The sequence below is a fragment of the Lemur catta genome, chromosome 4 (assembly GCF_020740605.2).
Source record: "Lemur catta isolate mLemCat1 chromosome 4, mLemCat1.pri, whole genome shotgun sequence".
In the NCBI taxonomy this organism is placed as follows: Eukaryota; Metazoa; Chordata; class Mammalia; order Primates; family Lemuridae; genus Lemur; species Lemur catta.
Genome location: NC_059131.1, coordinates 10672629 through 10744375, shown reverse-complemented (window position 1 = coordinate 10744375; position 71747 = coordinate 10672629). Strand labels below are relative to the sequence as shown.

Genomic DNA, 71747 nt, shown 5'->3' with positions numbered 1-71747 from the left:
AGTCTTAAATTACTCCCTGGTTCCCCAGAGGTCAAATGAGAGCAATGGTTGTCATTTTGCTTCTGTTACATGCATGGCTCTTCAACGCACTGGTGGCTGCCCCAGAAAGGTAGCGTTTGAGCCTAGCTTTCTTCCTGTGAAAAATGTCCACAGTTTGGCCTCAGTTTGATAAATAAAAACTGATGATGTAAATACCGAATGTGTAATGTCAATGAGATGGACAAGAGGTGCAGTGAGCTGACCAAAATCTGGCACAGGAAAAAAATAGTTGACGGTCCGGGCTGTTCTGCCTCGAGGAGAGAATATTCAGGGAGGTAGGAACACAGCCCTCACAAGCCTGGGGGCTGTCACCTGGAAGAGAGGTGACGCTTGGGCTGTGTGCGCTCAAGGTGAGAAGTGAGTGAAGCCACAGGGAAAAGTATCTCAGCACAGCGTAGCACAGACGTTCCAGAGTGGACGAGAAACACGTGTGTAGCTACCACCTGCTGAGTTCCTACTGTGTGCTGGTATTTTCCTGGTCACTATGTGTGTTCTTTCCCCTTTATCCTCACAATAACTCAACAAAGTAAATGTGATTATCCACATTTCACAGTGCAGAAGGTGACGCTCAGAGAGGGCCTTGTCCACACAGTAAGGTCACGTAACAGAAGGGAGGATCAAGGTGTGAATTCAGATCCACCTGACCCCAAAGCCGGCGTCACAAGGAGCTATTTCAGCAGGCCGTGCAGCCTGCCGTGGGACGTACGCAAGGAATTCATGGCAGTGCTGAAGAGGGGTCCAGGAAGGGACAGGCGTGAGAACCAAAGACCTGTAAGGACACTCCCTCCCCTGAGATTCTGCACAGATGCTACCAAGTGCAAACCTCCTGGAAGAAAGTATGTAGGCTATTTTGGTTTTCTTTTTTTTAATATTGAAATCATAATAGCAATTATGTATGAGGTGTCTGCATGTCTATAATGTGTTGGGCAATAAGTAGACATTTAACAACATTGTCCTGGTCTCTCAACCCTCACACGAGCCAGCTAGTTCAAAGAACACACTTGGGTCAAAGAGACAAAGTGAAGTGACCAGGCCACACGGCCAGGCACCAGCAGCACAACTCCAAATCTGCCAGCATTCCCGTTCCCCTCTCCTCCTCCCTGAGCAGATGTTTATACCATGAGAAGCAGGAGAGTGCTGTGCATGAGAACTCAGACTCTGGAGCAAGACTTACCTCCTAACCCTCGTTCCACCGTTACCTGCTGTGTGACCTCTAGGAAGTTAGTTAGCCTCTCTGTGCTTTAGCTTCCTCGTCAGTAGAATGAAGATAGTCATAAGGATGAATTGAAGTAAAGCATTGCCTGGCACCAGGTAAGTGCTGTGCGTGTTAGTACTATAAGTTATTTTGATCTGGGTAGATTTAAATTCTCTGAAGTAGCTCAGGGGAGCCCGTTGAGCGAGGCTTCCTGACTAGTGTGTTCACCAGAACTAACCATCATCTGTCCTATTGCTGCTGGAGATGGAACCAAGAGACCACAACCCCTCTGGCTCTGAGATGCTCTACAGACTGGGGGACTTTCCTCAGTAGCTTCATGCCCTGACAACGGCCTCTGCTGGAACTTCCTTGGAGCTTGAATGCCCCTCCAACTGCAGCTGGCAGGCTCTGCAGAGGGTGCCTGGGGGCCAGAGAGGCAATCTCTGGTCCTTGCTGACCTCCTTACTGGCACAAAGAGGTGACATAGGCGTTCTCAGCAAAGGGGTACCTGCTGGCGAGAAAGTGTGCAAGACCTCACCTGCCTTGTGCCAAGCAAGAGAGGCAGATTAGCTGCCCAGTTTAGGTGAAATATCGCAGCAGAAAGAATATGATGAGTTAAAAATAGATGAAGTCATTCATTAAAAGTACTCAATACCACTGAACATCTATCTATTTTTGCCCAGGCCTGGATATTCTTTATAGTTGGATGGAATAAAGGGGAAGATTAGGGAAAAGGGTCGAAGCATAGCCTCACAGATTCTCAGGATTGAGAGAAAGAAGCAAGTGTCTGTGGAGCCCCACTATGTGCTAGCACTGGAGCCCCACTATGTGCTAGCACTTTGCATGCATTGTCTCGTGGCATCATCAAAATGGAGATGAGGATACTAAAGACCGGACGGTGAAGGCACTGTCTCTGGGTCACACGAATGATAAATGGCGGGACCAGAGTTGAATCTAGACCAGTTCAGCTTCAAAATCCACCCTTTTTCACTACAAGAGGATAGAGGTCTCCTACTCTGCTGCATTTGCCCAAGAATCTCCTTTTTAACAAAGGCCTTGCTTTGGCTGTTTTTCTACTCATGGCGATCTTCTAATCACGCCAATGCCTGCATCTTTCAGGGGTCCTGCTGTTGAGCGAGGAGAGATGTGCGCAGGTCAGTGCCTCCAAAGCTTCGGGAGGGCCGAGGTCCTCCTGGGCAACCAGTGTCGGGGGGAGACGGGGCTTCTCAACACCTCCACCCGAATGGTGGCACCATTCGACTCTCCAAAGCACGAAGTGACTTCAGCTTGGCCCACAGCAGCAAAAGCCGTGCCAGTCCCGTCCTAAGGAGAATAAGGGAAGGCCTCGGCTGTAATCCACCGCTCTGCAGAAACCAATCATTCCTCCTCATTACCGAGCGCAGAAATGCCTCTCAGGGCTCCTTTTCCTCCTTACAAACAAAATAAAACAAATCCTTCCTATGGATTTCATGTGCCATTTAATGCAGCCTAATGATTTCCAATTGAAACCATATTTGTATTTGTATTGACTTATTAATAGCACATCCATTTTCCACACAATAAAGCCTGAACATGAACTGATGACTTCGACTGAAATGCATTAGGTAGCATTAAAGATTAAATAAACACTGTTTCTATGAATAATGTTTAATGTCATCTATTTGTCAGTCTATTGAAAACTGATCTCTGGGTATTTGAAGCTGGGTTCCAAGGAGTGCGTTTTGAACATACTGTGAGGAACGGCTGTGCATTAGGACAGGGGACGGATTTCAGGCCATCCGTAGAGCTTGTTACAATTTTAGTATATTCTGATTAATTTCCACAAATTGTTCTGTTGTCGATGGCAAAAGCCGAGGACCATGAGGACCAAAGTGCAACACGTGCCTGATTCCAAAAGGCAAACTAAAAATGGCTTAAAAAGAAAATGAGAAAGCTAGTGGTTTTTTCCTTCCTCTGAGCATGGTGATAGTATTTTCCCACTTTTATGCTTTTTTTTTTTTTTGAGACAGAGTCTCACTCTGTTGCCTGGGCTAGAGTGTAGTGGCATGAGCCTAGCTCACCGCAACCTCCAACTCCTGGGCTCAAGGGATCCTCCTGCCTCAGCCTCCCGAGTAGCTGGGAAGTTGTATTTTCCAGGTAGAAACACCCTCAATAGGCCAATAGTAACAACTGTAATATAATGACAATAATTTCTATTTATTGAGTACCTTATATGGACAGGCCAGCTGCCGGGTATGATTGACTCAATAATCCACCAGAGAAGATACTGCCTTTGCATACACTGGGTGACTTCTTTCATTTGTAATAGTTGACATTATCCCCAAGATCACATTAAGGGACACAATGCTTTCATATGACTCTCTTTTTGATCCTTGCTGTGAAGCTATTAGACAGGGGAGTTTTTACACCCATTTTACAGATGTGAGACTAGACCCCAGACAAGTGAAATGATGGATGGCTTCCTCCCCAGTCCCTTCTTTGTGTCTTTCTTTCCCCTCCTCTCTCCTCCTCTTCCCGTCTTGCCCTCAGGCCACTGTCCTTCCTCCCTCCCACTTCCCAGCAACATCCCCACCTAACCCCCACCTCTCACCTTCTCTGCTGTTTTCCTCTTGCTTCTGTGACTGGAGGGGTTTCCAGGAACTCCCAGGGTAACGGGAAAGGCAGGCCTTAACACCTCTTCTTTCAAAACAGTGGGATAAGACTGAGGTCCCCAAACCTGACCTAGGAAAGGGAGAAGTCCCCAGGGGTTCCGGCAGGAGTCGACTGATGAGCTACTGAGCCCAGGGAGAGGGTGGGAATGTTACGCCATGGTCAAGGGAGAGCCGTGAAGGGGTTTAAGCTGGGGGGTGACATGGTCAGATGAACATGGAGCGTTTGCAATGCTATTAGCAGGAGATCTTTTGGCCACAGTCTTAAAAAGCCAATTGGTGGATGTGGAAGGCATCTGTCTTCAAATCTTAGCATCGTGGATCTGGAAAGGCCTTCAGCTGTGAGCCAGCCTAACTCCTGAATTTTAGAGATGAGGAAATTCAGGAACTGGGGAAACTTATCTTTCTGGGATCCCCTTGCCAAGTGGCCCCCAATTTTTAATGGTCAACTTTTTTACTTAAAAATGTCCTGTAGCCTTCGTCACTTCCATTTGCTTCTGTCCCTTCTTGAGCCCGGGCCCCAGGGCAAATAGGGTTTGTTCCGCCTCCGACAGTATTTCCACTGTGATGTAGAACCACCTGTCACATGGTGGGGGGTGCCCTAGAAAACAAACAATCGGCAGATTGTTGGTTACAGTTGTGCACAGACAACTGTATTAGTGTTCTCGCGCCATATGGCTGGGGAAATGCGCGGCACCAAGCCTGGCCCCGGGAGAGCCTGGCGCTTCACCTGTTCCCTCAGCCCCAGGGCGGCTCCACGCCCTCGCCCAGGGCTGGTGCTGGAATCCCCTAGAGAAGCCTCGTAGGAAACCATCCTCACTATAATCGTCCAAGCTGCTGCTGGGCGCCTGCAAGGAGACTCATGCTTCACATATGAGGCTGGCAGTAGTTTCTCCATTTTAGAGTTCAAAAACAGAGACGAGGATTGAACTGCCTAAGGTTGCATAGTGGGTGAGTGCTGGCCTGAAGCTAAGGTTCGAACACAGATCAAGCCAATTCCCCGGCTCAGGCTATTCATCATGCTGTCTGTCTCTCTGTCTCTCTGTCTCTCTCTCTCTCTCTCTCTCCAGGATGTCTCTGGCTCCAGGACCTGGCTTCGTTCCAAACCACCATTCATTCTCAGGTCAAGGGACCTTCACTGTGTGCTAACTCCACACCAAACATTAGAAAGGATAAAACAGGGTAGGACACAGACTACATACTTCAAGCCCTTACAGTCTAATGAGAATAACAGTAGTTAATCATTGCTCAGTGACACCCTGGGTTAGACACTGTGCTGCTTTACACATGATTTTATTCTAATTTCCTTGGAATGTCATTATTGCCATCTTCATTTTATAGATGAGGAAACTGAGACACAGAAATGTTGGAGTAAGTGGTCCATGGCCGCATGGTTCATAAATCAAAAAGCCGGCATTTGAAACTAAGGCCGTTTCCTTTCTACTACAAAACAAGAGAAAGAGTCAGGAAGAAGCAATGTGTGCAAAGCAGCTCCTACACCTGGCAGGAGGCACTAAGGCCTTTAAGAAGAAATGAACAGACAAGCACAATGAGTGTCCCTAAGCAGGGGTCTTCGAGCCTCAGTGAGACTTCAGTAGACAGACGTGGGGCGAAGGAGCACCTGAGTCAGGGGAGGGGCAAGATCCAAAGTGGGGGCCCGATGAGGGTGGGTGAGTCTGAAAGACAGTGAGACCCCAGTCTGACTGCAGCAAAGGAGAGGGACTCAGGGAAGACCCTGGGAGGAGCCCCCAGATGTTTGTTGACCCTTGTGTGCCAGGCCTGTGCTTGGTGTTTTGCATTCATTATTGTATCTTATCCTTTCACCCAGAGGCCCCTGAGGAAGGCCTTTCTCCCTTCATTCACAGATGAAAAAAAACAGAGGAGCAAAGGGTTTAAGTCACTCACCCAGTCACCCAGAGTGAGCCCAGTTGCCAAACTGTGGGCTCCTTTGGGCACCCCTCTCTGTCTCCCAAGATGCTATGTTGTAAGAAATAACCTGTCTCTTAGACAAAGATTCTCACGGTCATGCACTTAGTCCTAAGTGACTTTGAATCTTCTGCAGGGCCTGGCCCAGGCCTGGACACACAGAGGCCCCCAGGACAAATCACTGACTATTGTGAGGATGCGGTCATGGCCCCACTTCTGTTCCCGAGGCCGGGGAGCATCCCTTTATCACGTGGGCACTGACAGGGCAGGGTTAGCTGATCTTCTCCCACCAGCATCCTTTGGGGGTGGGGAGTTGTTAGGTTTCTATCTATGAGTCAAGGTCATGGTCTTAAAGGCAAGATAGCAGGATCCACTAGGCTGAGAACAGCAGATGTGGGTTCAGGACCACCGTCTGCACAGATCAGCCTGGGGCCTTGTGCCAGTCATTCCACCTCTCTGAGTCTCCAGTTGTCCATCTAGAAATTGGGATTTTAAAAAAGGAAGACGTCTTAGTCAGTTTGGACTGCTGTAGCAAGTTGTCACAGACTGGGTGGCTTAAACAACCAACAGTTGTTTCTCGCAGTTCTAAAGACTGAAAGTCCAAGGTCAGTTGGTGTCTGGCGGGGGCCTTCCTGGTTTGCAGGTGGCCAGCCGCCTTCTCGCTGTGTCCTCACACGGCAGGGAGCGAGCGAGCTGGGTCTCTGGCCTCCTCTCACAAGTGCACTGATGCCAGCCGGGAGGGTTCCACCCTCATGATCTAGTCACCTCCTGAAGGGCCACCCTGCAAACACCATCACACTGGGATTAGGGGTTCAGCAAGTGAATGTAGGGGATACACAAGCATTTTAGTCCATGGCAGAAGATACTAGGAAAATGACATCTGCACGCTGATGGGCTGAAATGAGAATGTCCAGTCCCAGGACGATGAGCTGCAGAGGGGGAGACCTGAAGGCTGCAGGAGAAAGCCGCCCACCGGCCCGGCTGAGTCCAAGCTGAAACCAGACCACGGCTGCTGCCCCAAGTGTCAAGAAGGAAGCGTTTGCCTCCGGCCGGCGTTCCCTGTGCACAGCCTTGCCCACCATGCTCTGGCCCGCGCCAGCCCTCCCCACGAAGGCTCCTCTCCCTCCTGTCTGCCCTGCCACCTGCACAGCAAACCTTCTGCTCCTCACATTCAGTGACACCAAAGCCACCAGGCCCTCTCCCCGCAAGGCACTTGCACTCTGAGCCTCGCCTCTGATGCCAGAAACAGGGGCTTTGTCCTCGGCAGAAGACACCAGGACTCTTCATGACGATGTCTGTGGCCCGTTCCCTGGCATCACGGTCCACCCCCCGCTGAGACAAGAAGAGCCATAAATTCAGGGTCTGTTCCCTGGGTCCAGCCCAGCAGGCCTCCCAGGCTCTTCTTCTCCTCTCTGAGCCTCTGTGTCCTCATTTGTAAATGAAGGGCTTGGCCTTGGTGATTTCTAGGTCCCTTTGCAGTTCACAAACTCTGACTCTACGTTCCCTTGTTGCTACTAGCAGAAGTCAGGAAAACTCACCGGTACTGACTGTTGTTGATAGTACAGGAGGCCTTTGAGAATGTGGCTTGACCGGTACTGTGGGCGCACTCAGACCTTCCTCCCTGAGCCTCCAAAGAAAGAAAAATTCTCTATGAACTTCCCTCAAAGGGTCTCTGCCAACGGCTTCCTGGGCACAAGAATCAGGTCAGCAAGGATCTCCCTACCCCCACCCACAACCACCTCTATAAACATGGTCCCTTTATAATTTCAAGTTCAAATATATACCTGATTGCAAAGGAAGAAAATTGTTTTTTATACATAAACTTTTTTTAAATCCCACTTTCTTTTGTGTTTCAGGGAGAAAAGCCCTTGCAAACCACAAGAAAGATTTTTTTTTTTTCAAAAGATTTTACTTCAAGGTTAGTTAAACAGCATTTTTTCATAAATAAGCATGAAAGCTTCGTCTCCTGGGCTGATTTCTTTCCATTTATATACTGACTACAATGACTCCCAATTCTTCACACAATGCCAGCTCTCTTTGAATAATAACAGGTAAAATATATAATACTAGTACTTTAAAACGTACACATTCACACACAGAGAATGGGGTAACCTCAGCCTTGAACTATTAAGGCTTTTTTTTTTTTTTTCAAGACAGAGTCTCACTCTGTCACCCTAGGTAGAGTGCAGTGGCATCATCACAGCTCTTTGCAACCTCAAACCCCTGGGCTCAAGAGATCCTCCTGCCTTGGGATCACACTGTCCCGAGTACCTAGGACTACAGGTATGCACCACCACATCCAGCTAATTTTTTCTATTTTTTATAGAGACAGGATCTTGCTCTTGCTCAGGCTGGTCTCAAACTCCTGACCTCAAGCTATCCTCCCTCCTTGGCCTCCCACAGTGCTAGGATTATAGGCGTGAGCCACCGCGCCTGGCCTATTACAGCATTTTGAAATGATTTTCAACATTTCTAGATTTCACACATCTTTGTTTAAACTATAGGTTACTGTCAAGCCGTAATATCCTGTTGACCTTATAGTTTGTGCATCAGAGTTCAAATTATTTGTTAATTTAATCTTCTTTTCTATTGAAAATGTTACAGCTATGTTTCTAGCATTTTAGTTACAATTGGGATGTATTATGAGTTCCAAAAGAGAGATTCTCCCAATTTTAGAGATGATAGTACGTAGACCTGTGCAGAGGAGGAAACTGAGGCCCCAAGAGGTATATGGTTCATCTAAGGGCACCAGCCAAATGGTGAGAAAGGTAGGACTAGAAAACTCCTATATCCTGCCTTCCTGGGGTGGCTATTTCTGTCACAAAAGCATTCTCAAGTCTTCTATAAAAATTACCAAAATTGGGCTCTATGACCCTTCCATGGGACCATTTGCCCAAATCCTTCTAAAGCCTTTCTTCCTTAAGTGGAGATTTGGGGACCTTTCTCAAATTGTCTTTACCCCTGTGTTCCCAAACATGAACAATTCTGTTTTGTTAAAGTCACCAGTGACTTCACTGGTACCTCCCCAGTCTGTCCTTGGGTTTGCCCAACCGTGGGGCTCTTTACCAAATGCCTACAAGTTGCTCAAATGGTCCCAGGCACTTAAGGAAACAGAAATCTCAGCTCTTGGTCAGGGAGATCTGGTAGGCCACGCAGTTTCAACTGTGAGTACCCTCTGTGTATACCATTTTCCTACCATTTTCCTCTTTCTTCTTTCTTTCTCCTCCCCGCCCCCCAACCCCTTGAATGATTTGCATCTTAGGGCTGTCCCTCTGCCATTACCTAAGAAACAGGAGCAGAGACTGGAGGCCTGCAGAGAGAAGACTGCTACTGGGTTCCAGGCAAAAGATGGGGTGGCCCAGCTGAGGGAACAGTGGTGAGGTGGAGTCACTCGGGGTACCTTTGTTGCTCTGTCCACTGTGAAGCCGACTGTGGAGACCACACACCGTTAGAAGAGACATGAGCCGTCTCGTGAGGCAGGATGATTCAGGAGAGGTGGGTTTCTCAGAGCTGGGCTCTGGGCCCCAGCTGGGCAAGTCACTTAAATGCTCTGAGCTTTCCTTTTCTATCTGCAAAATGAGGTCATATCTGACTCATAGGGTCCCTGTGAGCATTAAATGAAAGGGCCCACGTGGAAGGGACTTAGTCCCGTGCCTGGCACGCAGGAGGCACTGAGTGGATGTTTAACACAAGCAGCCGGTTCCTCTGCACACGTCCCTTGTCGGGCGCCCATTGCCAGGCCAGGACTGCCCGCCGTGAGGCTCCACCTGCTCCTCCCAATGCCCCCTGTGACCCCCGTCTGTGTCAGGGCTGCCCCCAAGGGGACTGCAGGCAGCCCGCCGGCAACCTGGAAATCCCCCCGAGGATGTTTTCCCAGCATGTTTGCTGGGGCCTGACGTCCCTTTCCTGAGGACATAGGCAGCTTCTAATCCCACAGCCCAGATCAGACTTGGGGTGCAGATGCCGGAGAAGAAGGCATGTCCTCTGTGACTTGCAAGTGATAGACTCAGATCTTTTCCTACGGGGGCAGAGAGGATGTGCCCTGTGGGAGCCTGACGGGGAACGTCAGGGTTCAGCACCAGCAGGAAACAGCTGAAGTACTAGACAAAGTGGTCTTGGCAAGCCTGGGCCCTCGCGGGTCTATATCCTCACGGGTACTTCGCAGAGGCTCGTTGGGTGAATGGGGGAACAGACTTGAGTCTGCACATAACTCAGATTTGCACTCAACAGGAATTCCTAAGGGAGCCATGCTGGGAGATCAGGGTGTGAGGGGCCCACTGGGCAGACGTTTTTATTCTAGGGCAGTGAGCTCTCCGGAAGCACAGCACAGGGAGAGAGGGAGGGCAAGGAAGGAGCAGAGGCTGAAGGTTGGGACCATCTGGCCCTGGGCTCCCAGGTTTTCAGACCAGCTTCTGCCAACTTGTTCATCAGTGGCTCAGCCATGGGCTAGGTGCTGAGAGGAAAGTAACACACACACACACACACATACACACATGCACATGCACAGATACACAGAGACACAGATACACAGATACACAGAGACACAGATACACATAATTACACACAGAGACACATGCAGACACACATACAGACACATATAGACACACACAAACACACGTACACAGATACACAGAGACCACAGACACACAGAGACGTACACACACACACATACACAGGCACACACACACAGAGCCCGCAGGGAAGCAGCAGGAGGAGGGGAGGCAGAGAGAAGGTGAGAAGGGAGAGAGATCCACGGAGAAGAAAGGAGAAGGTGCGGCGGGAGGGAGTGGGGATCGCAGCGCCAGGGAGCTTGGGCTGAGGCCAAGCTCAGGCTCTCAGGGGCCCCAGAGGGCATCCTGATGCCAGACGTGCCCTGGGCTGGGAGGACATTGACACAGAACAGTCCCTGCACAGCCTGGGATGTGCTCTGTGGTTTCACTGGACTCAGACACCTCCGAGGTCACCTGGCTCTGCAATTCTTTATGTCTGTGAGTGCTGGGGACACCAGTGGTGCCACAGCCAGGGGCGGTGACGAGGCGCCCAGGAGCAGAGCGGTGAGGCGGTCCAGAGTGGGCACCGAGGCAGGACGCTCGGGAGGTTCCGGCGGGCACTCCAGGAAAGGAAGGACCCCTCAGAGCGGGCCTCGCGGGGCCTCTCAAGCCCCCGTGCTTGCGCTCTGCCCGCGGGCTGGCAGGCCGGGCAGCAGCCAGCCGGGCAGCCTCCCTCGGCTGCAGACAGCCTGGCTCCGGGCCCACCTCCCGGTGCCCTCGGCCTGACATCTTCTGGGCAGAGCCGCGGTGCCCAGGGAGCCGTGTGGATGGTGTTAGTAAACACGCTTTCTTGCGCCCGGCCTGGCAGGGTCTGTGGGCAGCGGGAGGGCGAGGCGCTGGCAGCTCCCACGGCCGGGCAGGCGGGCGGGCGGGCAGACAGGCGGGCGGGCCGCCCCGCACAGCACAGCCAAGGCCCAGAATGGAGCAGCTGCTCCTGTCGCCATGGAGACGGGACTGAACAATGAGCAGCCAGAAATGCAGCATGGCCGCCTGGCACCGGGGCCGCACTCCCAGCCGGCCCTCACACCTCCACACGCATCCCATACACGCTCGCACATGCACGCGCACACACACGCACACACATGCACACGTGCGCACACACCCCCGGGGCCTCCTGCTGCAGATGCCAGAGAGAGGAGAGGGAGAGAGTAAGGAGCAGAGAGACCAACCCAACCGAGAAGGAAGGAAAGGGTGAGGAGGGAGCGAAGGAAATCACAGCTTCATTGCTGCAAAGTTGAGCAAAAATCTCACCCTTTGATTCTAGCCTAAAAATGCCTTTTAAAAAACTAGCCAGTTTTTCAGAGGGTCATGTGGTGCCCTGGATTCTTGTGTAACAGGAGAGTGAGAGGGGTTTCTAATTAGCAAAAGGCATCTCAAATCAAATCACCTTCTACTCAGAGAGGGGTAGCTGAGAGAGCTAACAGAGCTTTAAGTCCCAGGAAATTAGAAGAATGCTTTTTAAAATGGACCTAAAGCCCGTGTAATTCCTCCTTGGAAATAAAGTGAAGGGGCGGCCGAGCAGTTTAGCCAAAATCCCAGAAACGGGGAGCCTGAAAAAGGCCTGCTGTGGCCCCTCGGGAGGGCAGAGGGCAGCTGTGTCCAGAGGCCCCAGCAGACTGGGGGCGTCCCAGGGGGGAGGCAGTAGGCATCTGGCTGCGACAGACTGAGCAGGTCTGTCCCTGCCTTCCAGGGACTCCGAGGGCCCCAGGGCCCACAGTGAGCACGGAGCATCTCCAATTGAACAGGGGAGCAGGCACACCTCTGTGTAGACACTGTCCCACTCACCAGCCGGCCACCAGCCAGTCTGTCAGCTCCATCTTGGTTCCTACAGTGAAAACCCAAGTCTTGGAGCATCTGAGCCTTCCAGAACCACCATCCAAGGACTGGCAATTCCCATCCTAATTTTCTGTCAACTTCTTAACCTCCCAGGAGGACACTTGATTTCTCTTGGCTCTGCCTGATTCCTTCCTGCTTCAGAGCAAGTGCAGTCCCCTGAGGGTTTGCTAGACCCTTTCAGTAGAGAAGACAGGACTACTCGATAATTGGCCCGAGGGAGTGTAAGAGCTGGAAGGGACACTTCAGAGGTTCTGGTGTCCACCCCCAACCCCAATTCAGAAGGAACAAACTTTAAAGATCACGGCCAGTGAATCCTGACCTGGAAAGCTCACGAAGTCTGACGTCCAGGTAGTATGGGGACGGGGCAGAGGGAATGGGTGGGAACATAAGAAAGGGGAAGAAGGCGTTGACCATCTCCCTGGGGATGGAATGTAAACAGCGAGATGGAGAGAGGAGGCAGGAGAAGGAGTGAGCACTGGGATGAAGCCAGGCCCCTCCTCAGCTCCCCTCCCCTACCGGGCATCCCTCGTGGAAGGTTCTGGAGCTCTGGGAAGCCATCTGCCCTGGCTCAGAAGTGGCAGAGGGGGAATTAAAACCACGAAAGGAAGGATCAGAGGGAGACTTTCTCCCCCTCAAGAGCCACTTTAGTAGATGAAAAAGGCCAGGCGATTTTTAATCATCACAAATTGTTTGAGCCTCTGATTCCATCTCCTCTGAAGCCCGGGGCAGCCTCCCCTGCTCCCTGGCTGAAGCTCTCCAGTGGTCTGGGCTCCGGCCGGCCCACAGCCCACCTTCGTCCCCTCCACCCCCACTTCCTGGACCCTTCTGCCGTCCTCCCAGGTCCAGGCCAGTCCAACCCTGCTTATCTAAGGAGATCTGACAGGACTCCAGCCCTCGGGGGTATGGCCACTGGCAAAACATATGGTGCATCATAAATAGGACTTCCTTTTAGGAAATGAGCCGCTGTAATTAAATCCCCATTCATTTTTTGTAACATACACACAGAGACAAATAGATCTTTATCCTTTGGAGGCACAGAAGAGAAATGGCTTGTGGGGAACAGAGATTCTCTGGTGTGGACTCTTATAAAAGGCTTGCTAGATCCAGGTGGAATGAGAATGCGGCATTCTAAAGCCCAGTCCCTAGCCCGAGCCAGGGAATGGCCCTATTTCCCCTCTCCAGGAGCGAGCAAGCATTTTGAAATGGAAGAATGTGTTTGCCTCGGGTTTGGGCCAAGGAGATGATCGCTTCCTTTCATCCCGCAGTCCTGCAACAGACAGAGCACACGCAGGAGCAAAGCTTAAATGAGATTGACCTCAACTGGGTGCAGATGGATTGGAGTGAACCCGAATGAGCCCAGTTGTGAGCCGTGCAGCAGGCAAAGCACTGCGGGGAGCCACAGAGGTAGAGCAGGTGGGGCCTGAGGGACTCCCGGGGGACAGGGTACTGACTGGTGCACAGCCCTAATTCCACAAGGAAGGGGTGCTTGGTGAGGGGCAGCGGGCTCTTCCGCTGAGGCTCAGGAAGGCTTCCTGGGGGTGACAGGAGAGCTGAGGCTCAGGAGAAGAGTAGGATGTCCTGCACAGAGCCTGGAGTGAGAGCATCCCGGGGACAGGGAAAGGCATGGAGCAGGACACGGAGCCAGGTGCTGAGATCTGCCCAGTGTCAGAGCCACAAGATTCATGGGAGAAACATCTGCAGAAAAGAAGAAACTGGACATCTTTGGAAACCAAGGATACCCATATTTGATTTCCTTAGAAATGAAATTTTCTTTCACGAAGTCATCCAATATCTGTTGTCTTGCACACAGTAGGCAACAACTAAACAAAACCCATCAAAACTGTCTTTCAATGGAATATATGTGAAAGGCATTGAGTGAGGTGGCATGTGGGTCTCCAGGTGAAGGAGACCCAGGAGTGGCCTCCAGTCATCTGCAAACCCTCAACACTCAAATACTGTGGGGCCCTTCCCTAGTCACTGTGTTTGAAATCAGTACAAAGCCACAGAGCTTCTTTGAGATGCAAATGTCACATAGTGGACCTGGCTGCCCAAGATTCGGATTGCCATCTACAAAATACACTGTCCCAGGACTGGGGCTTCCAGTGGGGCCTTTGGCTGGTTGCCCCAAAGAAGGTGAAATGCCAGATACCAAGGCTTAATACAAGGTAGAAAGTGCAAAAGCCATTTGAAATCGGCACAGAAAGTGCTGGGGAAAAGGCATCTTGCTCTGCAGTGATCAGGGCAGGCCACGTTGTGTTGGGGTCAAGATCCCCAGCTTGCCTGTGTTTGAATCCTGGCTACAGAGTTTGCTGGATGTGTGACTTTTACCACAAGACTCAACCTCTCTGTGCTCCGGTTTCCTCTTCTGTGAAACAGGGACGATAATAGGTCAATACCTCCCCTCCCAGGGTGGTTGTATATCTGCGAGCACTGAAGACAGCACAGGGCACAGTGTTCGTGTAGTCACTGCTGTTGTGGAACCGACGGGGTGAGTAGACGTGCAGGGACTGTGAGGTGGGGATATGAGGGAACCATGTCAGATGAAGAAAATTCTGTGTGAATCCTTGGCACCTGGACAGATTTCAAAAATAAAAAACATTTTGTGTAGTTGGTGTTGTTCGAAGATGAACTGGACCACTCAGGAGGGCATGTCTGTGTCTGTGCCTGACGGGGACAGCACAGAAGGACACAGAGCATCAGACAGGCAGTGGGTCAAGCTGATCTTCCATGACCCTTCTGGTCCTGAAAATCTGTGACCGTCATTCTGTCCCACATGGCTCCGTCATTCTGTCTTCTCCCCATGGCTCCTGGGCCAGCTTCAATGTTCCCTCGCACCCCGGGCAGGGAACCCCACCTCTCCCCTCAGCTACCTGCAGCTCTGAGGGTAACCTCAAGACCTTGCCTTGTGTCCTAAAGAGTAACTAGGGGCAAATCAATAGTCATGAAGTTTTGGATCCTCTCCCTCTCCCCTCCTCCGCACACCCTCCCTGTCTCCCCTTCTCAAAACATTATTTTTTGTGTTTCCTCATTTAAAGTAGGAAACTGAGGCCTGGTGCCTTGCCCACCACCACATACAGCTCATCACCAGCCGGGCTCAAAATGCACCCTGGGCTCCCTTCCCCCTCAACCCAGGCCACCTCCATGTGCTGCTCCCAAGTTAGCAAAGGGCTTGCACAGAGGTGATTCCAATCTACCCCCGTGCAGATATCAGTGGGCCCATTTTACAAAGGGTAAACCAAGGCACAGAGAGATTAAGGGGCCTGGCCACAGAGGCGCAGCCGGTGCCCGCTAGAACTGGGATTCAATACACGTCTCCTTGCACCAAGTCCAGCAGCACCCCCTCCTGCTCGCCCCGTTCTCGAGGGTCACGTTTGACCACAGTCATTGTCGTGGCCATTTCTTTTGCCAAACATCTCAATTCCAGTCTCAACCTAACCTTGGACAATGCCTCTAATATCTGCAGACCAGTTTTGTCTCCAAGAAAGTGCTCTGACTATAACCTGAATTCCTCTTTCAAGGAGCACCTTCACACTTTACATCATTTTTCCCTATTTTACATTGAGCAAAGCAGCAGTTTTCACGTGGATAATTATACTTTGCATTCACTTAGCACTTTGAAACTCTTTATAGCACTTTCCCATCTATGATCTTGTTGTATCCTAATAAGCCCATGAGACTGACAATGTTCTCCTCATTGCACAGGTGAAGGAAGGCGGCAAATGAGTGTCTGGTTCCAGGTCACCCAGCTAACTGATGGCAGACTGAGGACAACCCAGTAGAATGTCCAGCCCTATGTCTTCTACCTGGCTGTATCCATTCCTTGCCATTGAGTGATCTTTTTAACGTGGATATCATGCATCACTTTAATGAAGGAGAATTTGAGTTTAAGAAATGTCAAAATTGGCCAGTTGTTACAAGAGGAAAAATGCCAGCCTGGAGCGAGGAGTGGCCATTCTCCTCTCAGCTTTGCTCCTTACTCTGTGTGACACCAGACAGGTCACCTTTCTCCAAGCTCATTCCCTCACCTGCAGAATGATGGATGCGGCTGCTCCACACCTTCTCTGGCATGAGCAAGATGCCCCTTCCAGCTCCCAGAGTCTACATTGCCATCTTCACACTTGACTGAAAGGAAACGGGCAGTATTCCTTTACTTTCCACTTTGGGAATACACAAAAAGGAGCAGAGAGTCACAGAGAAAGAGCACTTGGGCAAGGTCACTTTTCACCTAATCTTCTAGTTTTAGGTGGACCCGTCTCCACTGGAACGACAGGTAAATGATTAAAACGTGAGTAGCCATTGTTCCGGCTTGTTTCATGATCCAGGCACTTAATCCCAACATCGCTGTGTGAAACGTATTCCTGTTTGCACGGGGGAGGCCCATAGGTTTTTAATTCTTCTGTGGGAAACAAAGGCCCTCATTCACTGAACAGAAACTCAAGAGGGTCGTTTCTGCTCTTACCAGTCAAAAAATGTTGTCTGGCCACAAGATCTCATCATCCAACTCAAGAGGCAAAAGAAAGCTCTTTCTTTTTACACGGAGTCCCTTTCAGACGTGGTAGAGCCCGTGTTTGCGTTTTTCCTCCTTCTGAATAAGGTCTCAGGTTTATTTTATAGGGAAATACATCAAGCCAGAGGTTTTAATGACAAGATAATGACCAGAAAAGGACTCTATTTGTTGCAAAAGGGTTTGTGTTACAAAAAACAAAGCGACTTCACCATTTGTTTTTGGAAGAAAGGCTTGGCAGGACCCTTCAATAGTTAGCTGAGAAGTGACTTCACACATACACAGGACAAATTTCTATCTAATTCACAAAAGTTCCCAGAGAGCACTCCTTTCATTCCCAGGGGAGCTCACAGAAGACATCTAATTTATGGCCCAAGGGTTGTGATACGAATGTATTCACAGAAGACAACTATGTCTTCTTCAAATGGCTTCTGAAATACATAAAATGGAATTGCATTCCCAGAGTGGACTGTGGTAGCCTGAAAGGTCTGTGGTCAGGCAGTTTGTCTTCTTGTCTCATCCATTCATACAAAGACACCTATTTGGTTAGTGCTTATTAGTGTGCAGAGCGCTGGAGGGTGGGGTGGGATGAGCCTACCCGGACATATGGAACTTCCTCCTTTCCCTCTCCCCGGCTTGCAATTTTGTTGGGAAATCAGCTGACCATATATTTGCCTGAAATACAATGAAGACTATGATAAAGCCTTGAAAGAGGTCAAAACAGATAATTCCAAGAATTCCAAGTCATTACAGCTAATTGGAGCTTCAAGGAATGTTTTAAAGCGTAAGTAGGCCCAGAAGGATCTGGAACCTTTCACAAGGATGGAAAAGTTCTCTGTGTGCTCTGAACAGTACAGTGGCCACTAGTCACACGTGGCTGTTGAATCCTTGAAATGTGGCTAGTATGATTTAGGAGCTGAGTTTTATCTTTTGTTCAATTTTTTAAAAAAATTTTGATGTTTTTAATTTTTAAAATATATGTAACATAAAATGGACCACTTTAACCATTTTTGAGTGCCCAATTCACTGCATTAAGTATATTCACAATGGGGTGCAACCATCACCACTATCCATTTCCAGAATTTTTTCATCATCCCGAACTGAAACTTTGTACCTATTACATGACAATTTCCCATTCCCCCTACCCCAGCCCCTGGAAATCTCAGTTCTACTTTCTGTCTTTATATGAATTTGCCTCTTCTGTGTAGATCATCTAGAGAGAGACTCATACAATATTTGTCCTTTGGTGTCTGCCTTATTTTACTTAGGATAATATTTTCAAAGCTCATCTGCTTGTAACATACATCAGAATTTTCTTCCTCTTTAAGGCTTTATAATAATCTATTGCTGTATATACCATATTTTGTGTATCCATTCATCTGTTGATATTTTATTTACTTTTAACTAATCTAAATTTAGCCAAATGTGGCTGGTGGCTACTCTATTAGACACTGCAGATTTGTAGGATTTGGGCACTGCTGTGCATTAGGAGCATGTGTGAATGAGGGCGAGGTGTGTGTGTGTGTGTGTGTGTGTGTGTGCGTGCGCATGAGCATGAGCACACACACGCTAGGTTGAAGAGGTGGTGTTGGAATGAGGAAAATCCAAAGGGAAGGAATCCCAGTGAGCATAGGCTCAGAGAGGAGGGAAGCTAAGACCTTTTGGGAAAGAGTAAGGCACATTGCAGCTGTAACAGAGGTATGTTAAGAAAGGTAGAAAAGAAGACTAGAAAGAGAGGCTTGCCCAGAGCATAATAATCTTGAATACGAGGTTTAAATTTTGGAAATTTTTTTCAAAATAAACTTACCTTTGTACAATTGCAATATTATTAATATGTACTGGCTGGGTGCGGTGGCTCACTCCTGTAAGTCTAGCTCTCTGGGAGGCCTCAGGGGAGGATCCTTCAAGCTCAGGAATTCAAGACCAGCCTGAGCAAGAGCGAGAGCCCATCTCTACTAAAAATAGAAAAAATCAGCCAGGTGTGGTGCCGTGCACCTATAGTCCCAGCTACTCGGGAGGCTGAGGCAGGAAGACAGCTTGAGCCCAGGAGTTTGAAGTTGCTATGAGCTAGGCTGACGCCATGGCACTCTAGCCTGGGCAACAGAGTGAGACTCTGTCTCAAAAAAAAAAAAAAAAAACTACTTCTTCAAATCCTTCAGATCACCATTCCTGCTATCACTGTATAAAGAACCAGGACCAAATGCTGAACAAATGCCTGCAGGACTCCATGTGAGAAAAAAAATAATGTGTGCAAAAGTTTCAGTCTAGAAAGCAGATAAATTAGGCAGATACTGTTAAACTTGCAGGAAAAACACTTCTTACTTTACAAAAGCATTTACTGGAGGCTTCCTTTACGTAGTGTGCTCCCTTAGGGCACTAAAAATAGGTTTTGATTTATTTAAAAAAATGCATTTATAATTCTTCTAGGCCCATCTTGATAGCACCAAACAAAGCCTTCCTGTAGAACCATTGCTCTGTGTGGGGCTAAAACACGATGTAATGGTCACAGGTTTTCCCCAGATTGGTTGAAACAGCAAGGAGCAGTGGAAAGGACTCGGGCTTTCAAGTCAAGACCTATTCCTCAGGAAAGTGACTGAACATCTTTAAAACACAGTTTCCTCAAAATTCAGAGCAATCTCTCAGGCCTTCCTGTAAATTGCCTCTCTAGACATCTGGAAGGGTATAAGAGCACCAGAAAGGGAAGTCGTGGAAGTTATATTATTTTCAAAACAACCAAAGACAGACCAAAGTGGGCAAAATGTTGCCAGGATTTAAGACAGCCTATGAGATGTGGCTTAATGGTGAAAAGAGATACACCTGCAGGATGGGACCAAGAAGATTCCAGGTGCAGATCAAGATAGAGAGAAGCCTTGTCTCACGATTATCTCCGTCTGGCAAACGTGGAAACGGAGTCTCTGGGTGAGTTTTAGCATCACCTAAGATGATAGAGAGTTAGTGGATAGAGCGGCAACTAGAACTCAGATGTATCCCCTGTGAATGGTGCAGAAGGAATGTCCCTTCCACCTTGCCCCTCCCAGTTTAACTCTGCTGCTGGCAGGTGACAATGAACCTGGCTAGTGGCAGGTACACGAGAGGTTCCAGGGCCTTGGGGAGACACAAATGCAGCAGGCTCAGTGAGAAACGGCTACTGTAAAGTTTTAAAGTTTTAACTCTATTTCTAGGGAACTTCAGAAACTGCATCATCCCAATATTTTGAAGATGTTCAAACTGAGGCTCAATGCTAGGAAGTGACCAGTCTAGGTTATGCAGCAAATCGCTGACAAAGCAGAGACTGGGCTGTCTCATTGCTCTCAACCCAACGCTCCTTTCTGTGCCACACGGCCCGGGAAAATGCAGGGCGAGCTTTTGTCTGGTAGGTCAGACCGTGCCTTGTGTCTCTCTGATAGCAAGTCTTTCAGTGGGCATGACTGTTTTCAGTAAACGCATCTCAGTACCAACTCTAGCAACACTAATACACAAATAAAAGAGTTTCAAAGAATAACAATGTTCTGCTGACACAACCACATCACCATTTTGTGTGTGTGTGTGTGTGTGTGTTGGCAATCACAATTACATTTGCATGGTATTTTAAAAATTTTTAAGTATTTTCATATCCACCCTATCATTGTTCCATAGAATGCATTGATATCTACAGGACATTCTAATATTCCTTTTTTAAAAAACCTGGACCCCAAATTAGTCTCCTTTTTCATCATTGTCTGCCTTCATATAACCTGTAGCTTCCAAGCAGAGTTGTTTAATATCTTCGAACCTTTGTACTATTGCTGCTTCTGGAATGTCCTCCTTTGGCATTGTTTTCCCCTTGAATATCTCCTTCTTATCTGTAAACACTCAGCCCAGTGCTGCTTCCTCCAGGGAGTTCTCCCTCACACTCGCCACCTTCCAGGTCCTGACTCCCAGTCCTTCAGGACAGAGATCACACGGGCCTCATCTCTGCATGTCCTGTGCCTGGAGAACAGACATGCCCCAGGACCGGAACTTAGGAGGAGAGTGAGTCCCAGAGCGGCTGGGCAGCTTGCTTGGCCTCAGAAGCTGAGTTCACAACAGAATTTGGGTTCAGACCCACAGATCCTGACTCCTAGCCCGGTGCAGGGGTTGAGCAGCTTCCACAGAGAATACGGAAGTGGTTGCACAATCACGGGTACCTAGTGGGTAACTGGGGGGCCCTGTAGGGGAGCTCCCTCCTCCCTCCTCACCTTGGTGGGCCCTGAGCCCTCCCAGCCCCCCTGCAGTGGGGCCCACAGCACACCAGGGTGGTATTTCCTCTCCTCTCTCCTTAGCAGAGAAACAGCCTTAAAGGAATCTGGAAGCCTGTAAGTGAGCGTGTCTTTCCTGCTGTATCAGTTTCTAATTGTGCAGGGGAAGGGTCACAGAGGATGTCTGGGGTACGCTTTCATCCCAGGCTTAGGTTTTATTTCATTTCCTTCCTCATTCCCAGTGGCTCTTCCAGTGCCCTGTCATAAAGTTGCAGGGCTTTTAGAATTATTTATAATCTCATTTTAAGTTGAAGTGAACTCTTAAAAGCCTCCGATTCCTCCACTGTGTTTATTTAGGCACAGGTGATATTATAATCCACAATGATGTATTTGAAAGTAATTGTCTTGTAAATATTTGTCTGATGAATCCTAATTGGTTACTGGGTTACTTAAAGGGAAAATCATTTTGGTTGAGTCATGGTGTGGAGTTCTTCAAACCGCTCGCAACTGGCAGATGACAGACGCGTGATGCCTCTGGGGGTGACATTCCCTGTGACCAAAGATGGCTGACACAGAACCCCTGCCCCTCCAGGAGTCCAGAGTGGAGAGGGAAAAACAGATGACAAGTGAGCTGGCGACACAAATAAGTTATTAAGAGGACACAGACATGAGAAACAATCGTTTGGACTAAAGGAAGCAGTTTGACGTTAGATTAAACTTGGACAGATGAAGATGAAGGAGAAGCGGGAAAAGACATCAGGACAGCCAGGGCAAAAGTGTGCAAGGGCTGGATGGCACCTGGGAACAGGACTGGGAAAACAGGGTGACAGCCTGGTCCTGGAAAAATTCCATGGGGAAGAAGGAGGAAAATTGAAAGTCAAGACCAGGTGGAAGCGGAAGAGTTTCAAGGCTAGTGAGTGACGCCCCTTCTGTCCTGTGCAGACATACCTCGTTTTGCTGCACTTGGCTTTATTGCACTTTGAAGATTTTACATTTTTTACAAACCGAAGGGAAGGCTTGTGACAACCCTGCATCGAGCAAACCCATTGGTGTCATTTTTCCAACAGTATGTGCTCACTTCATGTCTCTGTATCACATGTTGGTAATTCTCCTTGGTAATATTTCAAACTTTTTCATTACTGTTGTGTCTGTTATGGTGATCTGTGGCTGGCGATCTTTGATGTTATTATTGCTAACTGTTTTGGGGTGCCACGAGCCATGCCCATGAAAGATGGCAACCTTAGTCAATACGCATCGTGTGTGTTCTGACTGCTCCACCGACCAGCAATTCTCCTGTCTCTCTCCCTCTGCTCAGGCCTCCATAGTCCCTGAGACACAGCAATATTAAAACTAGGTCAATTAATAATCCTACAATGGCCTCACCTGTACAAGCAAAAAAAAAAAAAAGTTGCATGTTTCTTATTTTAAATCAAAAGCTAGAAATGATTAAGCTTAGTGGGGAAGGCATGTCGAAAGCTGAGACAGGCTGAAAGCTAGGCCCCCTGTGCCAAATGTTGGAAATGCAAAGGAAAAGTTCTGGAAGGAAATTAAAAGTGCTACTCCAGTGAACACCCAAATGATAAGGAGTGAAACGGCCTTATTACTGATATGCAGAAAGTTTCAGTAGTCTGGATAAAAGATCAAACCAAGCACAACATTCCCTTAAGCCAAAGCCTAATCCAGAGCCAGGATTACTAAATGTCCTCAATTCCGTGAAGGCTGAGAGAGGTGAGGAAGAGGCAAGGGGAGAGTTTGGAGCTAGCAGAGGTAGGTTCCTGAGCCTTAAGGAAAGAAGCCGTCTCCACAATGTAAAAGCACGAGGTGAAGCAGCCAGTGCTGATGGAGAAGCCGCAGCAGTTATACAGAAGGAGTAGCTGAGATCGTTGATGACGATAACCACAGTGTACAACAGAAGCAGACAAAACAGCCAACTGTGGGAAGAGGATGGTCACAGACATTTTTGCCATCCAGCTAAGGGAAAATTGATATGAAACACTGACTCCACAAATATAGCCCAAAACTTCCATTATGCCCTAAAGAAACATGGAGGGTTCGAGGGACTTGCCTGCGACCGCACAGCAGGGAAGAGGCCGAATGGGGACTCCCGGGCCTGTGATTCACTTCCTAAGCTACGTGCCGACTCTAATCTAGAGAAGCCCTCCTTGGCCACCCCCCCAGATCAGAGTTCCTGAGGATCAGTCACAGCTGCGAGGCCAGATTAGGTGGAAGAAAGGCCAAGAGTGGGGGCAGATTCCTTGAGGAAACCCTAGCAGCCCAGGTGAAAGATCCCTGGGCGCAGGTTGAGGCTCACTCTGAATCTGGGCCTGCCACTTGCTCCCTAAAAGTCTCAGGACCTATCTGCAGCTCGGCTTCCTCGCCTGTGAAATGGGAACAAAAAGTCCTCCTGCTGCCACCCAGTGCATGGTAAGGATCAGGAGGCATTTGGTGCTAGAAAGGTGTTTGCAAAGGGAAAAGTCCCGTACAGATGCCGGCGAGATCCTCCTTCCTTTGCTTCCACCGTGGGGACGTGGTGACTGCTGCAGTGAGGCGCGTTTCTGGGTAAACTGGTTCATGTTTCCGATTCTGCAATGAGGAATGTGCGACCTCATTTAACAACTCCTGAAAAAGGCCAAACCCAGCACCGACGCACCTGGTTTCTTAGTGGGAAGAATCCAAAGACAGTGTTGTGGGTTGTTGGTTCCAGGCCTTCGGCTGCCCTTTGGCTCTGCTCCCCCGACCCCAGGCACCCCATTCCCAGCACGCCCAGGTTCACCAGGAGTCAAGGTAGAGCGCCCCGTCAGACAGAGCACGCGCTGTTTCCAGCTCTGCATACCCCTTGATTTCGCGTGGCATGCGCCGTGATTCACAGCTCCAAAACAGAATCAGGAGAATTCATTACAGCCGTTGAAAACGTCACATCCAGCTTCTGTGATGTTGGTTTCTCCTCTCTCACCTGGGACCCCGGTCCTGAGGAGCAAGAGGAGAGCCTGCACACAGGCCCATGGGCCTTCAGTACCCAGAATGTGAACGTATTTGGAAATAGGGTCTTACAGAGGTAATTAGTTAAGATGAGGCCACACTGCAGTCCGGCAGGCCCCTAATCCAGCAGGCTGGGTGTCCCTGGAAGACAGCCCCGTGCAGACTGAGTCACAGGGAGAAGGCTGTGTGAAGACAAAGGCAGTGATGCAGCTACACGCCAAGGGACACTAAGGGTTGCCAGTGGACACTCCCCTACAGCCCTCAGAAGGAACCAGCCCTGCCAACACCTCGACTGCAGATTTCTAGCCTCCAGACGTGAATTTCTGTGGTTTAAGCCTCCCCATTTGTGGTGCTTTGCTATGGTGGCCCTCGGGGGCGAATACAGCTCCGCCCCCACCCAAGTTCCTCCCCTCTGACACAGTGGCCTCTCAGAAAGACTGTCCACTTCTTCCCTCCCTCCTGCCACCGGGACCTGTTCCTGACGCTGTCCTGCTGCGTAGCCTGGGCTGTGAAGGAGGTGAAGGAGCCGGTGGCCCCTGAGTGTTGCTTACTGCGGATGGTGGTTTGTTTCAACCTACGAAGTCTCAATGGCCTGTAGGACACTACTGGAGCTCAAATCCCACAGGACGCCATTTTTCAGCAACCAGAAGACCTAGAGAATATTCAATATCCAACCGCAGCCGATGCCGGTATCTGCGTGGCTGGGGATGAAGGGCAGATTCTCCCTCTTCACCTCCCAAGAGGATTTCCCAGTCTCCCGTCGCGGGCTGGTGCCAGGGCGGGGGAGCCCCCAGTGCTGAGATGACAGGAAGCCGGGTGGCATAATCTGTCCTCCACCCGACAAAAGACAGGCAATCCAGAGCTGAAGGTGGAAAATCTGACCTCCGCTCACCCCTGCATTGTGTTGGGCCCAGAATGAAAGAACCGGCTGCACAAAGGCCTCTAAAGAAAGCGATTAGGGCCTGGCCCCCGTGGCGCGGGAGGGATGAGACACTGTCCCCAGACAGAGCTGCCCCAGCTCCAAAGGGCTGGATGGAGGCTTGCCCACAGTGCGAGGTTCCCGGGGAAGGCCCACCCTGCCACCCAGGGGTCCCTGCGAACCGCCTGCCCATCCATGGGCTACGCGAAGATCGCATGTTCCCGCCTCCAACCAGACCAGGCCCTTGGGCACAAAGGACAGTCTCAGGGAGCCACTGGCAGGCCCTAAAATGGGAATAACCTCTACCCACCTCAGGGGGGGATTATGCAAATGGAATGAGCTAATGGGTAACAGTAATCCCTTAGATTTGTGTGGCGCTTTACAGTTTACATAACCCTTGCTGTCCTTTATTTCAGTTAATCCTCCTCACCACCTTGTGAGGTTGGAATTTTCACTGCCTTTTGCAGATGAGGTCACTGGCTCCCGAGTGCAAATGCCCACCCGGCTCAGAGGAGAGGAAGAGCGAGCTGCGTGCACCCCCGACCCCTACAACTTGCGTTCTGTGTGGTTCTGGGCCGGCCTTGCCCCAGGCCCCTCCCTGGCTCCTCTGCCTGGGCCTAGGTGCCTCCTTGCACATGCCCACGTGTCCTCGTCACACACTCTGCCAAGACGTGGGACAAACAAGGATAGCACTGACAATAGGTGTGGCTTGAGGCAGGTGCTGCGTCCTAAAGGTCCGGCCATGCCTGCTCGGGCACCTCCTGGAATTTCTTAACTACACCAACTAGATTTTTAAAAATTATGAAAATAATTACTAACTTTTATTAAATACTTACTATGGGTCTTGCCACTATATTACTTGCTCACAGTAAACCAAAAAGCAAGATGCTTTTTTATGTCTATTTTACCGATGTGGGTGTGGAGACCTGCAAGTCACAGGCACGGCACTAAGTGGAGGATTTGGAATATAGATCCAGGCAGTGTTATCAAGGGCTTGTGATATTAAACCATGACATTAGGCTGGCACCAGTGCATTGGGGGATGGAAGTCAGGGTCCATTCTCCAGTTATAGCTGTAAAAACCGTTGCACCCCAAAATATGTCACAGAGCCACACAGCAGAGGGAAGCTGGATCAAACCTGGAAGGAACGAAATTTCCCTTCAATCCAGCAAGTGATGGTCAATATGACATGTCCCCTGCACCCAAGGAGCTCTCAGTCCACTGTGTGGTGACAGACACTCTTTGAAGGGGGTGCTGTGAGGGTGTGGAGCAGGGAGAAGTGGCTCTGCCTGGGGAAGTTACAGGGGCAGAACAGCAAGCAGATTTGTGAGCTGAGCCTTGACAGGAGCCAAGGATCAACCCAGGGGGAGAAGATGGGGAAGACGCCCCAAAGGGAGGCCACTGCAATGGCCTGGAGCACTTGGCCACGGAAGGAAACCACAGGGAGCCAGGCTATGGGAGCATGAGCTGTGAGTGGGCTCCGTGCAATAGACCAGAGAACCGAGTCAAGCTTCCTGTGTACTTGGCCAGAACCTACCTCTACCTGGTACCATCTTTAGATTTGGGCACTCAGACCCCTGTATTGGCCTCTCCCAGCCACACCTGCCCAGCCAGGAGATGTGCCTACCGGGTGTAGAATGAAGCAGGTGAAGGGAGGACCAGAGGGCAAGCAGGGCTGGACCCCAGTTGTGCTCTTGCTCCAGCCCCACAGATGTTAGGATGACCTCCCTCTCCCCAACAACACTGCACCATGTGCCAGGGAACAGGAAGAAGCAATTCATTTTCCCAAGGGTGGTGTGCAAGTGTCTAAATCGCATGACCAGGTAGATGGCGGTACTGGAGACCAAAATGGGAAGAGGAACAAGTATGGGGAGGAAAATGATGAGTTCAGTTTGGACAAGTTGAGTATGAGTGTCATTAAGACACCTAAGAAGTAAATAGTAGGAGCAGAGAATGTGGGACTTAAAAAAAAATCAGGAATGGAAGTCATTGTCACCAGCCTTGGCTGCACACTGGAATCACCCAGGAAGTTTAGAAAGCTATTAATGCCTATCCCATCAGAAAATCCGATTTATTAATAATTGGTGTATAATGTGATCTGAGCATTGGAATTTTTTTTATCCTTTTAACCATTTGTAAGTGCATAATTCCATAGCATTTAAGTACATTCATAATGTTGTTCAACCATCACCACTATTTATCTCCAGAATTTTCATCATCCCAAACTGAAACTCCAAACAACTTCCCATTTCCCCCTTTCCCCAGACCATGTAACCTCCATTATACTCTGTCTCTGTGCATTTGCCTATTACAGGCACCACTATCCACCTCATATACGTGGACTCATACAGTGTTTGTGCTTTTTACGTTTGGCTTACTTCACTTAGCATAATATTTTCAAGGTTTATTTATGTAGTAGCATGTGTCACAATTTCATTCCTTTTTAGGGCTGAATAATATTTATACTACATTTTTCCTTATCCATTCTTCCATTAATGGGCATTGGGTTTTTCCACCTTGTGGCTGTTGTGAACACTGGTGCATCTGTCTGAGTCACCCCGACCAATTCTTTCCGGTATTTACCTAGAAGCGGGATTTCTGGATCATACGGCAATTCTGTGTTTAACTTTTTCAAGGAATGGCCACACTGCTTTCCGCGGCAGTTATGCCATTTTACACTCCTGCCAGCAATGCACAGCAGTTCTGATTCCTCATCAACACTTGCTATTTCCTGTTTTTTTTGTTGCTGCTATTGTTGTTTTTGTTTTGTTTTATTTTTTAAAAGAGCCATCCTGTTGGGCATGGAGTGGTATCTCGTTGCACTTTTGATGTGTATTTCTCTAATAATTAGTGATGTTGAGCATCTTTTCATGGGCTTATTGGCCGTTCGCATATCTTCTCTGGGGAAGTGCCTATTTAAAACCTTTGCTCATTTTTGAATTGGGTTGTTTGTTTTGGGGGGGCTTTGGAATTTTTTTAAAGTTTTCCAGATGTTCCTAACATCCAGCCAGGGATGAGAACCACTGTAAGGTGGCAGGAAACAGGCTTCGGGGCGGGCAACACCAGCCCATTCCCTAGAGCAGACTGAGGCCAGGGACGGGAGATGCACAGAGCGCAGCCTCCAGTCTCAGAGCTGAGCCCACGGGAGAGACTCAGGGAACTGTGTGGAACTCACCGTGAGTTTGGGGACTGATTGGAGCAGAGTGTGGGGGCACTTTCCTTTCCCTCTTTTCTTAAATATTTACATGCTCTTCTCTAAAACTTACTTTGTGCCTGAAAGCCTTGCCTTCCTCCAATCTTCAAATCCCCATTCTGACCCAATCGATGAGTTACAGGGAACTACAGGACTAGCTGTGCTCTTTTCACTTTTGAGAAATCCTACCTGAAAGGAGGGCATTTCGGGGCTATGCACTGTATTTTTTAAAACACCTAAAGAAAGAAGCTGGTAACAATTCTTCTCTGTGGCTTTTTTGTTTGTTTGTTTTAAAGGAGGAAGAAATGGAGTTCGGGTATAAAGGAAAATACGGCTTAATTTAATCTGTTCACCAAGACCTTAATAACACTTTGCTGACTATAATGTATAAAATTGAGTTGCGGGTGATAGCACTTTGCTTGTAGGTTGTTTCTGGTGAAAGCTGCTTATGCTCAAGCACCAGGGCTCCAAAAAAGACCAGCCCTAAACAAGCCCCGCACGTGTGCGCACCTGTACTCAGGCTGCCCCTCAGCCCCTTCCTAAGCGATGCTCAGAGCCACCGTCCTCCAGCTCTTCTCCCACCTTCCCTCCTCTCATCCACACACACATCCTCTGCATCTCTAGAAGGGCAGCCTGAAATCACCCGAGTTTTATTTAACACATCTCCCAAGGGGAAGTGCTCCATGGCTCGGGAGAGTTTGGGGAGCCCAGCATTCTATAAAGTTGGCCGTTTTAATTCAAAGAAACCAAAACAGAATTGCATTTCTACTTCAGCAGGCCTCCTGTGTTCATGCAGCAGGGCATCATTTTATTCGCGGCTGGGGAGCAGAGTGGAGAGCACCCCTCAAAACAGCAGCAGTTCTCCACCAGGATGGCTTTAGGAGGTTGACTCCCCGGGGGGGCCCCCCTCTGCCACCCCCATAAGGCGTCCATCTGCATAGTGAAGAATACCTACAACAAACTCTCATTCCCAAGCTCTGGGCCCTCTGACTCTTCCCTTCATAATATGCACATGCCATTAACATGACAGACTCTCTCCCCTTCAGGGGGCTGGGGACAGGAATTGGCTTCAGCTGGGTGCTTCCAATCCCTCAAATACGGATTTTCAGGCTATAAAAGCTGTTGTTGGCTGCGAGTTAACTGCGGGGTTTCCCCTCAAAAGCAAAATAATATGTAAACACCTCTTTTAACGGTCCTGAAAAGATCTACTTGACTTTCCATCCTGTTCCTTCTAGGAGGGAACACACCTTCAAACCCTGAGGAATGGCATGCCCCCATCCCAGCAACAGACGCCAAAACGGCCTCATGTGGCCAACAGAAAGGACAAAACCACCGCAGGGAGCAGTTAGCCTACTGGAAGGTGTTAATGGCGATATTTTCACAGGATCTTCAACCCAGAGAAACAAGGCCCAAACCCACATCTAGGCACCTGAGCTTGCAGCGGCCCTGATGAAATGGGGCCGGCCAGCTGCCCACAGAATCTTGGGGAGGGTGTCATTCCTTGTGCTCCCCTGGCTTCTCCTAAGACAAGCCCATGGCCAGAGAGCTTCAGGGAGGCCCACGTCCTCACAACCTGGGATTGTTTTAACAATCTGAAAACTGCTCCTTTTGAGTCCTTGCCAAGACCTGAAGATTGAAGAAGATTCACGAAGGCTAGACTAGAAGACCAAAGCTAGTGTCACAGCCGTGCCTCCAAGACATGATATTTGGTATTATTCAGAAGGAACCCCGGAGCCTGAGACAAGTGAAGACGCAGGTCAGCGAATGTCGGGCCCAGCATTGGTGTGGGACTTTCACCTTCACACTCACTGTTTCCTGCAGGGCGACAGCATCCCCAAAGGAAAGCAGAGATTTCTCCTCTTTTGCCATCTCTGGGTGACTCACTCCAAGTCACTTAATGGGGTTTCCAGAGCTCAAATTCATGTGCTCTGACACCAAGACAATGTTCTTTCCAGGACCCCTCGCTTGGGAAGGGTCCTAGGACTCTACACTGCTTGGCTGCCCCTTGCCCCTCGCCCCTTGCAATGCCTGTGGTGGAGCCCTTGGCGGTCTGCTCTGTGGAGTGCCAGCCTCAGTCTCCAAGCCCACCGTAGCTGGCCTGGTTAAGCTGGTTAAACTGTGGCGAGAAAAAGCAAACACAGAAGAGAGGGAAGAATGCCCTCCGTTCCCACGGTCCCATGTGTCAGAGACTGAGAGTTTCCTGGGACACAGGACTTTCAGTTTTAAAATTGGGACAGTCATAGGCAAACTGGGACAAGCCTCGGTAAAGAGAGAAAGAAACAGCATCCCTGCAAAAAGACTTCTCCCCCTCAAATGAAGACACCGTGGAGAGAGCACTTGAATGTCACCGAGCATCATGTAAGCATTTTATGGCGGTTTCCACTCCAGTTACCCACCCCTCAGCATACCACGCCTCCGACGAACCTGAGGCTTAATTTGTACTTGGGCTAAATGCTCTTTCTTTTCTCTAACATTTTCACCTTGCGGTTCATCGCAGTGGGCAAGGAAAAGTTGTCCGTGGCTGCTGAACCAGCAGGATCAGAGGCCACGGGTGATGGAGATGGAGCCCCCACAGTCAGCCGAAGACAATGGAGGTGCGAGCAGCAGCAAGAAATTGACATGTGCACATTTATTACCCGGAGGAATTACCCAGCGAGGTAACACTCCAGGAGAAACAACCTCCCAGAAGTGTCAAACGAAATGTATTCACAGCCACCCCGGAAGTTTACAGTTAAAGACATCCAAGAAAAACCTCCAAGTTCATTTTTTTAATGAGACATGTGGGGGAGGGGATTTCTGGTAGAAAGATGATTTTCCCTCAAGACAGATTATAAAATATTAGTTCAGAAAATTCAGAAGAAAGACCAACTCAGATGCAAAAGATTTATTTTCAAACCCAAACACAGTTAAAACTTTTATAATGGTAAACTCATGTCTTAATCCTGCCCTCTTCACCAACAAAAATGCCTCCAACTATAGCTTCAGTGGTTTCAAAGCTCTAGTCTCAGTTTAAAGCCAGTTCTTCCTGGCTTTATGCCAAAAAAGAAAAAAAAAGTGGCTAAACCAACCAAAGCAAAACCCAAGGTGTTAGATGTCTGTTACCATATTTTATTTCATTTGAGTAGCCAAATTAAAAATTGGATTAATCATAGTGTTCTCTAGTTCCAGATGAGGCAACCTGTGTACCCAGTTTGTTTGCCCAAATCAAGTCTCTCTAGCTGGCTTTGCACAATTAGTCAAGTCTTTTCATTGTTAATAATTATTTAACAAAAGAGTGCACCTGTTATGAGCAAATCCCTGTTCTAGGTAGAGTGCAGCAACCAGAGGTGTGCCTGCTGTCTACAGGAGTTTCCTACCTGGGGAAACACACTCAGAGATGGATCTCGAAAGCAAACTGTGAAGTGGGAGGGACAGGCTGGACAAGGGCTGGAGATGGTCGTGTCAGGGGCAGTAAGAGTTCTTAAAAGACTTCCTAATTTCCAAAGTGCTGTCACATCCCCTCTGTACACTTTATGCCATTTGATCCTTGTAAGAACCTGGTGAGGTGGTGATTATTATTGTTGTTCTAGAGATAAACACAGTAAGATGGAAGGGGAAGTGATTTACCCCGAATCACTTGGAATTGCTGAATAGCAGAGCCAAGATATGCCCCCAGGGCTTCTGTATTAGTCTGTTTTCTGCTTTTATAACAGAATACCACAAGCTGGGTAATTCATAAAGAAAAGAAACTTATTTCTTACAGTTCTGCAGACTGGGAAGTCCAAGGTCAGGGGGCCTGTGCCTGGAGAGAACCTTCCTGCTGCGACAACCACATTATGCCATTCATGAGGAAGAGCCCTCATGACATAATCTCCTCTTATTAGGCCCCACCTCCCAGCACTATTGCACTGGGGATGAAGTTTCCGACACCTAAACTTTGGGGGCACATATGAACCATAGCAGCTTCCAGCAGGAAGGTGTTGACTGACACTGCAGACACTGCAGCCGTCTCCAAGGCTTCAGCTGTATCTAAGGCTCAATGACTCTCGATCCCAAAGTTGAAAGGGGGCCTTGGAGATCACGATCCCCAGCCCATTCCACTTGTAGATGAAGAAACTGAGCAAAAAGAAGTTACTTTCCGAACCAAGGCTGAAAATAGTGAACAACTGAGCTAAGACCCAAGTCAAGGACTTCTTCCAAACTAAGGGTTTCTATTACCCAGGACTACCTCCCAGTCAGTGTGGAACGTTGCTTTGTCCAGTGGAGAGGCTGCTTTCTTTTTGTCTTCCCTCAGGAAGATCCTGGAAACCTAAGACACACACGGGGACACACAGAATTCAACTGATGTCAAGCTGAGGCCTTGTGAAGGACGGGCTTGTCTCCCCCACCCCAAAGGCCCCGTGGAAATCTCGGGTCTGCTGGAATGCAGAAGCAAGTAGATTTTGTGTTGCCTCTTCAGAGCTCATCCTACTGCAAACGCTCTGGATCTGTCATGGGAGTACGTGCTGTGTGTGTTCTCCAAATGTGCATTGTACCGATAGGTCTGTGTGCTACGGCCATAAAAAGGCTCTGTTACTTCTCTTGGTCAAAGGTTTCAGGATGAATGTCTTGTAGCATGATACGTCAATATCAAAAGGGATCAGGTAACCCTGGTCAGTGGCCTATGAAGAGATTTCCTTTACAAGTAAGGAAAACTAATAAACCATTGTGGAAGGCGTAGATGTTCCGCGGCACTCAAATTCCTAGGCTCCGTCTTAAAATAGGCTTCAAAGCTCACATTCATTTGTTTCCAAGGTACCCGTTTTCAGGTTTTGTGAGGCCTCTTTTGAGGAACAAAAGTCTGCAAAGTTCTTGTTAAGCTCAAGCTTGTGAATTTGTTCTACCGGTAAATGTTTTTTTTTTTTTTTAAGGTTCTTTGCCCTAGTAACTTACTGAAGCAATAGAGGGAGGAAAGATCCTGTCAACATCAAATTATATTATTTAACAGACTTAAATCGCACCTATCATGTGCCAGGCACTATTCTATGTGCTGTACATAAATTAATTGATGCCATCTCCCTGACAACCCTATGAGGTGGACGGTGTCATCCCCCACTTGTGTGTGTGTATTGGGGGGGGGGATTGTGCAACCCTGAGCTTGTGAGTGTGAGGGTCGGATTCAAACCCAGGGTGTCTAACTTCACATTTATGCTCTTAACTGTTAATACTACACTCTATTGCTTCGCCTTGGGAGGATGAATAAAAAGCTGATGGGAAACATTTACCTAAGCCCAGAGACAAATGAGGGAGGCTAAGCTCTGACAAGAAGCCTAAGGCCTGAGTTCTGGTCTCTGAGCAGCCACAGGGGTGCCCGGGGCCCGCTCTTCCCGCTCTGTTCTCAGCTCCCTGTGCCGGGTGCACCTTCCCTGACCCACCTCCCCGCTCCTGTGTCATCCCTGAATTCCTCTGTCCTCTCTACTTCTCTTCCACAGCACTCACCACCGCATTTGATGCTATTTAATTCATTTGCTTACTGTTTACTTATATTGTTGTCACTCTTTCCAAGACTATAAACTCTAGGAAATCAGAGATTTGGGAGAGTTTTTTTCTCTTTTGTTCACTGATGTCTCCCAAGCACTTAGAATAGTGCTTGACACATGATAGCTGCTAAATAAATATTTGTTGAGAAGGAAAGAGAGAGAGAGAGGAAGGAAAAGGAAGAAAGGAAACAGAGTGCTCACGTGCAGATTGTGTGTGCTTTCTCTGAAATGGAGCTTAGCTCCATGGCTTCTATGTCTCTTCCAAATCTGACAACCTCTGATTCTGAAAACAGCCCAAATCAGGATTTTCAAAACACAGCCACCACACGGATGAATGAAACGCAAACCCGGAAGACCCAATTCCCTTACCTACAAAATGGGACTATGATGAACTGGTCAAAAGTTTTAAAGCATGGTGAGACTCAAGCATACAAAAGCTCAGTAAGTGCTACAGTGCTGCACAGGGTTGGGAGGCATGACGACATTAGTCGCTCTGAGTGTGGATGATCTGTGGCCTGTGACAAGTGTCTGAGCTGCTATAGGGCAGCGGTAGACCAGCTTCCTCCAGCAGAGAGCCCCAGCCTCAGCTTTTGGGGACCCCCCTTAACTTCCTTTTGTTCAATAGCCCCCACTCCCAGTCCTGCCTGTCTCCCCTCCTGGCCTCCTGTATAAAACCCAGGGCTTTAACTCTCTTCCAGACCACAGGCTTCCTGAAGACAGGACATTTTATCTTCGCTTCCCCAAAGTTTCTAGCACAGTCAGTACCAGATGTTCACTGATGTCTACTGGATGTCTTTTCCCAACCAAATTAGCCTGAGAGCTTATAAAGTAGGGTTGGCAGGAGGCGCACCAGTAGTGGACATCTGCCCCTTGCTCCTTCCTCTGATGCCATCCGTTGTACTGGCATCTGCCAAGGCCCTGTCATCTGTCAGTCGCCTGGCTGGAGCTCAGAATCAGAGGCAAATGAGAGCCGGACCTGCCTTCAGGGAGCCCTTGGGCATAGGGGGCCCAGAAGGGTGATTAGGTAGCTCCTCCGTCTCCAGCGGGGATAGAGAATAAGTGCGCAGCAACAGAGAGCTGAAAGAGAAAGCTGGAAAGGCCCATCTGCGGTACTGAAAGGTGTCCCGAAAGAGATAACATTGCGGCTGCTGTTCAAAGTCAAGAAGAATTTCAATAAACGGAATCTGGATAAGCCAGGAAGAGAGAATGCGGTGAAACAAGTCAGAGGTGAGCTAGAGCGACCCACCAAGGCTAACCTGGCTGGAAGGACAAGGATGTGGAGGGCCGCAGGTGATGGAGCCGGTGAGCCGGTGGAAGCGCTTCTGTGCCAGGCTTGATGGGGACTTGAACCTGTAAGTGGCAGGGAACCATGGGAAGTTTGTACGCAGGGTCGGTGATTAGACAGATTAATATGGACCATGACAGAGATGGTTGGGTGAGATAGGAGGTAAGGAGACTACTACATGGGCAGTAAGGAAGCCACCGTCATGGAAAGAGCACTGGTCAGGTCACTAGGAGACCCCAACTCTAGTCCTGGGTTCAGCCACTAATTCCAGATGCAGCGTCCCATTCCCATTCTGTGAAGTGAGGTGATCTCTACGCTCCATCTAAGCTCCATAATGTAGTGATCTAACTGACATAGGGCACTTTCTCAGTCTCAAAACTGCTCTTGGAACACAGAGATGGTTTCTCATGTTATTGAAGCGACTGGTTCAATTCTTCTGTGACTATAGCAATTACTTTATAGATAATTGCAGGGCTAAATTGAGTGACACATTCCCTCGGCTCGGTCAGGAAAGGCAAATATGTGATTCTTTTTCACTTTGGTTTTAATATTTTAGGTACATATGTATGACCAGCCAAATGCAAAAAGTTGTGTTATATAATATAAAGAACATAAGAAAGGTGGTTAACCCAACAATGAAAAATAAGAAACCATAAACATTTAGAAGAAAAGAGATGTAAAAGACCGTGGAGTTTGGCTCTGAGCTTCCCAGCAGCCAGAGCAAAAAGAGAACATAGTAGGAATTGTATTTTAGTGAACTCATTCGTCTGGACAGTTTTCTTTCTTCACAGTTAGAGTTCCATCTGGCACACTCATGTAGGCCCCTTATAGGAACCAAAAACAGAGACATTGGAATGATTGAGCTGGGCTTAGAGAATCTCAGGTGCTCAATTAATTTGAAGTCACTTAACTTTCTTTTGGCTCATGGATACATAAAGGAGGTGCAAAGACTACTGAGTAATTTGGGGCCTGCAAAATGTAAATGAATGGATGTCCTTTTGAATGATAATTCAAAAAGGACTTTCAAAAAGGGTACCTTATTTTCTAGTCCAGGGATGGGGACCCATAGAGGGATTAAAGGGTATTTTACCAGATTTTCAGCAGTCAGACCAGCAGAGAGATGCCAGCGGCAGTCCCACCAACCTCACATCTCTAAGGCATGTTGCCTAACCAAGACAAGGACCTCAAGTTCTAAACTCCTACTTGCCCTTATAAAATGGCCAAAGCAGGCAGGGCCCCACAGGGCCTGGGATCTCCCATCTCTGCCCCAGCAAGCTGTGTGGCCGGGCAAGCAAAGCTGTCTCATCCTGTTTTCCTCTTAATAAAGCAAAAGGTCCTTTTTCAGCTGAGAGCTAAAAATCTGAGATGAATGAAACCCTAGAGAAATAACTGAGTATAACTTGTCACCCAAAAGAGAAATAGATTATTTGCACACGTTTAGTTCTGAGATTGAGTGCCTCATAAGCAAGGGTCTTCCATCCCACCAGGTAAACTCTCTGAAACTTCTCCCTAACAGGAAGCTGAATTATGTCTCCCTCCAATCCACTGGTCCTGGCTTTGTCCTCCAGAGCCTGCTAAGTAAGGTTCATGGTGTTTGCACAGGGCAACCTCAGTAACCAAAATGCTAGCCCGTATGATAGGAATGGCTGGTAGAGAGAGCTACTCTACCCATATGGGGTTTCAGTGTGATGCCAGGGTCTCTCCTGCACCTGGCATTTGATCTGGGCTACATAGCTGTCAATTCATGAGTTACAACTGGGTGAATCATGTTGTGAGTTCATTGAAGGGAGGGACCGACTTTCATCTTTTTATCCTGCTACAATGCTTAGCCTTGAATCTTGCACTAGTCCTAGTAAGTTTTAAAGAATGAATTCTCTGTGGAGACAAACTATGTTCTCCACCAAAATATAAAACTGTCTGCCAATGGGACAAATATTACCAACACCCAAAACAGGCAAGTTAAACAACCCTGTGTCTGATTTTACTTCTCATTCCAAAGGATTGATCTGATGATGTCTCAGCTTAATTTCACTGAAGGGCCAAAATGTATAAGTGTTTTGTAAACTACTGAGCACCGTTGTTATTATATAATGCAAACATCATTAATAACATCTCTCTTCTGTGTAATGTTGGAGAATTATTCTTAACTTCTCCAAACTGAGTCTCTTCCACCCAAATGGGGCCCATCTCCCCGACCCAGATTGTACAGATGTAAAAGGACTGCACAGGTATAGAGAGGCTAACTGCGGAAACTAAGTTTCTCTATGTTATGGATTATCTATGGTTGCTGCTTAAGGAATAGTTTAGTGCTATTAAGGAAAGAGTTGAGTTGCATCATTTAATTGCTATTTATTTTCATAAACATGAGGTATTTCAAAGTGCTATAAGATGCAGCACTAAATATATACATTTTGAAGAAATTAAACACAGAACTTTGCAATTACCCAGTTCTATGCACCAAACATGAACAAATACATTAACAGGAAGAAACAGGCTAGGAAAAAGGCATATATATATAGTAAATTTCTTTACAAAAGTTTCTTAGTTCAAAAAGTGATAAAGTAATATCTACTCAAAACTTTCACAACTCATTTTCATACGAAAATATAAGTATCAAATTTAGTTATGTATCAGCATCATACTAAAGTATACAGGCAGTGTAAGAATTAGTACAGTACATAACAGAGATTAACAATATATTTGTATACAAAACATGCTCCTCAAACATTGAGGTATTATTACAGTACTTAGGTATGAACTTCCAGTCTAATACTGGCCGCAAAAGCCACCTCTCATGACCCAGGACGTATACAAAAGGCGGGTGTGTCAATGGTATTTACAGAAATGTTCCCCAGGGGCATCAAATGGCATACCCCTTACGTGGCATCTGCTGGAACGTAAGCACCATTTTAAAAAGAAGGAATGACTTTCTGTTGTTTTAACTTGGAACAAACAAGGTGACTTCAACAGCCCCAGAGGCTCCCAACTGTCATGAACTCCCACCGCTGTCCCGGAGGTGAGGTGGAGGCCGCAGGGCCACCAGCATCCCGAGACGCAGGCTCTCCGAGGTCCTGGCAGAACCCCACTCGGGTGGTCCTGCTCCCCACCCAGGGCCAAACTCGACAGGGGACCGATCTGAAAGTAAACCAACATTCTTAATGTCAACACAATGTTTGTTTAAAAAAAAATCAAAATGTGCAAAGTGGCAGTGACTGTCCAGTTTTGAGAAGCATTTAGCAAGTCCGAGCGTGTTCAATTTTCTTTAGCAACTGCTGCTGTCTTGCCTGCAGTTTTTCCTTTTCCTGCAAAAGCTGCTGCTCTTCGACCTGAAGGGAATGGACATACTCGGTGGCCTTTTTCAAAATGACCACCTTGGCGGCCTTCTCATTCTTCATCAGCTCCGGCACGTGGTCCCTGAGCGTGAGGAAGCTGGACCGCAGGTCGTTGCGGCGCTGGCGCTCCAGGATGTTGTGGTTGCGGCGACGCTCGCTGTCCTCCGAGTCAGAGTTGCGGGGGCTCAAGCTCTTAGCCTTTGGGGGGATGATGCTCTTGAGGGGACGTGGGGACACCTCACTCTTAATCTTCTTTTGGGGCGGTGCATCCTCGCTCTCCACATAGGGCGACGGGGCGGCATAGTTGTGCTGCTGGTGGATGGGCAGGCATCGTTTCAGGATCAGCTCGCTGGACTGAGCCCTCCCGGGGCCCAACGCTGCATTCTTGGGACGCATGGTGATGGTGAATGTGGTGACAGCCTTGCTGTTGGAGGACGAGCGCCGCTTCTCCACGGTGACCACATCAATTTCCTCCTCTTCGTCTTCCTCTTCGTCATCTTCATCATCTGTGAGCAAAAGACGGGAGTTACTCTCATGTGAGACACATGAGAATGAAATTCACGAATCTATCCATGGTAACATATGTCTATGTCTCTCCCAGCAGGCCCTGACAGAGTTTGCTATGCGATGGGTCTATCAACATGGAGGTAGACAGAAATGTATGTGTTTTAGATCTCTTTAAATTAAATATATCTGGAAATACTCTGTCCTTCCCCGTACCCCTGCTGAGCCATCAGTCTCCACCCATGACTTTAGCAGGTAGGTGGTGGAATAGAAAGAACCTGGGCTTTGGGATCAGACAGAAAGAATCCTGGCTCTATGGCAGACTAGTTGCATCCCCTTGGGCAAGTTGTTCAACCTTTCTAAGCCTCAGTTTCCTCAGCTATTAAATGGGGATACCACTTTGACAGATAATATGTAGACTGAACATAGAGCCGTGCCTAGCAACTCAGTAAATGGTAGCTTTTACCATAATCACCAGTCTGCCCTGTAGATTATTTACATTTCTGTCTCCACACTTAAGAATTGAGGCTCCTCATTTTAGAAGCCTCATTTAGCAATTTACATATGGTTGTGTTTGATTTTAAGTCCTTCAACAAACTTGAGGAACAATTTAATTAATTGAGGGAGGGAAAAAAACTTTTCTTCCACCAACCTGAGTTTTATACAGTAAGCAGTTTTTTATCTAACAATCATCAAATCTTAACTACAAAGCCATAATCCACAGTCGCTATAAACCCCAAAATGGGAGCAGCTCTCCTCTCCAAGTCACCAATAATAACAGCAATAACAAAAACGTGTAGCATCATGCGTGCATTTTTCCCCTCTCTCCTCATGGACTACCACGCTGGAGTAGAAAATTATTGTTTAAAATGCAAGCATGAAAATCAAAACACATCTTCTGCTTGATCTGAAGGGGACCGGAAAGCTGAACAATTGTGGGATTTGTTCTAAAGCCGAAATGTGAGGCTGTTCCAGTCTGTGGGTCCCTTTAAGCCAATGTTTTGGTTTTCTGCCAAGAAGACAGCTGTTGGAAGGAAGTGCTTCCTCACCGAAAGCTGTCAAGGCACAGACATTAAAGGGACAGAGCCGTTTCAAACTGTAGGCTTATCACCAAGTTTCCTTCCAGGAGCCTCAGAAAGATCTGTCCTCAGCCCCCAAGGAAATTTAGGATTTTTATCCACCGGTATTCTGAAAACACTGGTTTTCAAGGCCCAAGGGGGCCTAAGCTGCCTGCTCCAAGGACAAGGGCTATTCCAGTGTTTTGGTAGAGTTCTGTACCTCCAGAGCCCCAGGCAAACGCTTGGTTTTAACCCTTCCCTTCAGCTAAAGATGTACACAAATGCACACAATAGAACTAATCAATATGTGTGCATTCCTGGAGAGGCTGCTAAATGCCCACCTTCGCTCTCAAAGGCACTAGGTTACAGAACACAACTGGGGTCTCAAATTAGCCCTGGAATTCGGGCTAGAAGACAAAACTGGACCCTGTTTTCACTGCACCCGGGAAAGAGGAGGCCCCTAGAGAATGTACACAACTGCTGTTGCACTTGCCGCCAGCTGCTGAATGGAGGGAGGGAGGGGACCTCCACCACCCCCAGCCTATGAGATCTTTGGCCCTTCTACTGTCCACGCATGTCGCCGCCTGCTGGCCACGCACCAGGAGCAAATAGCCCACCACCCACCGAAGATGGGGGGAGGTACCAAAAGTATGGGGGCGGGGGGAGAGAGAAAATCCGCACTAGCCCTCTGTGCAATCTCCCTCTAACTTCCTCTGCTCTAAATAGGATTTTGCATAGCCCTTGTGATTTTTTGGGATGCCCTTCCCCAAACTTGACCTGGGACGGAGAGTCCCTTTCCGCCCCAGCGCTAACAGGTTTCTGTCCACGCTATGCACCCAGCAGCCTCCTAACCTTCTACCCAGTTTCGCCACCAACTTTTCCCAATTTCATTCCTCGCACAGCGCGGCAAAAGAGAGGCGGGGGACGGGGTGAGGGCCGGTGGCGGCCCAGAGGAAGGCTCCCGGGAGAGAGTGGAAGCAACTTCAGCGAAGGTGCGACTTGGGAGAGCACTCGCTTTGCAACAGCTTTCACTCAGCCTCTCCTCTTTACCCTGGGGACAGGCTTGGAGTAAACAGGACCTCTCTGCCACCAGCGCTGCGTCCAAAATGCTCTCCAAAGCCGAGACGTGAACACTAACAAAGGGGACGGAGACCCCTGCGGTCCAGTACCCCAGGGAGGCAGCCAGGGCCGGGCTCGGTCTTTACCTGAGTCGCTCAGAGTGTCCTCTCCGGAAGTGCTGAGGGCCTTGTGGTCGCCGCCGCCGGCCGGGCGGCCGCCTGCGCGCGGAGGGGCGGCCACCGGGGCCCCGGCTGGGGCGGCCACACTCGCCCCCGAGGCGACCGCAGCGCCCGCCGCCGGGGCACTGGCCGGGGCGGCGGGCGCGGGCGCCGGCTCCCGCTTGTTCACCGGGAAGGGGAAGACCACGGCGGGGTCCACGCATTCGGCTGCCGGGTGGGCCAGCTCGGCGGGCAGGGCGGCCCCGGCGCGGCCGGCTCCCGCAGCCCCGCCGTGCCCGCGACCTGCAGGGCTGGCGGCGCCCGTTCCCGGGGCCGGGGCGGCGGAGCCGGTGGCCGGCGGCCCGCGGCCGTGCTGCAGCTTCTCGCTCACGGCGCGCTCCAGCTTCTCGCGGGCTGAGAAGCCGCTCCACATGCAGTCCTGGAGGATGACCGGGTTGGGGGTGAGGCCGCCCAGTCCCCCCAAGCCGAATGCGTCCTCCTCGGCCGGGCTGCCCCACACGTCCTGATCGGTCAGCACCATCTCGGTGGCCCAGTACGAGGACTGCGGGCTGGGCTCCGAGAAGCCGCGGCTGGGCGACAGCGGGGGCGTGGGCAGCAGCTCAAACTTCTTCCAGATGTCCTCCCCCGGGGGGGTCGAGTCGGGGCCGCCGAAGTAGAAGTCATCTTCGTCCGGGTAGAAGCAGGGCTGCAGCGAGTCAAACTCGAGGTCTGGGTTCTTGCAGATCATCCCCGGCATGGTGGACGCGGAGCAGCTCGGCATCAGCTCGCCTCCCCGCCGGCGACTGCAGACTTCTTTCCGCTCCGCTCGTTTTAATACGGGGGGCGCTTCCTTCCCGTGGGGGCCGCGGAAGGCGGGGGCCCGCGTCAACCTCCAACACTGCAACCGACAGACACACCGGGAGAGGGTGGGCAAGCGGGGCAGACGGCGGGGACAGGCAGCGGGCGCCCCCTCCAGCCCCGTCCCCCAATCTCCCCTCCAAGCTCCCCACTCCGCCCAGTGCTCCCGAAGGTGAAGGAAGTTCTGGCTCTCGCTCCCTCCCTCCCTCCCTCCTTTTGTGTACAAGCTGTCTACGACAGGGGGTGGGAGGGGGCATGCAGATGCAGGGGTGGTGGCGTGGCTCCGCAACTTTGGAAACTGCCATTTCATTCACACAGGGCTCTGCCTGGGGGAGGGGGCTGTTTGAGGCTGCAGAACCCCAGCTCTCTCGAGCAGCACGCCGACGACCCCACTGGCACCAGTGTGGGGCCAGCTGCTCGAAGAAGCCCAGGGCTCTCCGACCCAGCCACCGGGGATGGGGTTCGGAGTACCCTCAATCCCCCCTTTGTAAAAACGCAACCTCGAGAGAGCAAAGGATAGCAGGGAATTTAGAAAACTTTGCAAACGGGAAAAGCCTTTCTCTAGGCAGAGACCAACAGCAGGCACCCAAATCCACAAATCGCCCCCCCCCCCCCCAAATGTGAGCAGACGCCCCTCGACATTCACCCGCTGCAGGGATACTCCTGCCAATAGCTTATTTGGAACCTCTTCTAACCCCACCCCCACTCTTCCAAACCCCCAACAGCGTCCTCCTCCAAGGGAAAGGGGAGGCTGAGCCCCGGTTCCCAGGAATGGTGCAGGGGCGGGGAGGGTCTCCGGGAGAAGCCGCGTCTCCTCCGAGCTGGAGCAGCGGTGACCCAGATTACCACCGCGGCGGCCTCGCCCCGCCTAACCCTCCTTCTTCCTCCGGGGACACCCTTTGGAGAAGAACCCCAGCTTGCGGGGGGGACGCACCGGCTCTCCGTCAGCTCAAACAGACATATCTTCTAGAGCAGGGGGAATTTCTTTTCTCAGAAGCCATTACTACCCCTGGCAAGGGCTGCAGAAGGATTAGGGCGGGTCTCTTCTAGCTCGGGTGCCTTCGGGGCTGGAACTGGTGTTTCAGGGAAAACCCCGAGATGGCTTTATTTCGGAAGCAGAAAGTCCCCCGGGCATATTCGGGCGCCCGGTGCGCGAGTGGCGATCCCGTCCAGGGCTTGCCTTGCCGCCGGCGCTCGCCGCTCCCGGGGCGCCCGGCGGTTTGCAACCCCACTCCTTACCTCCCGCCGACTGCCGGGGATCCAGAGGCGATTCTGCTCGGGTGTCTCCGGGTGGGCCGGGGCGCGGGGGGGCCTCGGGTGGCTGCAGTCTGTGCGCGCTTGCGCCTGGCTAGCGCTCGCTGGGCTCCAACCCAGTTCCCAGGAGCCCCCCGCATCCACCCAGCGCGTCCAGACAGATGACTGTCACAGGCTGTGCTTTGAAGCTCGGGGGATATTATTAACTGAAAAATCTGACACACCCGGGGGGCGGGGAGAGAAGGGGGCTGTGGCGCAGACGAGGGGCTGGGAGAAAGGCAGAGGAAAGCGGCTTTACTCCGCCCTCTTGATTTCCATAAAAATCAGGGGAGGCGCCAAGGCTTTCGCGCCAAAAGCCACTTGCTTTTCTTTGCAGAGAGAAGCCTGCAAAGCTGGGACGCCCGGGGTGTGCTCCTCCCGCCCTTTTGGACCCCCGGGCTTGCACCGGGTGCACTCTGCGAACCAGCTGCGCGCCGAGCGGTGCAATGCAGCGCCCACCCTGCGCGCCTGGCAATGGCTTGGCATTAAAAAAAAAAATTTCCGGAGGGCTCCGGGGGTGTGTGTTGGGAGGGGAGACGGAGGCTTCTAACCCAGCCCCCGCCTTGACAGCGTTTGTGTGCAGCTGAGCGCGAGGCCAACGTCGTGCAAGGCGGTGCAAAGGGGTTGCTCGTCTGTAATCCCGAAGGAAGGCTAGACTGAGGGTGCAAAATGGGAGGGAGAGGACGCGCCCATTTAGGAACCAGACTGATGGATGTTTCTAGTTTCAAACTGAAAGGAGGCGAGGGGCGCCCCCCTTGTTTGAAAATAAATAAATAAGTGCGGGCTACGAGGGTGGCGCCACGGTGGTTTCTTCGGCCGAAGGCGACACCTCGCGGAGACCCAGCAGAAAGCGGAGCAGCCGGGCCCTGGCGCGGTCCCGGGGTGGGGCCACTCCACTACTCTCCCGCAGCCCCGCGGGACGGTCAACGGGGCCTCACCACTGCAGAGCGGGGCGGGGGAGGGCGGTCTGGCTCGGGTCCCGGGGGGAGTGGGCGTGCGTCCGCTGCAGCCTTACCCACCGCTCCTAAATTAACCTTTCAAAGCCAGTATCCTCCTGAATTATGGGCAGGCAGATCCGGTTCACATAGCAGGAACTGCTGTCCACACCTCCTGGAGACCAAACTCGGCTCAAGAGCCCAAACTGTTGGAGGCAAAAAGGAAAGCTGCTATCACTACTTAGCCTGTTTGTGCCTCAGTTTCAACTGTAAATGGAATGGGTTGTTTTGAGAAATAAAAGTTATGAAAGGTCTTAGAACAGTTCCCAGCCCATAATAAGTGTCAGCTATAATTATTATTATTATGTCCAGAGCATGATAGATTCTTCCCGGCAAGTTAACGACCCCCTGTCCGGCGGCAGCATTTGCTGTCTCCCATCCCACCGCCACTATGGAATGCTCACTTCACTCCGGTCAAGCTTGCTTAAGGATGTGTGCAGGGTGGGGTCAGACATTGCCCCTGCCTCCAAAACTCCCCAGGAACAACCAATACACAGTGAGGTGGGATTTTGCCTTGAAAAACATTCCTTAGGCTTGTTTGGGGGAGGGGACCCCGGCCCCCCTCCCCAATGGGTGGGAAGGCTTCCCCTCCTCCCCCTTTCCCTCCAAATTGGAAATGCCCCCCATTCACCTCAGCATTGGGACTAGTTAAGGATGGGGGTGCAAAAGGTCAGGGGGAAACCCATAAAACGCTCAGGGATTAGCATTTGTGAAGGCCTCTCCAGCCCTGACCCGGATGCCTACAGAATCCTGGGGACAGAAGCAGATTCCCAGAGTTCTAGGAAGTGGCCCCTGAATGAGGATGAGCTGCCCTTCCAAGCACCTTTATTATTGCTATTTCCCACACATATGTAAAACACTTCACCTTTGCAAAAGCCTTTAACATCCCCACTTCTACTTTTCCCTAACCCCCTAATCTAACCCAAGGCCTCCTGCTGTATTCTTTCCAAGAATCCTGGCTTTTCCTGCAGAGCACTTGCCTCCGTTTGTAATTATCTATGCCTGGGAGTATTTGTTTAATATCTGTTTCCTGTGACACTGTGGAAGACAGCCTGAGTCTCCCTCCCTAACCTGTGAGCTCCAGGAGGAGAGGCTGGGTCTGTTTTGCCCCAGAGAGGATCCTCAGGGCACGGCAGGGTGCCTCTTTGCAGTAAGTGCTTGATGATGTGTTCAGGATTGAGATCACCGAATGGGTTCTTCTAAGGCCGCCAGATCTTACATGGCTGGACTGTGGAAATATGCCAAGATGGGCCCAGCTGTTCCCTTTCAAAGTCCTATCCTGGTCCTCCCACTAGAGAATGGCTGTCACTGGGCCATTTCCCTTTGTTGAGGGACGAGGTGTAGCAGAAAAAGGGGACAGGGGATAGGAGAACTGGTTACTCTACATGTCTCTGAGCAAATCAGTTATCCTTCCTGGGCCTCAATCTCTAATCTCCTGCTATTAATGCAAGCCAGTAATTACTGACAAGTCTGAATCTGAAGGTTAACCAAATGATAAAATTCAACAAATATTTATTGGTTACCTTCATTTGCAAGAGGAAAGATAAAAGACTTTGTACATGGAGAAAACAGGCTAATGCTGGTTCTTAGTCTGCTTGCCGAGAAGCCTGAAAAATCCCTCTTAAAAATATTGAAACACTCAGATTATGTGAACACACACAAAACAAACCTTTAGATGGCTTCAAAGCCAAGGTTTTGTTCAATACTGCTATGGCTTCAATGTGTCCCCCCAAAAAAGCACATGTTGGAAATTTAATCCCTGATGCAACAATGTTGGGAAGTAGGACCTAATGGGGGCTGTTTACGTCTTAAGGGCTCCAACTTCGTGAATGGATTCTTGGCGATAAAAAAAAGCATTTGAAGCTGGAAGTTTGAGTCTTTGCTCTCTCATGCTCTCTTACTCCTTCAGCCATGGGCTGATGCAGGACCCAGGCCCCCACAAGATGCTAGTACTTTTGGACTTCTTAGCCTCTAGAAATTTGAGAAATAGATTGCCCAGCCTGTGGTATTCTGTTACGGCAACACAAGATAGACCAGGACACGTATCCATCTACTGTGTCCTGAGCCCCTCAGTGGGTTCAGAACTGAGGTGAGTTAGGGCACAGACTCAAGGAGCTCCCCACGGACCAGAAGGGGACATACACTCCTAAGAGGGACACTTCAATTTAATGACCAACTGATAGGGGAGAGTTATACACTGGATTTAGTTTATAAATGAGGTGATTTTTGAGGGAGGAGACCATCTGAGTTTTTCAGTCCCTTCTTTACTACAACACATACGCACACAAAAACAAACAACACACATAGGCACATTCAGAAGGGCCCAACCCATGACTGACTGAGTTAAAGATCTACCGGGTGCAGCCTCAGGGGCCACTGGGTCCCCACCCACTTTTCCCCTAAGACATGTAAATTTTTACTGATTAAATAATTTAAAAATCAATTGACTGTCTGGGGTCAATTGACTCTTTATATGGAAAAAAGTAAAGCCAGCTCCTTGTCTTACTCAAATGCAAAAATAAAGCGCGCAGGGGGGGGCAGTCTGTATTTAAGATTCAAATGGAAAAAGTAAGACTAGGAAAGTACAAGAAGAAAATACAGACTGGAGTTCTTTCTAAGATAGATAGTCTAGAAAGAAGGAAGAAAATATTTAACGTATTTGACGGCAATAAAAAGAAAACATATAGTTAGAACACACCCTAAACAAAGTCAAAAGAAGACAACAACAGAGTGATAGGAAATACTTGCCCCATCTATAAGAGGTAAACATTACATCTCATGTATATAAAGAGCTTCCACAAATGGAAGGAAAAAAAAACATATGAAAAGATACTTAACTTCACCAGAAGTCAGGGAAATGCAAATTAAATCTCAAAGACATTAACATTTTGGGGTGTAGCAGACTGGCCAAAATGTTGGCAAGGCTGGGGCTTGGGGGATGGGGACCTCTCCTACACTTTGCTGTGCCAGTCCCCGGAGTAAAAACAGTTCCACTCTTTGGAACCCATCCTGCAAGCAATAAGAAAACAGATGCATAAAAACATATAAATCAGAATGTGTGTTTCTGCATTGTTCTCAAGATTGTTGTCAGCAATCTAAATGACTATCAATGGGAGAATGACATATAATACATTCATGCAGTGGAATAATGTGCAGCCAATAAAAATAATGTGTGAGATCTATAGTTAATGACTTAGAAAATGTTCATGAGTACAAAGGAAAATAAGCAAGGTATTGGTCAATGTGTCTGACATTTTGGATATATGTATACTTAGATATATCTGCATAAACCCAGTAACAAACTGGGAACAATGTGCAACAGGTTGTTAACAGTGGTTTACTTTGAAGAATAGAATCAAATAAGTGGAGGGAGAAACTTTCTTCTTGGTAAAATTTTTTTGGAGTAGTAGAATTATGAGCAAATTTAATTTTTTTGTTTTTGTTGTTTTTCAAAAAAAAAAAAAATTGTTACTCCCCCGTGAAGTTAATCATTTTGAGGAAAATAAAGGACTCGTCTGTGAAACCTAAAGCCACCTCCAAATTTCTCCTTTCTTTCCCTGGCTGGTTGGCATTCTTTCCATCCAAACTGCTGCTGAACTGAGTCAGCTGAGAGTGGGTTCAAAGAGACCAAGATGGGCCCAAATGTGGGCACTGGTTTCATTAACGTTAGAATCAAACCACCAAAGCCATTTAAAGTGTATGATGTTGGATGTGCCCAAGGCAAGACTCATATTTTTTGATATCTGAGGCTGGAGGAAAGTTTGAGACCCAGCATTGAGAGTGTTTGGAGGTGGGGAATTTATTGGTAATGGCATAATTATGTTTAAAGCAAAACTTATCGTCATTTAATGCCAGTAATTTAATTCTGATTTGGAAAGTGGAAGTGTCCAAGCAGGCCCTAGACTGCCCTCAAAGATAGATTTTGCATCTTTTGAGGCAGCTCAAATGTCCTGTGAAGCCTTCCCTCCAACTGAGTACGTTACAGAGACTTGGGGCGAGGACTAAGACAGTAAGTAAAAATGCGTTGTAAACTGTAAGGAGCTATGTGGGATGCGAGGCGATATTGTTGCTGTGGGGTTGCAATTCTCATTTCCCTTAGTGTCCTTATGCTAAAGCCAAGATGGGAAAGATGTCCCAGAAGCAGACAGGTGCTTAAGGGCCAGGCTTCATGAAGGCGGAGGGAACAGGCTTCCCCTTGTGGACTGCAAACTTGAAGTAGTAGATGCACCCAAAGGGCTCACACTGAGGGGAGGGAGCCGGTTCTTGCAGGAGTCTATCAGGGCTACAAAGAAATTCTGGCTCCAGATCTGGTCTTTGAATGCATTTGGCCCTGCCCCTTAGAAGGAGCAGGCTCTCTACAAAGGAGATGGGTCTCCTTTTTCTGGGATTACTTTCCAGGCGCAAGGACATGCTTTGGGTGTTTCCAGATCTCCTCCTCCTGCACCGTTTTCACATCTCTTTGGTGATTACTTAGTAGATGGCTGATCTCACCTATTGATTCTTGCTAATTTCATTTTCCTTGAATACTGGAGACACTCTGCATAGCCCCACGACTGCCCTGCCCACTCCAGCCCATCCCAACGTCTGAGTGGAATTGTAAGAATCTGCCTGCCCTTTCAGTTTCCTTGTGCTCAGATAATGATCGCTGATAAAGTTCGCTGATCCAATCTGCTAATTTCCAGAAGCTGCTGCTCTGGCCTAGAAAGTCTTCCTTTCTTTTCTGCTTATTCAAAGTTCAGCTGGATACTCTCCTGGAAGGAATCCCATCCTCCCTTCCCCTAACCCCACTCCTTGCCCCCAAATCTCCATTAATCTTGTACTGCCTGCCGCCACCAGCACACTCGACCCGGTGTTCTTTGTCAGGTCTGTGTGTATGTGTGGTTCCGCTGACATGATTAGCAGCTCCTTCCCCATCCTGCCTTTGCATGTTGCACAGCATCTGCTGCAGTGAATGGTGCAAAGAGCTGAGCTCTGAAGCCAGCGAGCTCTGCAATCTTGAACAATCCAGGCAGTTTCTCTGAGCTTTAATTTCTTCATGTTTATTTTTATTTGCTTACTTATTTATTTATTTTCGAAATGGGGTCTCACTCCGTCGCCCAGGCTGGAGTCCAGTGGCATGATCATAGCTCACTGCAGCCTCAAACTCCTGGGCTCAAACGATCCTCGGACCTCAGCCCCCAAAGTGCTGGGATTACAGGTATGAATCACTGCGCCTGGCCAATTTCTTCATCTTTAAATTAGATGAAGATCAAATGAGGTAGCATCTGTAAAGTATGTGGGTTATAAAGGATGCTCAGTAAAGGTTAATTCTCTCTTTTCCTTCTAGCCCCAGCCCTCCTGCAAGGGCTCAGTGAATCCTACAGCAATAGACCACATTTGGGTCCCACATGGCACCTTCTGAAGTTGGTTCTCTATTTTTATGGAACTAGTGAATAATCTTTTCTCCAACTGGAACCTCTCCTGGGCTGCTCACCTGGGGTCTTCTTAGATTGTCCATGACCAGGTAGCTTTAGACTTGGAAGAGTGTATTGCAAAATCAAGGTAGTGAAAGATAGTTGTGATAAGAGAATAAGACCACAGCAGAGAGGATTGAAATTCTTCAAGCCTAGAATTGTGTCTTATTTGTTGAAAGATTTTAGACTGGTCAGTTAACTTCTCTTGGCCTCAGTTTCCTGGTTCATCAAATGGGAATAATGAGCCCCATCCCTGCTTTTATTCTACAAGGGAGAGATGGTATCTGTGGAGCAATGGGCTTAGATTCAGAAATTAAGTTTAATGACCTGGTACGATCACTTCGATATGATCTTAGGTAAGTCTGCTCCCATCAGCCTCTGTTTTCTCATCTACAAATAGAGATAACAGTACTTTTGTTTTTTACTGCAGCAGAGTAGCTAGGAAATCCAGAAGCAAAATGAGACCATGCATGTTCCTTTGCATTATATATTTATGAACTCCAAGAAATTGTGGAGGTGAAGGGCTTTATTCTGTGTGGTGGGGGCTTGAAAAATGTTGAAACCTCTCCACTTGAACAGTGTGGGATTCTGTGTGAAGTGACTAAAACACGGCTGTTTGGGACGGACACTTCCGAATCCTGTTACAATGCTTATGATGGTCATATTTCCTGGTAAGTGGTACCAAATCCAAAAACCTGTCAAAGGGACAGATGGCATTCCTAGCACAAAAGAGGAAACCAATTAGAAGTTAAAATACAGAAAAATGTGAACTTGTAAATGCTAACAAATTATTTCGGTGTGGAGGACTATGCTGTTTTCCCTGACACTGGCTAAGGCAGATTTCTTTCTGGTCCACAGTGCTCACAGGGCACTGACCGTTAGAGTCTAAAGAAACCTCACAGACCTTCTCTTCTAACTGCCTTGATTTCAAGCTTTCATCTCTAACCCAAGTCGTGGGGCAGATGCTGATGATTGCACCATGTCACTTATACAGTGACAGACTGTTTCTTTGCAGCTCAGAAATGAGCATGGAACAGTAGGCTTTAGGAAGCAATTTCTAAATACCAGCATTCATTCAGTCCATCAACAAACACTTGCATATGACTATATATAACAATAACTTCTGTTCTCAAGGCACTTACAAACTACAAAGAAAAACCCAATAAAACTTATGGTGTGCTATAATCCAGGATGGCCCAGAGGAAAAAGACTCCACCTCTACCTGGGGGACAGAAACATGTCTTCATAGACTGGGAGATATTTGAGCTCTGGGATGAGAAGCAGGAATTTGCCCAGGACATAAGGATCGATAGGATTGCATTAGTTAGGGTGGGTGAAGTTATGGTGTTGTAACAAACAACCCCAAATCTCAGCAGCGTAATACACCAAAGCCTTAGTTTTTGTTCTCTTTACACATTATATCCTCCTTATTAATGGAGCAGCCCCTGATGAAAGAGGAAAAACAGCAAAAGGGCATAAACCAAACCAAGAGTGCAGCTGTTACACCCTTTTTGAAAACCCCCAAATGGATTAAGGTGGCCCCAGTGAGACAACCTGGTTTGGGGGGAGAGAACAAGAGCATGGCTGTCCCAAAGAAGCCTCACAAGCTGAAGATACTGAAAGTAAGTCTAGAGAGTAAAAGAGGGGTCTGGGAGAGAATTGTGTCTGTGGTTAGAGCTGATTGGAATCAAATTACTCAAGGATGGAAACCCAGACGTGACTCTGAAGCTCACATTCTTACCACTGCTCCAAATGGGCTGTCATGGTGTAATCTGTGCACCCAGGCACAGCCTCACAGCCTCCTCAAGGGCAAGGGTGGCCTTAATTGGACCTTCCTGCTTTTCATGATGCCCGAGTGTACCTGCCACAAAGGAGGTACTCAGTGATATTTGCAGAGTGAATGAATGAACGCATTCTCTCTGTTTTCCCAAAGCAAGACTGATCTTGATGTGCATAAATAGAATGTCAGGACAGGCATTCTATAGAAAACTGAGGCAGGAGACCCGTAGCTTTCAAACTTAGTTGCAGCTGCAAAACCCTTTGTTAAAAAAAAATAATGGTTAAATAACTTTTACACTAAGCTCAATTTTTTTAATGGGATAAAAGTGGAATGGCTCTAGTAGATGTGGAAATAGGAGACCCTGAACCCCACTAGCCCAGGCTCTTCCTAGCTCCCTCTAGAGGAACTTCTGGGGATCCTGAGGAATTTCAACCCCAGATTGAAAGCCACACATTTAGATCAGTCAAAACACACGAACAACAAAACCTGAGCACTTTCTCATGAAACCAGAAGATTCTGCTTTCATTTCTGCCTCCTGTTTAAATCTGCAGTTGTTTTTATTCTCCTTTGAGGGCCTGGGAGGTGGTACATATTGTTTCCACTGGCTCTGGTACCTGGAAAATAGCATCCACTTAGGTCCAAGGGCCTGGGGTTCCCCCAGAGGCACAAATTAGTTAAGCAGGGCTCCTGGGGCTCAAGAAGGAGAGAGCCCTGGCACGGGTCACCTATTCTGCAGAACTGGCTTCGGGCCTCTCCATCTGAGGCTCACCATCCAGGCTACTGGGGAGGCCAAGAAAAAGGGAGAGGATGCCCAGCTGGTCAGTGTCTGCCTTCTGGCTGACTAAAGACTCCTGACCCATAGTGGTACCAGAGGAGAGTAACAGCCCCCTCTGTGAGGGCACCAGAGAGAGTCTGGCAAGGGCTGTCAGTCCCTCCTAGCATTGCTAATCTGAGCCAGGACAGCCAGACCCTCAGCAGCCCCTCAGCAGCCCCCAGGGTGCTGTCCGAGGGAGCAAGGTTGCCCCCCTCCTGGGAGCAGGTCACCTGGCTTCCTCTGGGATGGCAGGGCTGGGATGCCTGATACACTTTCCAAGCGTCATGGTTTGTGCCAGCTGCGCCCAAGGCTGCATGAGGAAGGTGGCCTTTGTCATCCTTTTTCCTCATTTCATTCGGCTTCACTGAAACACAAGGCCAGCCTTAGAAGATTCCAGGCTCTCTGCTCGCCTCTGCAACCACAAGAGTGAAGGAAGGGATTTTCATCCCCTGAACTAGGCGCGAGTGAGTCCCTCTTCCCCTTCTCTGAAGTCATGGAGCCCCCGACCACCTCAACCCCAGGCCGGGGAAGAGCTTCTCCAGCCCAAACCACTCTCTAGGGGAGAGGCCGTGCCTCAGTTGGCACAGAAGCCGCAGTGGCCAGCCCAGTGCAGGTCCTACTTTCCTGCATTCACTGGTGTCTAACGGTGTCGGCCACATCGAAGGTGTCCACAAAACACTGTGGACTAATGACGACTGTATTTGGATGAAGAGGAGCCCAGCCCTTAAGCCAGATGTCACAGAGCATCACTCCTCTGAAACGGAGGGGGCAATCTCAGCTCTACGCAAGACGCGAGATCAGATGCCAGCGGGGCACTTTGCCCCTTTGTATGGCTCACCCGCTGGCGTAGGGCCCAGGGGAGTCAGTCAAGCCTCCTGTCCTTTCAGATGCACGTAAGTGTGTTCAAACCTCAGTTTCCTCAGCTTTAAAATGGGGATAATGTGTCCCTCTCCTATCACAGGATTGCAACCTGGGACAATCATGAGACAAATGACAAAGCACCACTTTACCGTACAGGTGATTGTCGGTGTTACGAGATTGATCCCTGCTCAGTGAGAATTTCCTAACTGTCTCACGTGATTGTTTCCCCTCCCGCTGTCTGATCTCTGCCATACGGTAGAGATGGAATAGACATTAACCTGAATTTTTCAGTTTTCGTCCAACTGATTGAAATTGTGGACTCAAGGAAAACATTATATTGCACTGGTATTACTTCTTTTAAAAACTTTCTTTAAAAACCCCGTCTGAATAACACATGGCTACGAGGAGGACTGAGCAGGAGTTCGTGACCATCACACAGTGTCAGATGAAAGAGGAAGTGGCAGAACAAGTGCACAGCACAAGCTCATTTTTGAAGGGAAAACATCTTACGCACTTGCATATGCATGTCTGGAAGGTGACACATCAAACCATGTAGCACTGCGGTCCCAACCCCGTGGGCTGCAGACTGGTGCCAGGAGGTGAGCAGGGGTGAGTGAAGCTTCATCCAGGTTTACAGCCGCTCCCCATGGCTCACGTCACCGCCTGAGCTCCACCTCCTGTCCAATCACCCGCGGCATTAGATTCTGCATCACAGTGAGTTGTATAATTACTTCTTTATATGTTAGAATGTAATAATAGTAGAAATAAAGTGCAAAATAAATGTAATGTGATTAAATCATCCCAAAACCAGTCCCTGCCCCCCGCAGTGTCCCATGGAAAAATTATCTTTCATGAAAGGCAGTCGCTGGTGCCAAAAAGGTTGGGGACCGCTGGTGTAACAGAATTGTTGGGGCCTGGGATTGAGGATTGAGATGGAGAGCTGGTGAGGGAATTTTCATTTGTTTTTCTATTATTTGTTTTAATTTAAAAAAAAATATATTGGGCATTACTTTTTAAATTAATAACATTTTTAAACATCGACAAACACTTCAAATATGTAGCCTTGAAGTATATTTTAGATCGTATATGTCTGTTCTTACCATTAAACTTTCTAAATAAGTTAAATGAACATTCTCTTTCATGTTTAAAATTGGAATCTATGATTCTAATCACTTCGTGTATTGAGCAGCTGCTACATCCTGGCTGAATGTAGGCATTTTCTCACTTAATACTCACTCCAGCCTTACCAGGTTAATTATTTTCATACCCACTTTCCATCTGAAGAAACTGGGGCCCAGGGTCACATGGTTAATAAGTGGCACAGCTGGAATTCTAACCCAGCACAATTTGACTCCAAAGTGCACATTTGTTTATGAAGGTATTAAAGTTATTAAGTATGAAATGTCCGATTTCCTTAAGCACTAAGCTTGACAGTTGACATCTCTGACATTTCACTTTGACACTTCTTTCATTTTTATTGTGAAAGTACATCTTCATTCTTGCAAATGCACAGTTTGGCTTGTGATTATCTTTCAAATTTTTTTTTTTTTTTTGGAGAAATTTTTGTGAAACCATGGATAAGTCAATAATTCATGTTATTTTCAAATAAGAGTTCCTTTGTAGAACCAAGGCTGCCCAGGCAGCTTGAAATATCAACGAAATGTTTGGGTAGGATGTGGCTAACTAACACACAGTACATCAATGGTTTGAGAAGTTCCATTCTGGTGATTTTAATCTTGAAAATGAGCCATGTGGGCGACCTGAGACCAAGGTGGATTAAAGATGAGCTGAAAGCTCTAGTGGAAGTGAATCCATCTGAACCTGTGCGTGAATTAGTAGCAAGGTTTGGAGTTACTATTCCAACAATATTGGACCATTTGAAACAAATGGGCAAGGTAAAGAAGCTGGATAGATGGGTACCACATGAAATAAACGTGCATCAGAAGAGAAACCATCTGGAAGCTTGATTTTCTTTGCTGTCATGACATAAAGGTGACTACCATTTCTACACTGCATTGTTATGTGTGATGAAAAATGGATTCTTTTTGACAATCACAAGTGCTCGGCACAATGATTAGATAAAGAGGAAGTGCTGAAATGCAGTCCAAAACCAAATATTCATCAATAAAAGCTAATGGTATCTGTTTGGTGGTCCAGCACTGTATTATCCACTACAGCTTCATAAAACTTGGTCAGTCGATTACAGAAGATTTCTTTTGCAACCAATTGGATGAAATGATGAGGATACTTGTAGCTAAGAAGCTGAGATTGGTCAATAGAGACAGGCCAATCCTCTTGCAAGACAATGCTCAACCACATGTAGCACAAACAATGCTGCTCAAATTAGAGGCTGGACTTGGAAACTCTCTGTCATATACCATATTCACACCTTGCACCAACTGACTGCCACTTCTTCCAGGCTTTGGACCACTTCTTGCAAGGAAAAATATTCCATTCTCAACAAGCTGTGGAAAACGCCTTTTGCGATTCCATTGCCATTCGCTCTCCAGGCTTCTTCACTGCTGGCATAAACAAGCTACTGTTAAGATGGCAATGCTGTGTCGATAGTTTAGGCACACACTTTGATCAATTGTACTGCTTCTTGTTTGAATATAATAAATTACACTTTTGACTCAAAATTGGACATTTCACATTTAATGATCTAGTATTTCTGTCTAGGTTCCCTGATACCATCTTTAAGATTGCATCAAAACTCATGCACATAATTAAAATTTATTTTTATTAATATATACCTATACATGCAATCTCATTGTAAAATAAAATATTTAATATTGTATATTAATCCTCTTGGTGGTCTTGGGTAGACACTCATCCACCCAAATGCACAGGGCACAGGGAAGACCTTAGAGTGTGCTGTCTTTTATTAGAACTGCATCTAGGTGCAGCCACATCAATTAGCCAATCTGTTCAGAACTCCTTTTAGGATAACAGCTTCTAAAATACTGTATGTGAGTTTGTAGACTTATAACACCAAAATGTGTAATGAAGTCTGACACCGCCCTCCCAAGAGCCTCACCCTAATAGAATCACTGGGGAGTAGAGTATACGGCATCTTACAAGCCTGTTTGTTTTCCTATCCATGAGGATTCAATTCCCACAGGAATCTAGATCAGAAGCAGAATTTCTCTGTGTTGCTCCAGAAAGTGAAATTTACAACTGACAGGAGGAAAGGACAGGGAACGCAATTCCAGTATGACATAAGAAAGAATTTGGTAACAATTAGAACAAACCAACAATGAATGAGGTTGTCTTGGCAGGTACTGAGATCCCTGTCACTCATAGGATTCGAAAAAAGACTAGTGGAGCATCTGACTTGCTGTAAAAGGGATTTCTGTCTCAGAAAGGAGGTTGGACTAAGTTATTTTAAATTCTGCTTCTCAACTGTGTGTTTTGCACTTTTATCTATTATTGACAAGACTAACATGTGGTCTTAAGGAGATCATCCCTGAGCTGATAAATTCTATTGTTCAAATTAACCCTATGGTGGTGGTTTGATGAATGATGAAATTTGTTCATTTCTGAAAGTTTGGGGGTTTTTTGGTTTTGCTTTTTTTTTTTAAACAGAGTCTCACTCTGTCACCCAGCCTAGAGAGCAGTGGCATGATCATAGCTCACAGCAACCTCAAACTCCTGGGCTCAAGCAATCTTCCTGCCTCAGCCTCCCAAGCAGCTGAGACTACAGGCACGCACCACCACGCCTGTCTAATTTTTTTTTTTTTTTTTGAAACAGAGTCTCACTCTGTTGTCCGGGCTAGAGTGCCATGGCGTCAGCCTAGCTCACAGCAACCTCAAACTCCTAGGCTCGAGCAATTCTCCTGCCTCAGCCTCCCGAGTAGCTGGGTGTATAGGCATGTGCCACCATGCCCGGCTAATTTTTTCTATATATATTTTTTTAGCTGTCCATATGATTTCTTTCTATTTTTAGTAGAGATGGGGTCTCACTCTTGCTCAGGCTGGTATCAAACTCCTGAGCTCAAGTAATCCTCCCACCTCGGTCTCCCAGAGTGTTAGGATTACAGGCGTGAGCCACTGTGCCTGGCCTTCAAAGTTTGGATTTTAAAGACCATCAATCGTTTGTTTGGTCCTAATTAACCTTGCCTGAGAACATTTGAAATATTAACAGTAGAACCAATTAAAATTGAATGGTGGTGTAATCACTATCTCAAATATTTAAACAATGTGATTATATAATATCTATCAACAGGGTTAAAAAAATACACTTAGAGAAGTAGATGTGAAGGAAAAATACGTATTGCTTCAGGGTTTGGAAACTGCAACTTCTTATTCCTCCCAGCTCTTCAAGGTTGGAGACAAGCTCTTGCTGGTCCTCATGCTGACTTCTGACAGGCCCCACACCTTGGGTACTCTGAGCTGAAATATGCCCTCCAGTTGTCTGAGTCGATCCTAATCAGACAAAGGATGTTCTGTGTTTTCCCTTAAAGTCAGTCTGCGTGGGGTCCTCCCAGCCACCTCCCGAGCTGGGCTAATGTGTTCCTGTGGGGAGGGGGGTCTTATTCAGCCCTGGGGTGTTGGCAACACCACGTCAGGACAGATTTGTTCAGAGCCTACTATGTGCCTACCGATATGTTCCACATCTCTATTTACATTCCCATCTTATTTCCTAAGACATCTACACCCATCTATTCAATGCAGGTATCGCTTCCTGAGAACCCCAGAGATGCATCACATTCAACGTGTCCCAAGCTGAATTCACTGACTTTCCTCTCGAGCCTACTCGTCCCCAAGAATTCTTCCTTTCAGTGTCAACCAGATCAGAACTGTGGCCTTCAAGCTGGCCACCTCCTTTTTCTACATCTTGCATTGTTGCAGTGGCCATATTTTGTTATTTCTACCTCCGTCCAAACCTTACAGAAGGTACCACAATGCCCATCTCCATTTTTCAGCTATTGAGATCCTTCTCCACCAGTTAGTGAAGAGCTACTGCTCCAAACTCCCCAAGTGCCCTCAGCCCTCCTGCCCATCCTCTGGCCCTGGCGCCAGCCACCAAAGGGTTAATGTCTGGCACCAAGTGGGGCTTCCAAGGCCTTGCTCCAGCAAATGTCAGTTCTGGCTGGGTGGGGCCTAGGCCGCGCCTTTCCTTACTGACCACCATGCTGAAGGCCAGCTTCCTCATCAGACACAGTAAGCTCAGCGCCTAGGGCCTGCTGTACTTTAAGGGGACCACGAAAATATGTTAGGTTTAAAATGCCTTTTAAAATAAGAAGACAGATTGAATATAATAAGAATGAATATATAATGAGTTACACCTGAATTATATTTGTCTTTATACCAACACAGCCACAAAATATAATTTTTAATCTTCTTTTTTAAAATTTATTTTACTGTTTATTTTATTTTATTTTTTCGAAGCAGAGTCTCACTCTGTTGCCCAGGCTAGAGTGCTGTGGCATCAGCCTAGCTCACAGCAACCTCAAACTCCTGGGCTCAAGTGATCCTTCTGCCTCAGCTTCCCAAGTAGCTAGGATTACAGGCATGCGCCACCACGCCCAGCTGATTTTTTCTATTTTTACTTGTCGGGCTAATTTCTTTCTATTTTTAGTAGAGACAGGGTCTGGCTCTTGCTCAGGCTGGTCTCAAATTCCTGACCTCAAGCAATTCTCCTGCCTCAGCCTCCCCAAGTGCTAGGATTACAGGCGTGAGCCACTGTACCCAGCCAATCTTCTTTTTTTAAAAAAAAATAATAATAATTTAAAGTGGTTTATTCTGAGCCAAATTTGAGGATCATGGCCCATAGCCATGCCCAAGAAGCCTTGAGCAAGTGGACTCAATTTTTAATTTTTTTATGGCTGGAGCCCCCAAGGGCAAAGGTGTCCAGGGCCAGCACACTTGCAGCGTGGGCTCACTCACACTCCCCAGCCAGCTCCCATGGCCCAGTACTGCACTTCTCCTTCTCAATGCCTTCCTGTGTCCGCTTCCTTCCTCTTCCCCGCACCTTCTTCCATCTACATGCATTGACCACCTGTTGTGTGTGCCAGGTCTGAGGGTTCAGAAATGAGGAAGCCACACTCCCTGCCCTCAGGTTGCTCACAGTCCAGAAGGGACGAAGATGCAGAAATGCACGACAGCGACAGCGTAAGGTGGATGCTCTGCAGGAGACAGGGAGCGCCCAGGGAGACAGGTCCTGCTCCAGCCAAGCAGGATTGAGGAGACCCCCCTCGCCAAGAAGTGGCAGGTGAGCCCCAAGAGATGAGCACTTCCCTCACCTGGGATGGGAAGGCACGGAACTGGGAGGATTTGGGGTTAGAACGTCTCCCCCAGGCCCTGGTCCCAGTGTCCGCCCTAGATGAGCCCCTTTGGCAGGCCGCACTTTCACAGGGCTGGTGAGGATTTGCTCTTGGAAGCATCAGGCTGAGGACCATCACCCGTCTCAGGGGACAGATCCCACGGTGGCGGCTGAAGGGCCCACCTCTGAGGCAGGGTGGGAGGAGAGGGCGAGACCAGATGCAGAGCTGCGGGGGCGGCCGTATGTGCTCTGGTTATGGGGGCTCCAAGGCTGCCTGGGCCGGTCACCACCCTGGTGTTGAGACCCTGGCCAGAGGGAAGGGGACACTGAGGATGGTTGGCCAGGGTGACAGCTCCTGTTGCTGCATCCCAAGGCAGCCTCCCTTACCTGTCCCTTCTCTGTCCCTTTCCTCCCCACCCACACATCTCCCCAAAGGCTGGTCCTGCTCCCAGCATTTCCTGTTCTCTCATCTCTGGGTCTCTCCCTCCCTGGCTGTGAAGGATGGCAGCCACTGAAGCCCTCGCAGTTCTTCGGTGAAAGCCAACCGTATTCCTCCACTTGGGATTACTTGTGACTTCCTCTGTATTCCCCAAATATACACAAAATTTATAAAGGTGTGTGATAGTCCTTAGATGTTTTGTCATGGTTTGAAGTTAACTACATGCATGCATCTTGCTCACTAAGCCAATTTCTTTGAGATCAGTGACGACACGTGTACTTTGCCTCCCAGAGACCAGCGCAGACCCATCAATGCGACCTGTTCCCAGCAAATGCTTGTAAATGACTCATTTCTACCAGGGTCTAGAAGGACAATGGATCTGGCACCAAGTCGCCTGATGCCTCGTTTGCCAAATTCTGCCTTTACTTTGGCTGTTCTTCTTTAGAACAAACCTGAAGATCAGAAGTAGGACTGAACTACTGGCAGGCAGGACAAGTGCGTCTTTCCCATAATATTCTAGAGTTAGCTCAAAGCAGGGCTAGCATCAGATGCAACCCCACAAGATTCTTGGAAAATAGCAATGAGTCGCAATAGCAGCAGCTGTGCAGGGGACTCTGCCCTCTCCTCCGGCCTAAGAGAAGAGGATGGTATCTTTTCCCAAGTTGCTGCCCCCTTCTCTACCTGGGGGAACTTGTGCTCACGTTCCATCATGCTCAGAGATCCAGCTCAGACATCAACTCCTCTATGACACCACCCTCCACTTTCTCAGAAAGACTTAATTATTTCTTTCTCGGGACTCCTTCTTGCCTTTATTATGGTGTTGAGCACATAGCATTAAAATGATCTCCTTGCCTCTTTAGTTTTTTCCAATATGGCAGATACAGGTGGCAGTTAGTTCTGGAAGCAATGATTTAAAAGGAGACAGATTACCAAACATCCAGAGGAGAGCAGCCAGGGTAGGGAGGGACCTGGAAACCCAGGACCCGTGAGGGGGCCACATGTTTCAGTTGGCCCAGACGCTCCTGGTCTACGTCTGTGTTTCAGTGTAATTATTAGCAGCACCCACTTTCACTCTCCAAAGTGCCCTGATTTGGCCCATGAAATACATAGTCACCCTATGCAAAAGGAAGACATAAAGAAACCAAAGGTGTCCAACCCGCAGGAGCGACTGGGAGTCCATTCTCCATCCTCAGGCACTCAGACAGCTGCTCAGGGTGCAGCCGGGGTGCTCCGCGTGGCCTCAGGGGACCTGTGGGAGAGGATGATGTCATGAAAGTCTTTCCCTAGTCTGTTTTGTTTACTCTTGGGCACCCAGGACTTGGCATCATTCCTGGAATATATTAATCCCTTGATAAATATTTGTGGGAGAGAGGAAGGGAGGGAGGGGGAGAGAGGAAGGCGGGAGAGTTCCAGCCATGGAGCCGCCTGCATTGTTGAAGGCCATGCACCCATCAGAGGGAGTACCCGCCAGAGAAAAGGCCCCTGGCTGGGGACAGCCTGGAAGTGTCTATGGGCCTACACTTGTGCCTCCCCGTCCCCTGAACCAAAATGGTATGTTGAAGTCCTGACCCCCAGGACCTCAGAGTGTGACCTTATTTGGAAATGAGGCTGTGCAGATGTGTTAGTTAAGATGAGGTCAGACTAGAGCAGGGTGGGCCCCTAATCCAACACGATGGGCGTCCTCCTGTGCAGACAGAGGGACACAGGGAGCGGGCGGTGTGAAGGCCCAGTCTCCAAAGCCGAAGCTGGAGTGACGCGGCTACAAACAGAGGAATCTCTGCTAGAAAATGACCAGAATCTGCGGAGAGGCAAGGAAAGATTTCAGACTTTTGGCTTCTAAGACTGTGAGAATAAATTGTTATCGCTTAAGCCATCCAGTTTGCGGTGGTGTTCATGCCAGCCCTAGAAAACTAACACAGAGGGAATTCTGCCGTAGGTAGGAAATAAGTGGGATGAACCTGGGGTCACACCCAGAGTGGACTCGTTAGACAAACTCTCCAACCAGAATATAGTGATGGATTCGCCTCCTGCAGCCTTGCGGGCCCACCGTGTGTCCACCCAGCTCTGGGCAGCTGGTCCGGGCCCAGGAGCTAACTGCAACAACGGCATCCTACAGCTCCCTTCTCTGTCTAGTTGGCTGAGGCCTCAGGACTCTTCACTTCCTTGAAGGTCAGAGCTCGTGGAAATTCACAAAGACAGTCACATCCACCCCTCACGGACAACCCAGTTTCAGGCCCAGAAAGGAGAGAGGGATGCTTGGACTCTTTGCCTGCTCAGTGCTCTTTCCATGTTGGTACGAGAAATACTCACTATTTTCCAAGTAAGCCCCAACCTTCCCACCTGCAGGAATTCTGTCTGCCAGGAATGCTCCTCCCACCCAGCCTCCTCCTTTCAGCCTGCCAAGACCCAACTCGAATCCACTGCCTCCGGCTGCTCTCCTGCGGGGTGAACCTCTGATTCCCTCCATCTCCACCCCATGTCCCGTCCCACCCCCAATTTAGAAAAATCTCTCCCTCCCCAGCCTCTGGCTGCTCTGTAGGCTGCCCACCCTCACCTGTTGCTTGTCGTGGACCACTTTGCATGGGGCTAACAACATCTTATTCCCCCTAAACCCCAACTCTACTGTTGTTCCTGCTAATGATTCACTGAGCTGCAAATATTTATTGAGAACCTATTTTGTCGCAGAAACTAATTTGTGACCAAGACATAAAAAGCTTATAGTGCAGTTGGGAACATGAACACTTAAAACAATCACTTACAATGCAGTGTGCCAAGAAGTATAATCAGGGGATGTACAGGCTGCCTTTGAGGCCACAGCAGAGTGTCAGGCAATGTCCACAGTGCCCCAGGCCTCCTCATCTCCTGCCACGGACCCTTCCTCTCTGCTCCAGCCACTCCGAACTCCCTGCTGCTGCCCACACACACTCCAGCTTTACTCTCATGGGGTTTTTGCACTTGTTCCCCTATTGACACACACACCCTGAATGTCTGTGACCTCACCATCTTTGCACAACCCGCATGTCACTTTCCTCTGGACCCAGCTTCTGAGGCACGAGCTCCCCGAGCATTGTACCCACGGCGTACCTGCCGTTCTCCGGGCCTTCTCGCCCCACTGTGCTTTAGAGCACTTACCGATCATGAAAATTATGTATGTCATTTGTTGGTATGTGCACTCATTTCTTGATCCTGTTTAGAATACAGTGGGTGCTCAGTAAATCCTGAGTGAATACAGTGACAGCCACGCTGAGCTGGACAGATGCAGAGAGCTCCTGGCCGAGGGAAGGGCATCGGAAATGGCGCGAGAGGCACGTGTAAGAAAGAGGCGCAACACGGAGGGAAGAGAGGGAAGGAGCGAGGAAGGACCCCGGAGAGAGAAGCTTTATGTCCAGGTTGCCGGGAAGCCACCAAAAGGTGACAGCAGAGGAGCTGAGCTGTGGGTGTGTGCTCTGGAAACATCCTTCTGCCTACAGTGTAGAGAGAGGGCTGGAGGAAGACAGGAGTGCAGGCCACCAGCTACAACGCCCTTATCACAGAAATCTGGACACAAGACAATGAGGGCCCAGGCTAGGGAAGGGGCTGAGGGGATAAGGAGAAGTAGATGGAGCCCAGAAATACTAAACGGGCAGAATTGCCAGAGCTCGAGGGGTGGAAAGCCTGCATGGACCAGCTCACAGGTTGTGTGTCATCTTTGTTCGTGCATCCCGTGAAGGTGGCATTTATCCCTCCTGAGCGTCCCATGTCTGGTGTAGTACCTGCTGAATGGGCGCCTGGCACTTCTTTTACTTCCCACCTCTCTGAGATGACATAGCCACCTGCACTAACTCTTAGAGAGCCAGGGTTAAAGGGGACAAAGAGCTCTCTATTTTGATTTTGTCATTAAATCAGCTGCCTCGAATTATTTTTAGAATAAGACAGGTAAAAATAAATGTATAGGAATAGTCACACATCTGTGCAGGAACAATTGCACATCTTTGAGAAGGGGAAAAACAGACGTAAGATTTATTTCAAATGCCATGGGTCAGCTTCTTTACAGCTGTGATATCCTTTAACCCTCTGAGCAATCTCTCTGATGCTAGGATTCCCAGCCCCATTTTACAAATGAGAAAACTGAGGCTAGGAGAAGCTAAGTCACTTACCCAAGTTCACCCAGCTAGAGACCTGGGATTCACACCCAGCCCTTCTGACTGCAAAGCCTGGCTTCCCTCCACCAGAGTACAGTGCCGCCTCCCAGACTTCTGGCTCAGACAGCCGGGGGAATGAATGAATTCAGAGAAGGCCTTGCCCTGCAGGCCTCAGCTTTGGTGTTTACTTCCAGCACTTCCCTGTGTGCTTTGAGAGTCTATGGTAGAGGTGGGCTGTAGGACATTCCCTCTGGCCGCATCCTATCCTATCCTATCCTTGGCCCTATCCTACCCCCTAAAGGAAAGCTCTCATAGAAGGGAAAGCCAAGCCCTCCCATTTCTGTGCGAATGGTAAACACACCAGCCACTCCCAGCTGTCCTGGGGCAAAGAATGAAGAGCTCAGGACCAAGAGGCAGCCCTTTTCCTGGGCGTGAACCACCTGTCCTATCAGAAGAAATTCCTCCCAGGCCTGGACTGCTGATGTCAGTTCTCTGGAGTTTACCAAGAGTGCGGGACCTTTCTCAGGAGCAGATCTGGGTGTGGCACCCAGACTGTGTGTGCTGTGGCAGCAGACAACGCCCTCTCCCACCCTGATGTTTAGCCTAAATGGCTCCGTCATTCCTTCAACGTACATTTATTGAGTTCCTCTCTTCACTAGACTCATGGCATATAGCAAGCCCTTGAACTTTAAAACTGAAGTCTTGTATCATGAGCTTGGTTCTGCCACTAGCTTGATTAGGTTGCTTAATCTCGTCGAGCCTCCATTTCCCCTTGTAGACAAATGGGATAATTTTAACATCCATCTACTCCCTACAGTCCCTATGAGTGTGTACTGTCTGCACAGCGCCCGGCCCGTGACAGGTGGTGAACGGTGGTTGTTATTATTAATAACTACCAACGCATTGGCCACATAGTAGGTGCTCAATACAAAGATGGGGATTGGAAATCAGGTTCAAGGTGCTCCCTTTAACTCCCCATTTGAATTCCGTCAGGAAAAGAGCGGGTATGGAGGGGGAGGGGAAATCCAATAAATCTGGTGCTTAGAAACATGGCACCCAAAAATGTTTGCTTTCAAGTCACATTTCTTTTCTTCCCTACAGCTGTCAGGGGCTCGAATTACTTAGGAACTGTGGCCAGCTTTTTGGGAGATGGGTCGGTAGAGGAAAGCCCTACTCAGATGAAAAAGATAACACACCAGACAAATGGTCCCCTCCAGTGATTATGTCATCTGGCAGAGAGTCCTAAGTTAGGAGGAATTTCCCTTGTACCTGACAATAACATTTTTTCAAAATAAAATATGTTGAGGCTGAGAAGTTTATCTTGGCGGAGCACTGTACCATTAAGTCAAGATTAAATGCATCCTGTCCAGATTCTTTTGCTACTTGTAATGGGTCTCGGGCTTGTGGTCTCCAGATGTTGATTCTGTTGGTGCCCCAGGAAAAGGAGCTAATTGTTCTTTGCATTGGGAGTGTGGCAGTGGGGCTGTGGTGGCTGTCCTTGTGCTCTCCCCGGAACCCCTGCGGGACCAGAGCACACATTTCCCGGCTACCAGCAGCGTCGCCTGCTGAAGTGCAGAAGGTCAGCTCAAGTTCAGCTGAGTCCCTCCCTGGACACGAGCCCTGGCTGAAGGCAGTTGCTGCGCTCCAGGTCATGGGCCCTCCCATGAGACAGCCCAATTCCACAATTGGGAACGTAGGGTACAGATCCCGGTTTTTCTGTGCTTTGGTTGGGGACCCCTCTGAAGATCCACCCCACCCCAGAGTGCCCCTGAGCCTGGAGTCTCAGGACTATTTATAGAGAGTTAAAAAAGTCAGAGAATATTGGCTTTTGATGACAACCAGCAGTCCAATGCCTCGGTCTCCTCACCCCACTCCCAGGCCCTGGAGGCAACTGCTATTATTTCCTTAGGCGATATCCCTGGCATTTGCATCCATCTGTCTAAATCATATGCTTATATGAGCATTTCTTGACATCCTGCTCTTAGATTTTTGTCTTTTGACTTCTTGGTATGGTAACTGAGATCACAGCCCTCTCATTCTTGCCGCTATTACATTTTGTACAACTTTTTTGTTTTCTCTGGAATTAATTGCCTCATTCAGTTTACTTAGATTTCTATGTATCTATCTCTAATTCATCCCCAAACTCTCCAGGAGAACAGTATTACCTTAGTATTTTAATCAGTGCATTCAAACACACAGAGTAAGCTCTGCCTTGCATTTGCTCCTTGGAGACATGGTCCCTGGAGGGCTCCATCCTCCTGTTCCAGTCTGGACCGACTGCTTCCCGTACCCAGCTGACTCCTAGGCCTTCCCTCTACCTGCCTCTCAGGCATCCCCATCTCCTATCTGTTGTGTTGGGTCCCCAGGGTCCTATACACACACTGTGCCTTTTTTTATAAGGGCTTTTTGCTCTTTTTATCTTTAACGGCTTATTGAGGTATAATTAACAAATGGTAAACTTCACACATTTTAAAATGTACAATCTGATAAGCTTTGACATATGTGTATACATTTGAGAAACTATCACCATCATCAAGATAATGAACATATCCATCACCCCCCAAAGTGTCCTCATGCCTGTTTGTAATCCCTCTCTTCTGCCTCTGCCCCCAACCCCAGGCAACCGCTTATCTGCTTTCTGTCACTATAGAGCAGTTGGCATTCTCTAGCATTTTATATAAATGGATTCATATACACTTGTTTTTATCTGGTTTCATTTACTCAGCATAATTGTTGTGAGATTTATTTTGTGTTGTCGCTTCTACCAATAGTTCACTGTTTTTATTGTAGAGCAGTAGTGCATTGTGTAAATATCTCACAATTTGTTTATCCATTCTCCTATTGAGGACACTTGGGTTGTTTCTATTCTTTAGGCTATTACAAACACAGCTGCTATGAACATTCATGTAAAAATCATTGTATGGATATATGCCTTCATTCCTCTTGAATATAATATCTAGGAGTTGAATAGCTAGGTCATACAGAGGTGTATTTTTGTTGTTGTTGTTGTTGTTGTTGTTTAAGAAAATATCAAACTGTTTTCCAGAATGTTTGTACCAAATTACATTTCCACCAGCAGTGTATGAGAATTCCAGTTATTCCACATTCTGGCCAATACTTGGTAAGATCAGTCTTTTTAATTTCAGACATTTTATTAGGTGGTATTTCATTGTGGTTTTAATTTCCGTTTTGTAATGATGAACAATGCTGAGCTTAATTTCATGTGCTTATTTGCCATCCATATCTTTGTTGTTCACATCTTTTGCTCGTTTTATAATTGTTAGTTTTCTTATTGAGTTTTGAGAATTATGTATATATTCTGGCTACAAATGCTTTATGAGATATGTGCTTTGCAAGTATTTTCTCCCAGACTGTGGCTTGTCTTTTCTAACAGTGATTTTGAAAAGCAGAAATTCTTGACGTTGATGAAGTCCATTTATCTTTTTGTTTTCATGGATTGTAGTGCTGATATTGTATCTAAGAGATGATTACTTAACTCAAGGCCATAAAGATTTTCTCCTATTTTTTTCTATTTTTGTAGTTCTAGGTTTTACATTTAAGACTCTGATACATTTTGAGTCAAATTTTGGTATGATGGATGGATCAAAGCTCATTTTTTGCATATGGATAACCAATTACTTTAACGCCATTTATAGAAAGACTATTATTTTGCCCCAAATTATCTTTGCATGTTTGTCAAAAATCAACTATCTTATATATCTTATATATATATATAAATGGGTCTATTTTGTTGTATTTGTATATTTGCCTAGTTTGAGATTATTACCAAACTGTCTTGATTTTTGTAGCTTTTTAAGTCTCAAAGGTAGGTAGGGTGACTCTCCAGCTTTGTTCTTTTTCAAAATTGTTTTGGCTACTCTAGGCCCTTTTTACTTTCCATATTAATTTTAGAATCAATATGTCAAATTTCTTCCAAAAGCTTTGCTATGATTTTATTGGAAGTGTGTCGAACCTGGAGAAATTTAGTAAGAACTGACCTTTTACAAATATTGAGTCATTGGATCCATGAACATATATTTCTTTCCACAGTTAGGTTTTCTTTAATTCTCTTAGCCTGCTTTGTAGTTTCCAGTGTACAGGTCTTGCACATATTTTGCCAGATTTATCCTTTAGTAGTTAATATTTTTGCTGTTGTTGTAAATGGTACTGATTTCAATTCAATTTCTGATTCTTTGTTGTACTAGAAATGCAGTTAATTTTTGTAAATTGATCTTGTGTCCTGCAACTCTACTAAACTCACTTTGCGTATGCACAGATGCTGCCATTTCTCTTGAGTAAATATCTAAGAATGCAATGGAGTGTATTTTTACTCTATATTGTAATTCTAATTGCTTTTTTTTGTGGATTCAAAAGAAATTTCTATGTAGATAATCATGTTATCTGTAAATAAGGACAGTTTTATTTCTCCCCTTCCAATCTATTAATAAATGCCTTTTCATACTTTTTCTTGCCTTTATGCAATGTCTTCGACTTCCAGTACAGTGTTGCATAGAAATGGTGAAAGAGGATGTCGTTGCCTTGAACCTGATCTCAGAAAGGAAGCATTTAGTTTTTGTATGATGTTAGTTGTAAAGTGTTTGTAAATGTCCTTACCTGATTGAGGAAGTTTTCCCATATTCCTAGTTTGCTGAGAGTTTTTGTCAGAAATAGATGTTGGGTTTTGTCAAATGCTTTTTCTGCCATCTATTAGAGATGATCATATGCTTTTCTGCTTCATTTTGGTTTACAGTTTAGTCTGTTATTATGGTGAATCATATTACTTGACTTTCAAATGTAAAACCAACCTTGTATTTCTTGAATAGTTGGGTTATATGTTGTTGGATTCTATTTGCCAAACTTTTGTTAAGAATTGTTGCATATGTTCATGAGGGAAATTGGTCAGGTTTTCTTGTAATGCCTTTGTCTGGTTTTGATATTAGTGAAATGCTCATAGAATCTGTTGGGAAGTATTCTTTCTGCTTCTGTGTTCTGGAAGATTTTTGCATAGAATCAGTATTATTTCTTCCTTCAATGTTTGGTAGAACTCACCAAAGTCATCTGGGCCTGGGATTTTCTTTGAGAGTAAGTTTTTAACAACAAATTCAATTTGTTTAAAAGACATAATGTTACTAGGTTATCCACTTATTTTTGAGTAAACTTTGGTACTTTGTCTTTGTAAGGATTAGTCCATTTCGTTGAATTTGTCAAATATGTTGGCATAGAGCTGTTTATAATATTTCTTTATTATCCTTTTAATATCTAGAGGATCTGTATGATACCACTTCACTCATTGCTGAGATTGACTATTTGTGTTTTGTAAGTCAAAGTCAAAATAAAAATGTAGAGATGAGTCTCTAAATGTAATGTTTTATTTGGAAAAAAAGAATTGCAATTCAGTGCATACATGCAGACAGGATGGTCTTTAGTATGTTTAAAGAACCAAGAGAGGGTGAGAGGTTTTATTAAAAAGGAGAAATGTTACATAATACTCTTTGAGGAAGTTCATTGGCACTAGTGAGAACTTGGAGAGCTGGCGAGCTCCTACTGGTGAGCAATGGCAGGGGGTAAACTGAGTCCTGGCATTGCAGTGGGTTATCTCAGTAGCTACAGACAACGCTGGCTTCAGGTTACAGCAAGCAGTTTCAGCAGTCAGGTGTGCAGAGAATCACAGTCTTAGAGCAATGTCTTGTACCCCAAATGCGTCTCCTCCTGGCTTCTTGACTCTGTTTTAGCTGGGTAGGACAAGAATGACACAATTCTTATGCTCAACTTTCACATTTGTTTTCTCTCCTCATCAGTCTGGCTGGAAGTGTATCAATCTTATTGATCTTCTCAAAGAACTAGCTTTTGGTTCCACTGATTTGCACTACTTTTTGTATGATTTTCTATCTTATTGATTTATGCTTGGATCTCCCTTTCTTCTACTTTCTTTGCTTCATTTGCTCTTTTCTTTCTAGTTTCTTAAAATGAAAGATGAGGTCCTTGATTTGAGACATTTTTTCTTTTTACAATACAGTCATTTACTATTATAAACTTCTAAGTACTGCCTTGTATGATATATTGTGTTTTCATTTCTTTAACCAAAAATATTTTCAAATTTGCCTTGAGACTTTCTCTTTGAACCATAGATTATTCAGAGGTGTGTTTTTTAGTTTCCCAATATTTTGAATTTTCAAGATATTTTTTCTACTATTAATTTCTAATTTAATGTCATTGTGGTCAGAGAACATATTTTGTAAAGACTTGAATTTTTAAAAATTTACTGAGACTTACTTGTTTTATGGCCTAGATTATGGTCTACCTTGGTAAATGTGTACACTTAAAAACAATATCTTCTGCTGTTGTTAGGTAGAGTGTTCTATGAATGTCTATTAATTTGGTTGATAGTGTTTTTCATGTCTCCTGTATCTGTACTTATTTTGTGTCTTCTTGTTTTATAATTATTGAGAGAGGGTTGGTGAAATCTCAGACCATAATTGTGGATTTGTCTGTTTCTCCTTGCAATTATATTAGTTTTTGCTTCATTTATTTTTAAGCTTGGTTATTAAGCACATAAATATTTAGTATGTGTATCCTCTTGATGCAATGAGCTTCTTTAACCCTGATCGTATTCTTTACCTGAAATCTACACACACTGATATTAATATCACCACACTAGCTTTCTTTTGATTACAGTTTGCATGGCATATCTAGTTCCCTCCTTATACTTTTTGTATTTATATAGATACTTATTTGTATCTATATATTTAAGACGGGTTTCTTGTAGGCAGCCTATCATTGGGTCTTGCTTTTTTTTTTTCAGGTTTTTTTATTGTGGTAAAATTTATATAACATAAAATTTAGCATTTTAACCATTTTTAAGCGATATTAATTACATTGACAATATTGTATAACTATCATAGCTCTCCATTTCTAGAACTTTTTCATTATCCCAAATGACTCTCTGTACCTATTGCCTGGAATCTACACCATTCCCAGGCCCTGGTAATCTCTATTATACTATCTGCCTTCATGAATTTGACTAGTCTAGGTACTTCATATAAGTGGAATCGTTCAATATTTGTCCTTTTGTGTCTGGCTTCTTTCACTTAGCTTCTTTCACTGGCTTCTTTCACTTAATATCATCAAGGTTTATCCTGGTTATAACATATATCAGAATTTCATTATTTTTTAATGCTGAGTAATACATATGCATGTATATACCACATTTTATTAATTTATTCACCTGCCAATGAACATTTGAGTTATTTCTACCTTTTGGCTTTTGTGAACAATGCTGCTATGAACACTGGTGTACAAGAATCTGAGTCCCTGCTTTCAATTCTTTTGGATATATGCCTAGGAGTAGGATTTCTGGATCATATGGTAACACTCTGCTTAACTTTTTGAAGAAACTTCCACAGTGGTTGTGCCGTTTTTCCTTCCCATGAATGATGCACCAAAGCTCCAATTTCTTCACATCCTTACCAACACCTGTTATTTTCTATTTTTTGTTTTGTTTTAGTTTTTAATATGATTAGCCATGCTGATGGCTATAAAATGGGGTGGGTCTTACTTTTTGTATCCAGTCTGACAAGATCTGCTTTTTAATTAAGATTTGTGTTACATATATACTGCTGTGTAACAAATCATCTCAAAACACAAACAGCTTAAAACACCAAACATTTTTTATCTCATCAGTTTCTGAGGCTCTGAAACCCTGAAGCATTTAACTGGGCAGATCTAAGAGTCCCTCATGAGGGTACAATCAAGCTGTCAGCCAGGGCTGCAGGCTCTGAAGATTTAACTGGGGCTGAACAAGCCACTCCCGAGCTCACTTAGGAGGCTGTCTGCAGGAGGTTGCAGGTCCTCACATGTGGCCTTCTCCGTAGGACTGTTGTAGGCATGGCTCTCCCAACAGATGATACTGATAATGGGGGAAGAGGGAGAGACAGAGAGAGAGAGAGAGAGAGAGAGAGAGAGAGAGAG

At 47.5% G+C, this 71747-nt stretch overlaps 1 protein-coding gene across 1 annotated transcript; it reads right to left on the bottom strand.

Annotated features, from left to right (window-relative positions):
* Window positions 1-37126: 37126 nt before the first annotated feature.
* MYCN (MYCN proto-oncogene, bHLH transcription factor) lies at window positions 37127-43169 on the bottom strand. Its single transcript, XM_045549064.1, has 3 exons — window positions 42998-43169; window positions 40889-41798; window positions 37127-38627 (listed from the first exon to the last, which is right to left on the bottom strand). Exons 2-3 carry the CDS (start codon window positions 41679-41681, stop codon window positions 38023-38025), a joined length of 1398 nt encoding a protein of 465 aa, XP_045405020.1. The 5' UTR covers window positions 41682-41798; window positions 42998-43169; the 3' UTR covers window positions 37127-38022.
* Between the last annotated feature and the right edge of the window lie 28578 nt (window positions 43170-71747).

Excerpts from the sequence above, each read along its gene's own strand:
- MYCN (XM_045549064.1), bottom strand. The coding sequence starts at position 41,681 with ATGCCGAGCTGCTCCGCGTCCACCATGCCGGGGATGATCTGCAAGAAC. Across the intron at positions 38,628-40,888 it reads GGACACTCTGAGCGACTCAG|ATGATGAAGATGACGAAGAG; the intron begins GTAAAGACCGAG and ends TTTTGCTCACAG.